Genomic DNA, 72,089 nt, shown 5'->3' on the forward strand with positions numbered 1-72,089 from the left:
AGGCAGACGATTATTTTGTTATTACAATAATTTACAATGACTTTTTCTTGCTCCACTGCACTTAAGGCATACAAAAAATAAGAAATCAAATAATGTGAGTTGAGTTGCGTTTGTGTTTTGTCCTTATCTGGAAACACAAGAAATTGCTCATTTACATACCTGACTACAAAGACAGAGATAATTTTGCAATGAACGTGTAATGTAGCTTTTCACATACAGTATCTCCAAATATTTCTGAAAACACACAAATAAATAAATGTACATCTAAAGACAAAAATGGGCTTACTTCTAATAATGTTTTCACATATCTCCAAATACTGGTTGTGGGGCACTGACAGATAAAGTGTTTTGTTGGACTACAAAAAAAAAATAATACTGTAATTTGTTAGAGCAAAATTTTGGGGAAAAAAAAATGTATTGGATTTATATGAAATAGAAAATGATGCTTTCAACCAAATCATGAATATAACGAGAAAAAAATAAAATAATAAATAGCTGTAACAAATTACAAATTAGTTTAGTCCGACAAAAACACTATTTCCAGTGGGGTTCTTACATGAAAACACAAGCAAAATTGATTATTCATCTAAAAAAAAAAAAAAACTTTTTTTTTTAACACAAAAATAATGCAGTTTTTAAAATGTCTCTGAATATAGTTTTTTCCCTTCTTAGCTGGAAGTATAAAAATTATAAATCACACATCTTTTGACAAAATATAAAAAAAATAACCTCCTTTTACCTTAAAATGATAACGTGGGTTTTCTTGATCTCAAAAATTTAAACTTTTTTTCCCAAAAGCACGAAACAAATAATAAATCATACATTTGATGACAAAAATGACCCCCCCCCCCCCCCCCCCGTATTTTTAACTATTGATTTTTTTTCCTGATATGAAAACACAAGAACACACCTAATTTACCAAGCACATAGTTTTTCACACATCTCCAAATTTTGTGTGGGTTTTTCCTATCCTATTATTTCAAGTACAGCACATGTTTTTTCTCCTTCTTTCATTTCTGCTGAAACTGACTAATAAGCAGACCACAACAACATCTGATGCCGGTGTATTGATACAATATACACTTACATACTTGCACTACACACTGTTGCTCATATTGATTTGAGCGTGTGAGTTGTGCTTGGCTTTTATGTCATTCCAATTTGGGAGGGTGAGGGGGGTAGCAGGTTCACATGTTGGGGCCATCTTGGACCCGACCAAACATCTGCAACCCTGTAAGTTCTGTGTTACCACGGTGATAAGAATGTAGTGTGTGTGGAGGTGGATTATGCTGACTCAGTGTGACGACGGACATCTTGCTTTGTGGCTTGATCATCCTGATTGAAACCATTTTCTGTGCCGTGCCGTCCCCCAACATGACCCATGCATTGACCATGTGTCAGCACATCAGCTTTGGTTACCTGTCCACTAACGAGTCCATGGTGTTTCAATAAACCTAACTTGAGTCATTGATCCCATTCATACTGATCCATCATAATGCTAACTCAAGTTAGCCAGTTCAATTGAATCATCTGAGTATGAGCAAAAGTTTTGAATTGTGAGGTTTTGCATGACTTTAGAGGTAAAATCTGCAACTGTACAACTTTTTCCACCACACTAAGAACCTCTGCAGCATTTAATGAGCACCATTGCGTTGTACTGAGAGCTGTTTCTAATATTTTGGGCCTTTAAACACGTGTTTGGCGTTTGAACTGTGGTTTGGCCCGTCGGACTCTCTCGGGGGTTGTGGGAATTATCCCAAAAAGCCGAGACGGGCGAAAAATGCTTGTATGGCGTTTTCATCCCGTTGTTGGCCTTGACTTTTCACTTTCGACAAAAACACAGCAGACTCATTATGCAAGAACCTCTGCTTTTTTATTTATTCTAGATCTCAGATTTCATGAGCACACTTTATACATTTGTTGTTGTTTTTTCATTTTATTTTATATCAACTCTAAGAAATTCACATTTACACAAAGCATTGTACATTATTAGTGTGTCAGTACAGTGACAAATATCCCTTTGTGGTCATTAATAATTATAATACTGTACTATGAGAGACAATCACAGTGAAGAGTCACATGACATGTTCTATTTGTAAACAAAATGCACATTCAGCAAAAAAGAGGAACACAAACTACAAAAAAAAAAAAAAAGACAAAGCTCGCAGGCACTGCGGTGCGACTCTTTGAGTGCGATAGTCTAATAAGTGCTTCAAAAACAATTGAACAAAAAAAAAAGTCTAACACAAAGACGTGAAAAGCATCAGTGGTAAACAATCACAATTTTAATGCACTGTAAAATGCCATCTGGTAGCATTAGCGATGAACTGTAACCGGATTTTGAGATTATTGTGAAATTTTGTGGATGTAAAATCCTGGTGCGGATGTTTGTTTTCCTTTTCAAATTACATTGATGCTTATTCAAATAAAGATTTGGTTTGTTTGTTTTGGTGGCAGGTAACTGTTTTTTGTGGTGTTTGTGAGCAGGATTACATAAAATCTTTACTACTGCATTCCACAGAGCTGTGTGAATATAAGAATTTGGCTGCAGATCTGGATAAAAAAAAGTTTTTTATCGTTTTGGGCATTTTCCTTAACAAATTGCAATGTTTGGTGCTTTCCGTTCCATATCAAGACTTTTCTGAACACATCTTATTATTTTTACGTTTGTTTGTTTCTTAGCAAAAATACGTGAAATTTGCTTTAGGGAGAACATGTACAAATTTGTTGACAAAAAGAGTTGATGCCGGAGAGTTTTTAAATTTTTCAGATGGGGAGGCAAAATGTGAAGACCTTTAATTTGGTACCAGTCTAAAAAGTTTTCTTTTCCAAATTGTGATTTCTCTTGAATCCAGGTTTTATGTTGAAAAAGTCAAATGGGATGATGTAGGTTATCTTTTGCCGTACAGAATAATAATGACATCTTACAAGATTTTATTAATTTGCCTACTGCTGCCATTTCTATTAGGGTTCACATTTTTACTCCACAAGCAGCCACAGAGAGATTAGGTTTTATTTTGAAGCTGTTGGCAGCAAAGTTGGACTTTCCACTCAACACTGTAACAGCTTCTGCTTGAATGCCACACAAGGATGCGGATGAATCACGCCCACGCTGGCTCTCGACAGGAGTGTGATTCATATCCTCGCCTCGTGCGTGCGTGCGTGTGCGCATGTCCGTGGCCGCTGCTTGTTAGCCTCCGACTTGACCACAGCCATGCATGAATCACAAGTTCATGTAAGAAATAACGGAGCAGAAGGTTAATTGTATGGGGATGTGGGCGGCCATTTCATGACTCATTCTTCTGCGTTAGCTCACTATTCCGAGCTCAATCGCACCAGTAGTGCTGGGTAGATTGGATATTACTAATTACAATTAACTAACAAACTTATTAATTAATTAAGTTATCTTTGGCTAACCTATCGCAGCTTTTTAAGGGATCACTTTTTATTTGTTTTACAGTATACAGGCAAGTATGAATTTAAAATTGCACTCCCTGGATGTAGTACTGCGTTTGCTGCAAGACGCCAGGCAGCATTGGATGAGATGCATCGTAAATAAGAGCAAGAAGCCGAGGCAGAGAAGGTCCCAAACTGAGCTCCAGAAGTCATTGCTCCCACAGAGCAATATTTATATTCGATTGCGAATATTGTTGTATGCTCTGTTTCTATGTGTTGCTGCTCTGTGTACAGTATGTTCAAGTTGTTGAGTTGTCGAGTTGTTGTTGTGGGTTTATAAGTAACAACTTAGCATTAAGCTAGTATACTTTTGTTAGATGAAATTATATGGTTGGAACATAGAATGTTAATTTTTTTTGTTTATTTTGTCAGTTTTACAGTAACTTTAAACTAGGAGTGACGAATAAGCATCTTGAAACAAACTCGCTTATATCGTATTTGGAGAACTGTATGAGTGAGATGAATGAGAACAGGCGCTAAAGTCCGTATCCCACTGAGGGGTGGACATTTGCGATGCAAATTAATGTTGATTTCACGGTCGCAATGTTCTCTAAACGTTCTCTAAATAATTTCATTTTGAACGTGTTCAAAATTCTTGGTGACAAAAAATTTCCTTGATCCTTTTTTTGTGGGTGTACTCGTGATAGACATGGATACTAGATGTTAATTTTGCTAAAATAAAATGGCTTCCGGGGCTGAATTTTCAAAACAGTCTGGCAGATGCTGTAGATTCAAATGTAAATTTTAACCAGGATCAACCCGCTTGCATTACAGTTTTTGAGTATGCTTAACTCATTCACTGCCATTGACGGCTATAAACGTCAAAAATTAATTTGAACTATTTCTATTAGTTATCACATTTTTTTCCACTTTTGCTAACAAGAGTATAAAAACCTAGAAACAAATATTGTACATTTAGAACAGATATAAAATTTGTGATTAACTCTTTGACTGCCAGACGTTTTCAGAAAAGGGATGCCGTGGGTGCCAGCCGATTTAAGCATTTTTGACTGATCTTTCAAGGTCCATAGAAAATTATGTGTTTGGACTATGGAAACACACATACTACCAAATGAAAGATTGGACTCTCATCTTTCATCAGAACAAAAAGTTTGTTTCTACCTTATTCCGTTTTTCAGTAATCAACAATAGAAAATGGTTAGTTTCACCTCTGTTTTGAAAAAAAACGTCTTTTAACGTCTTTGGCACTCCTCCATAGGATTTTACTTAACGTTATTTAACGTTTTTGGCAGTCAAAGAGTTAGTCGTGAGTTAACTAGTGATGTCATGCGATTAATTAAATTAAAAAATATAATCGCTTGACGAGATGATTATTGAAAATTAGGGACGTCAGGCGATTAAAACTTTTTATTGTAATTAATCGCATGACAACAATAGTTAACTCACAATTAAGCACAAATTTTATATCTGTTCTAAATGTACAATAAAACTATTCTAGGTTTTCATACTCTTGTTAACAAAAGTAGAAAAAAATGTTTAAACTAATAGGAATAGTTAAAATGATTTTTGACGTTTATAACCGTCAATGGCAGTGAATGAGTTAACGTGGAAGTCAACCTTAAACATTTCATGACAATAATATGTTTTATGTGACCTCACTAGTCGAAACATCACATTCTGATTAATATTACATTTGTGGAATATGAGTTAACCCAAAATCCATGCTGTCGACTGAAGATGACATCACAGTTGCTGAGGTCTCAATCACAGCTCACCTGTTTTCTGAATCTGAGCTGTGATTGGTTGTTACCTGAGCCCTGAGCAACAGTGATGTCATCGTCAGTCAACAGCAAATGGCAAAATGGCCGCCCCCTGAAATTAATCAAAACTGCTTGATTATGCTCCTTAACTCAAATTCCACAAACGTAATACTAATTAGAATGTCATTTTTAGACTAGTGAGGTCACATATAACATATTATTGTCAAGAATTATTATTTTTGATTGACTTCCCCTTTAAGCGCTCATAATGGCAATTTATTTGGCGTCAGTAAAGTAATGACTCCTGTCTCCCCAATAACAGTACCTGTGCACCACCAGCTTAAAACGCATTGAACATACATTACTGAGACTATAAAAGGTATTACAGTACCAAGAAAAAAAAATATTCGTAATGCTTTATCTTTAATGGTGCAATTTTAGTCTTTGATCTTTAAAAGGTATTTATATATGTGATTGAAGGGGCTCGACATTAAAGTGATAAAAGGTTGCCTGTGAAGTGCTTTCATATCAGTGCATCCATACAGTAAATGTCAGCAGCTGCTCGTGTGGATAAGACATTGAGAATGTCATAGACACACACACACACACACCTGACGAGTGGGTGAAGGATGGCGCAACCGAGTGGTAATTGCTACCTTGCCTGTAACCACGTCTCACTAATGGACACCCGCATTGTTGACGACGACCGCCACAGGTTAAACGCCTCTTCCCTGTCAATCAAACATAAATGGTACAAATCATGACTCTGTTTCGAATTAGCTCAAACTGGCTTGTGAGGTCTTTCGCACTGCCCGTTAAAGACAGATTTTCTACCAAATGTTCTCTGTGCGGAGGCTCTGTGTGAAGGGGAATAGCGGAAAAACGGGAGCAGTTTGGTGACTTTTTAGCCTTCTCGCCGCATTTTTGTTCTGTGTGAAAAGCACCAACACGGAATGCGGGGTTGAAGGCTTTTTCTCAAATGTTCCATCTTTTGTTATAGAATCAGACGCAGGGCAATAGATGTGTGAAAGCTGAAATCCGAGGCTGGGATTTGTATCTTAACGCTAAACTTGTTTTGTACCTATAACCGTACCTGTGCACAATTTCAAAAAGTTTAATAATCAAAGGTCAAATGAAGTCCTTGAACACATCATATTCACCTTCCACGAGTCCACTCAATTTAAAGCAAGATGCTGCCTTCAGGGTCTTTGCTTACGTCATAACACGTCCTTAGGCTTCACTCACAATGTGTCGGGTCGGCAAAAACAGAGCCTGCTGAGTCAGCGTTACTGGAAAAAAATGAAACTGGACCCCTGCAGGAGGTTTCGCAGAAGTGGTTCTGTCACCACGACAACAGGATGCTTGCGAAAACAGAAAGCGAGTCTGATGTGAGTCCAAAAATCTGAAGGTAGATGCATGAGTCGAACCTTCCAGGCACCGGTGGGTTTCAACTAAGGCTAATTCCTTGCGTAGTGGACAGGAAAAATGGAGTTAGTCGGGAAAATGAGCTTGTGGGATAATTGCTAAGATGCACTTTTTCTTTATCTACATAAGTTGATACGCTAAGAGTCCAGGCACGTGGTTCTATATGAGACTCCGCATGCAGGGATGTCAAGAAGAGGCCCGTCCACGGCAAGTCTTGGGGGCCAATTCCAAGTCCATGTGGGGCCCCCTGTTGCTTTCTTGAATGAAGGAGCACCACTTTAATGGTCTTCCTCCTCTTCTTCTTCCTCAGACTTCAGGAGGAGGTGTGACAGGCTCGGGACTGCCGTCCACCCTCACCACTGCAGGGAAGAGACAGGAGAAAATGTCAAACTTGAGCTAGCATGACATGTCACTAATTTTTTTAATCAGATGCTTTGTGCCTTTTTCATACCCACTAAAACCTTTTTCACGGCTTACTGTCACTGCAGTTTCAATATTTGTCAAACTGCCGTTGTGATTTGAGTTACGATACTGTGATCCTTCACTCAGAGCTTTTTTGATTATGTTTTTACATGGCCGAAAAAATTACAGGGAACAAGAAGTATGAGGTTAAAAAGAAGTATCACGACTACGTTATTGCTTAAGTTTTGAATGGTACATTAAACGGCAAACGAGGGTTGAGCATTTTCTGGCGATTTCACCTTATAGTCAATGTTGTTCGCACAGGCGGGGACAGATGTGTGCAGCCGGACAAGGTGTGGCGCACTTAAAATCGGCACATTCACATATTCACCAATGTTTAAAAATAAATAGATACATTTGTTCGCACCAGCCAATCGACTTCGGGAACGGACTGCAAAGTCACACGCAGCGTCCTGTACAGGTCTGCCGCCACCCAGAGATAACGGTAAGTGTTTTCGTGTTTAAAACTGTTGATAGGAATAGTGCTAGCATTAGCTAAAGTATTTAGCACGGCCACCGGGATGCCGGTGAAAAAGTGGAAGCGTTCGAGGGGCTCTTATAAAAAAAAAAAAAAAAAAGGGAAGGCGCTACGGGAGAAAGAGTGGCTCACCTGTACTACAGTACACGGCAGTTCTGTCTTTTTTCGACCCACTTAAATGTTGTACACCAACCAACGCCCCTCTCCTCTGGTGTGCACAATGACCCCGGGGAGCTGCTGCGACCGACCGATGCAAACTCACACGGTGAAAAGCCAGCGAGAAGAAAATGGCGGACACTCACCCCCGCGTCCGCTGTTTAATTCAAACAGACGCTTGCTTGCAGCGGTTTTTTGCTTACGTCACAACCAATTTGGGCCACATTCTTTCGGCTTTAATTTTAATTCGGCCGAAATTTTTCGGTGGCCGAATATTCGGTGCGTGACTAGCGCTAACCACTATCACATGTTTTCAGTTAGGTTCAACTTGTGGTTTAAACAAGTGTCAGCCAGAAGCCTTTCTGGGATTTTAAGACGGCATTGCAAATGTGAAGGATTAATTGATTGCTTTGAATTGATTTGGAAAGAATGTTTCCTGATAAAGGCTACTTTTGCCACTAACCCATGGAGGTCTCATAGAAAGTGCGTTTAGAGGCCTGTGCATGGGGTGGGGCCGCACCTAAAGACGTAAAAAAGTTCCAACAGCTCGTTTTCTCAGGTTGGGAGGGGCTGGTGCTTTGAGAGCAGAATGACCTAGAATTTCTCATAGAGGGGCGAATGGAGGAAAACGCCACTTCGGTGATGGTTTTGGTGAGGAATTAGCATTTTATGGCTAAAGCTCCAAAAAGTTGATTTTTCACGTTGCTGTCCCTTAACGTTCGTACTCATATTGTGGATTATTTTAAGATATAATGAGATTTTCTACATTTACAAGCTAACCATTCGTAAGACACTGCTCCCTTGTTAGCCTTTGCCCTATGTACGATTGTTCTAGTTACGGTATTTTGTCTAAAAATATGACTGTTTTTGTCTTCCTTTTCCTAATAGGATTTTTTTTACCATAATATTAGCAGCTAAGAAATATTACAACAATTTTCTCGGTATTTATTACTTGTGTCATATTTGCGTGACCTTGGGTTCCTTTGTTATGTAAACTGTCTTTCCCCAAGGGGGCACTGTGTTTTCACGGGCTCTATTCAAACATGATCAAGTGGCATCATTAGCCGAACAAGGATGGGCTTCCAAAGCTGCTTTTTCCCACAAACCTCTTAACCTGCTTTGCCACCAGTGCCAGTGCCATGGAAACGCCTGAGGAATGCAGAGGCGTTCTTTATCAATGCTCGCTTTTGCTAAAGAAGAGACGCAAAAACTATAATGTGTGGAGGCTGCTTTTGTCTGCTTCACACGTACATTGTCATTCATTCATCCTCACCGATGATTATACTGGAGTCTTGCATTGGGTTCTTGAAGGATTAACAGCATAAAAGACCATTTACTGGTGTTTTCTTGTGATTCTCTTGTGTCTTAATGCTCGAATGCTACCTCGGAAGCTGTGAAATTTGCAAGCGGCATTCGCCCTTAGCCATTCCCTGTCGGTATCTTTCACACAGACAGGAACGAGGGGAAAAAAGTTTTGTGTCTTATTGTGAGTCATCAAAATTTGCAGACATGCTCGTCCCACATGCAATGAGGAAAACACACAAGTTCCTCGCAAATTAGCGCCGTCCATCTGTTTAGCATATGGGGTACAAATTTGCTAGCAATTGGACAACATCTCGAGCATGAGTTTACTTGTAAAGGGATAGTCACTCTCAAATATCAGTTTCCCACAAAATGGCAGACTTCCTGTACTGTATGTTTATTTTTATTTTTATTTTTTTTGGTCTGACTGGGGGACTTTGTGTGGGTTTACGTACTCATGATCAACCAAAGTGCTGTTGCTCAGCAAAACTTGTACAGAGGTGGATCTTCAAGTAATGAGTTACTGATGCTTCAAACTAAGATGGCAGCCATTTGTCTTTTTGGGCAAGGCTTTTTTGAGACATTAGGTGGGTTCCATCCACCTATTTTTATTCGAATTATCAAGAATTGCGAAAAGGAAACTATATGGAAACGCCAGAGATTAAATTTTAAAAAAGGCTCAAAATTCGCAAAAAAGTTTTTACGCTTGGAGGAGGTGGTTTTTGAAGCGTATCGAAAACAAGGAAAACGCGCATTTTTGCGATGGAAGCAGGTTTTGCGATTAAGCGACTACAAGACCGGATATGCGTCGCACGTTTTGACCGATACTACGTCACACACACGTCACAATAAATGGCGAATGATAAAGTAAGATATGCTTGGGGAGATGAAGAAATCCAATTCTTTTTATAATTAATTATAGAAAAAAATCATGAATGCAATTTTAGATGGCTTTGTTAATATCAGCTCTCAATGTAACGACACACTTCACTTACATGCCGGAGGGAAGCCAACAAGACAAACTACTTCCGTTCCGTCCGTCAAAACCAACATTCCCGCCTGGAACTCCTTATTGTCCCAAAGTTCCGTCACAACAACGTCATCTCGCGGCGCATATTCGCAAAACAAGAGCGGATGGAAATACATGTCCGTTTTGCGCATTTTCACCAAATTTGCATAAAAATTTCAAAACATTTGGATAGAAACCTGACTAGTGTTGAGAGCCTGCTTCTGATAGACATGCCTACCAAATTTCCTGTTGCTAAGTGCCGAAGGCTTCAGGGTTCTGAATCTACATTGATTTTGTGTTTTAACGGAGAATCAGCTAACTTTGCCTCCATGTTTCACCTACGAGCAATGACATAAAGTCAAATGATTTACAATTAGTAAATCTCCCTCTGGTATTTGGGGTTCAAATTTGGTAGCAATTGGACAAAATCTCTAGGAGACGTTTGTCTTTGGAGGACCCCTGGAAATGGACTTGAGACTTTTTTTTTTGTGGATCTACTCATGATAGACATGACCGCCAAATTACTAAGTGAAACGGGTTTTAGGGTGCTAATGAGTTCACATTTAAAGGACCCCCATAACACCCAAAATAACCTTTAATTTGTCCTTTCAGTGCTAAATTTTCCTCTTCTCTGGTTTGGCTTCTCGAGATGGGAAAGGACCCACTAGCAGTACTCGTGACTCAAATAAGTATCTGAACGTGTTACTCTATTAAATATACTTTTTTGGAAACGACTACCTCGTCTTCATCGTGCTACTTGGCGAGCTAACTATTTTTCTGGTGTAAAAATGTTTGAGAATTGTGCTAGATCGCTTTTTGTGTGTCATAATAAGACTCACTCACCAAATTTCACATTGCTGTGTAAACCTGACTTCAGTCTTATATAAATTTGGCCTGAGAATAATAAGAATGACAAAGAAGCAAAGCCATTGCAAGAGAGGCACTTGGCAAGCCCAAGCAATAATAACAGCAACAGTCCAACTAGCTGCTAGCTGCACCATCCTGACGATCAATGCAATCCACCTCTGAGTGGCTCAATCAAAGAGAAGCTTTTGTTACGCACTGGTTGCCCCCCACCCCACCCCCCTCACAACAGAGCTTGCCGGCTGACAATAAAAGTGAGGCTTTCATGCTAAGAGGAAACAATACACTTGCCTATTATAATTGCGGTGCATAATTAAAGTACTACATCATGTGTTTGTCTTTCTGGCATACTCTCTCATTGTGATATGATTGCACTTCACACCTGTCATGGATATATACTTTCTATTTTATTTTTATTTAATCAGTGAGTTATTTGACAACATTTTGCTTTCAATGTTAGAGTTAAAATGTAAGATTTTGTCTTTGATCGGAAGCCAGTAGAGAGGAGGGGAAAAAAGCAGCAAAGTGCAGCACAACAAAAGCAGCAAGCACAGAGAGTGAGTCATCGTTTGTGTGTGTGACTGTACACTCGCAGAACACAATATTAGGTACACCTGCAAACTCTAAATGACAGCTATTAATTGAGGAGCTGTGAAACGAAATTACAAAAACTAGTTTATTATTTTGGAGTGACACTGTTAGAGAGCTATTCATTCATAGTGGTTGTTTTTTCAATAAGACAACTTTTTGCTCAATTACGTTATTGTTCTGCTATACAGTACTTACTTAAACTGTGATTTTATTTTTGCAGTATTATAAAAAATAGATGAATAAAAATAGTAATTACTACAAAGTAGGGTTTCAAGACAGGGGTAGAGTTTTCATGTTTGGGTTAGGGCATTGAGTTTGGGTTTCACACCAACTGCCAAGACGCCATCGCTCGCCGAGATGCTCGTTCGCTCACGCAAAAATAGTAATTGCGAAGTTTAAAGACTGAGATAGGGTTTCAAATTGGGGTTTCAAGTTAGGATTTCAAACATGGGTTGGAATTTCAAAGTAGTGTTTAAAGCAGGGGTGGGCAAACTTTTTGACTTGCGGGCCACAATGGGTTTGAAATTTTGACAGATGGGCCGGACCAGGAGCATTTGGACCTTATAGCACAGTAAAAACACACAGATAAATGTACAACCCAATTTACTTATAGTGTGCACTTAGGACTGCGTTTTTCAAATGTGCAAAATCCACATATTTAAAACAGCTTTTCCAATAGCTTCATTTTTATTGTTTTAGCTCAACTTTTGCTGTGTTTTTATGCTTTGTAAAGTGACCTTGGGTGTTCTGAAAGGTGCTGTTTTTAAATGAAATGTATTATTATTATAATTATGATTATTATAAAATAGCCCGAATCCAGGTAGTACGTTTGCTTCAATGAATATGCAAGATGCGGCATTTACACACTATTTGGCAAAGTGGGAGGAGAAATGTAAATAGATTATAATAGCACATACACTGTGATCTGTCAAACCGGGTAACTGCATCTATTATTAATAGATTTCAATTCAAGGCGTAAAGTTAAAGAATTTTTTTCCATTGGCCCACCCATTTTGAACCCGGGCCCACAGTACGTGTGACACATGCGGCTGCATGATAGCCGCTGCTGCCTGTCACGCGCTGAGGACAAAGCGCGTACATCCAATCCGTCTCTGACCACTTTTCCATCTCCGTGGGGGACGCATAGCACACGGTGTTTGTGCAGCAGCTCAAAAAGAAGCCAAAAGCCAACGAGGAAACGCTCATAGAAGTGCTCGACGCACGCCCCGGGGATGTATTCACCAATATCAACAGTCTCCTGCATGCGCGCTCCTCACCTCACCCATGACAACATGTAGAAAGACTATCTTCAGCTGTCAAAAGGATCAAAACACGCAACAGTGCCACAATGTTGACTGATAGACTGAACTCTTTGTCCCTGCTTTCTTTCAAAAAAGAATTGACCGATTCTCTGGACTATCAGGACATTGTGTTCAACAAAAAACCGTGCCGTCTCCTGCTGTAAATGTCCAAATCCAGGAAGAATTGTATTTTATGAATCATTTATCTTGAGTTGAGCTTACTGCCATCCTCCCGTTTATTTTAATAAATTGCAAACGTTGTTATGAATGTGCCCTGCGTATCTTTCTGTCCGCTTTCTGTGCATAAACGAGCTTATCAGTGAGACCCCGACCCACTGATCATATTTTCCGGGTGTGTAGAAGTTACACAGCAGTGACTCTGATGTAAAACATAATCTGCACAGGAGTCTGAGGGAAGTGGATCCCAACACCAGTCATCCACTGCTCGTACTGCTACAGCTGGAGAACGCGCTCTCCAGCTGCACCCGTCACTCACAGCAGTCCTTCACTTTACGTGAGACCGCGCCAGCGATTTTATTTTCTGCGCCCTCGTAATTAAAGAAGCGAAATAACGCCACAAAAAGTGTGTGTTAAGAGCGGCAACTTAATCGCTGTCCTTGGTACCCGCGGTAAAGCACTATTAGGGACGTGAAGGGAATTTTTTTTTTTGCATATTTTCTCTGGCCCACCCATTTTTGACCCAGGGCTAACCCTAACCCTAACCCTATTCTAACCCTACTCTAACCTTAACCCTAACCTTAACCCTATCCCTAACCCTATCCCTATCCCTAACCTTAACCCTATCCCTAACCCTAACCTTAACCCTGACCTTAACCCTATCCCTAACCCTAACCTCAACCCTAACCCTAACCCTTAACCCTATCCCTAACCCTAACCCTAACCTTAACCTTAACCCTAACCCTAACCTTAACCTTAACCCTAACCCTAACCTTAACCCTAACCTTAACCCTATCCCTAACCCTAACCTTAACCCTAACCTTAACCCTGACCTTAACCCTATTCTTAACCCTATCCCTAACCTTAACCCTAACCTCAACCCTAACCCTAACCTTAACCCTAACCTTAACCCTAACCCTTAATAAAGATTAGACACATTTTTGGTATTTCAATTTTTATTTTTTATTTTTAATATTTTTTATGATTCAGATTTTTATTAAACAATGGTGAGAGACAGAAGCACATCAGTGTTGTAATGACGAGCGCCGGCCAGTGCCTTGCCCCTGGTATTTCGGCAACCGTCCAGTCAATTTGATGAGGCGGGAAATACCCGGGAGTTAACCCTTATGCCAAAACCTAACCCTAACCCTAACCCTACTCGGGAATCATGTGGTGATCTAACCTCCCAATTCCAACCTTTAATGCTGAGTGTCAAGCAGAGTGGCAATCGATCCCATTTTTATAGTCTTTGGTATGACCCGGCCGGGAATTGAACCCACGACCTCCCAGTCTCAGGGCGGACACTCTAACCACTCGGCCACTGAGCTGGGGGGGGTAGATTTAGATTTTTTTTCTAGCCTTTTTGGATAAGTTCGGCGGGCCGGATTGAAACGCATAACGGGCCGTATTTGGCCCACGGGCCGGGGTTTGCCCATGTCTGGTTTAAAGTCTTGTTAGTGTTTTGCATTAGAGTTTGAAGGCAGGTTATTTGTAGTTTGCTCTTTTTTTTTTCTTTCCTTTTAATGATTGTGATATGTAGTCTAATGAATATGCTATTTAATACAGTTGGTACTGCAATTTACAAGTAACCTAACTTATTTCCAATTTTTCCAGATACAGTTTTTGCACCACTGTGTAATGAATACGGTATTAGCATTATCTCGACAGCTATATCCCGTGGAGCCTCTTGCCTCATTAGCGGCTGAGAGCTATGACAGAACGCCGCTGCTACGCATCGCAGTTTCGTCAGTTTAGTGTTTAGCACGTGCTAATTGGCAATAATGCCAGTGGAAGCCATTACAAAGGTGAGCTGGCGTGCTGGGGTGGACGATTCTCTCATGACTGAATAACACATGCTCACAAGTCCAAATAATAGGAACAGACCTCAGAGTAAACATTATGATAGGAACTTTCATTGTATACTGTATGCTTGTCTTCAAATCTTAACTTTCAATCTTAATTCTATATCTTGAAGCCCTTACTTAAAACCCTGCCCATGGCTTGAAACCTCAACCCTAATTCTTGTTTAAAATGTTCATTTGAAACACTAACCCTATAGTTTTATACCCACAGCACTGAGTTGAAACCCTAACTCTGATATGAAATCCTTACCCAAATTGAAAGCTAATTGAAATCCCAATTTAAAACCCTAATCCTGGCTTGAATCATAATTTGAATCCATAAATGTGTCGTGAAACCATAACCATGTTGTAAATGTGAATTTGAACCCCAAAATTTAAACCCTATCCCAGCCTTTAAACCGTAGATAAAACTCCGTGGCTGGCTTTAAAAAGCCACAATTGAAACCCTAGTCCTGGTTTGAAATCTTTAAAACCCTAACCAGGTTGTAAGACTCAAAATTGAAAACCACAACCAAAGCTGGCATTTATAACCCTAACTCTGCACTGTAACACATTTCTGTAAAATCTACAGTAAAAAAACAAACTAGAGCTTTTTCTTGTTTTTTAATTTGACAGTATTTAACTGTATACAGCAATGCATTGTGGGTAAAACAAAGGGCAGTTTGGGTAAAAACAAAGTACAGTAATTTGCTGTATAATACTGTATATTTTACAGCAACTATGTTTTGGCACATATATATGTGGATTACAGGTAAATACTGTAAAGATTGTTGGATTTTGGCGAGTATCTCTACAGAAGAAGCAAATCGCAGACCGTGTATTGTCACTGGAGCAAAGACAAGAACAATATTTTAGCGCAAGGGCAGCCTGCATCGTCTTCACATTGCAAATGACAGCTAATATTCATTTATGCACTCGGGTGCAGAACAAGAATTGATTTTACAACAAGGTCGGCACGGTGGATGACTGGTTAGCCCATCCGCCTCCTAGTGCGTGAGATCGAGCCCGGGCTTCGGGCTTCCAGAGTGGAGTTTGCATGTTCTCCCCGTGCCTATGTGGGTTTTTTTCCGGGTACTCCGGTTTCCTCCCACATTCCAAAGACATGCATGGCAGATTAATTGAGCACTCTAAGCTGTCCCAAGGTGTGATTGTGAGTGTGGATGGTTGTTTGCCTCTGTGTGCCCTGTGATTGGCTGGCAGCCAGTTCAGGGTGTACCCCGCCTACTGCCCAAAGCTAGCTGGGATAGGCTCCAGCAACCTATTTGAGGAATAAACGGTTTTAAAAAATGGATTTTACAATGACATACTGTATTATGTACAACTTTAATTGCCAGTAAATTCCTGTAAATTACATAGAATACAAGAAACAGTTGTAAACTAAATTACAGTGAATTGCTCAATACACTAAGTAACTGTAATTTATATACTGTAAGCACATGTAAAAAAAAATACAAAAATAAGATGGTAACTTTTTTGCCACTTATTTCCTGTCAATTCTACAGTCAATTAGTTACAGTGTGTCTTAAATCTGAGGTATGTCTTGAAACCCATATTTGATGCCTTATTCCTGACTTGAAACTGTAATTTAAAACCCAAAATTTTACTTTAAACTTAAATTTGAAACACTTAGCCTGACTTGAAAACCTAGTTTGAGGCCCTGAATTCCCTAATTTAACATTCTACTTGAAACCTTTAACCCTGCCCTACTTTAACCCTATAACTTGAATCCCTTAATTTAAAACCTTCACCTTTGTTTGAAACACTCATTCTGGCTTGAAACTGTAACTTGAAACCCAACACCAGTCTTGAACCCTAAACTTTGCTTGAAACCTTACCCCTTGTTTGGCACCCTCACCTAGTCTAGAACCCCTAATTGGAAATCATAACCTTTGCTTAAATACGAAATCCTGTCTTGAGACCTTAATCATTGCTTAAAAAGGTGGTCAAACAAATATGCTCAGTGTAAATATCATATTCCTCCACGATGAAAACATGTTTGGTTGAACTTGTATGCATGCTGAGGGGTTTTTCCCTGCATGAGTCACCAGTGAAGGGTTGATGTGGGTGTGGTATAAAGGGGGTCGGTCGGTGTGGCGTATGGCATAATGGGGGTTGGCGCGCCTCGATTCCATTAAATAGAAGCACCTTTCTTGGCAGAGAGCCTCCGCATACATATTGAATGAATTTAAAATTTAAACGAGACTCTGAATGCGCTCAAGCTTACACATCTGTGTCCTACATTTGACCTGACGCACACCAAATACATAGTTGTCACTATCAACCACAACCAACCAGCACAATTAATTCACTGAGCAATTTTCAAAGCTAAGTCACGCCTTCAAAACTGACCAATCACAGCAGAGCAGAGCTGTACCTCCAGGGTGGGCTGGTTGGTTGGGTGTTGAAAGGCGGATAGATGGATAAATAGGGGTTGAATGGGTTTGGATGTAGGTGTAGTTGATGGCTAGGTGGATCTTAGATGGTAGGATTGATGCTTGGTTGAATGGATGGATGTTGAATGGTTGGATGATAGTTGACAGGAGGGATGATTGGATGAAAAAATAATGCATGGATGGTTAATGATTGGATAGATCCAACATTTTGGTGTGAAAGATGGCTACATATCAGAGGCTTGAATGTATAGATGTTGTACGGTTATAGCTGCTTAGATGGATGTAGAATAAATATACGTTGGATGGCTATGTGGATGGTTGGTTGGATCAAGGTTTTTTACCTATTTCGCCTTCATGTATCTAAGTAAGGCAGCTGAAAACAGATGATGGATGGATGAGTGGTTGGTTGGATAGATGGATGTTGGTTGGATGATGAAAGGGAAGTCAGATGGGCGGATGGATGGATGATGGATGGATAATTGATGGATGGATGAATGGATGATGAAAGGAAAGTTGGATAGATAATTGATGGATGATGGATAGATAATTGTTGGATGGATGGATGGATGGATGGATGAATGGATGATGAATGGATAATTGTTGGATGGATGAATGAATGGATGGATGGATAGATGGATGATGGATGTTGGTTGGATGATGAAAGGAAAGTCGGATGGATGGATGGATACTGCAGATAATGGATGGTTGGTTATCATTCATCTGCCGTCAATCTGTCAGAGGGATGGATGGATGGATGGATGGATGATGAAAGGGAAGTTGGATGGATAATTGATGGATGATGGATGGATAATTGTTGGATGGATGAATGAATGGATGGATGGATAGATGGATGATGGATGTTGGTTGGATGATGAAAGGAAAGTCGGATGGATGGATGGATGGATACTGCAGATGATGGACGGTTGGTTGTATAAATGGGGTGGTTGGTTATCATTCATCTTCCATCCATCTGTCATCCTACCACTCAACAAATCAAGCAACCAGGTAGGATGGATGATGGATGTTGGTTGGATGATGAAAGGGAAGTCAGGTGGATGGATGGATGATGAATGAATGGATGGATGGATAGATGGATGATGGATGTTGGTTGGATGATGAAAGGAAAGTCGGATGGATGGATGGATACTGCAGATGCTGGACGGTTGGTTGTATAAATGGGGTGGTTGGTTATCATTCATCTGCCATCCATCTGTCATCCTACCACTCAACCAATCAAGCAACCAGGTAGGATGGATGGATGGATGGATGGATGCTATGTTGGATGTACAGCTGGTTGGATTGTTGGTCAGTCAGTTAGTGGTATTGTGTTGGATGCTTATTATTTTTTTTAGATGGTAGAACGGAAAAGATTGACAGACAAACACACATGGACTCACCTATCTGTTCCTGTGTGCGTGACCGCGGTGGCCGAGGCTGTACGTCGGCCTGCGCCTGCTGCTGCTGCTGTTCCTGGAGACTTTGACTGTCCACAGAGATTCCGCTGTCACTGTGAAGCTTCTCTCCCTCCGGCGTCACCGTCTGGTTGTTTGTCGCCGTTGACGCCGCGGCTGCCGCAGCAGCGCGATTGTTAGCCGCCTGCTTGTTCTGCTTGCAGCTGTTCCACCTGTGGACAGCAGAGGCAGTCACTCAACCTTGACCGTAGTTTTGAAAACGAAACTTGTCTTAAAACCATCATTTCAAACGCTAGCCCTAGTTTAACACCCTAAGACCAGCTTGAAATCACAATTTTAAATCGCAACCCGTTTGGAGCCTTTACCCCAGGACTCAAACTGCAAACACGTCCGTGCAAACAGTCCACCAATCAGGAGCAAGCGTTCACACAGCGAAATTTGCATATGCCACTGATAATAGCCTGCCTCCGTGGCTCGAAGAAACAGCAAACCAGGAACGAGCGTGAAACTAGCCAACCAATCAGGAAGGCGTGTTCGCACAGTAGGATTTGCATATGCCACTGAGGAAAATATTGAGTCTCGGCCCAGAAACATCTAAAACAAATCCTTTGGACCATACCCTTAACCTATTTTAAGATCATGACCCTAAATTGAAAATCAAACCTTTAAAACCTTAACATTCTAATACTATCTATTTTGGAAGTCCAATCCTGGCTTGAGACCTTACTTTAAAAACCTAACCCTAATTTAAAGCCTTAAACATGTTTTAAAACCATAACCCTATCTTGAAACCGTACTTGAAAACCCAACCCTTCTTTGGGCGCACTCACACTAGGGCCATTTCTTCCGTACCGTACTGAAGCCTGATTGCCCCCCCTCCCCTGTCCCCCCTCCAGCCCACACTCACATTACTCTAACCAAACCGTGCCTGGGCCCTTAACTGGGGATCCAGATCATACCCAGGCGCAGATAGATTACGCTCACACTACCTATTGAATCCGGATTTTAGCAGCAAGCGTGCTTGGGCACGGTACATTGGCCCTAGAGTGAGTGCGTCCTTAGAAACCCTAACCCCAGGCTTACTTGAAACTAACATTGGCCTCAAAAAATATTTTGAAAACCGAACCTTAGTTTAAAAGACTAACCTGGTTTCAAACTTTAATTTTAAAAGATATCTTGAAAAATTTACTCTCGCATGAAACCCTGATCCATTCTCCAAACCCTACTTTCAAACCTTAATCAGACTACAGTGAAACCTTGGTTCACAAATTTTAATTCATTCCATGACTGTTCATTGCAAATCAAAGCAATTTTTCCTATTAAAAAAAAGAGAAAAGTAATACATCTGTTCCAGCTTGAAACCAAGCCGCCATGCACGCCCGGCCATTGTTGAAAGGGTCCAGATGAGGCCAGCCCGGCAGCAATATTTTGGTCAGAAACCAACTTTTCATTCAGGAACCAAAGTTCCCCAGTATATTTCTGATTAAAGTCTGCAAAAGTCACAACCTGGTAACGATCTGTTTACATACCTGCTTCCTGTAGTTATCGTCGCCAAGACAACCATGACAATTTTCCCTCACTATGTTTTCTTATTCTGCCATAAAACAGGACATTCTGCGCTGATTGTTATTACAGCAACAATTATGTTGTTTACATTCGATGGTCATGTTATACAGGCTATGCCTGAAGCCATTTGTTTTTGCTTTGGATTGTTTACACTGAGGGGGGGGGGGGGACAAACCTGTGTGTGTGGTTCTGGGTTAATGTGATAATTTAAACATTTACTGTATGTGTGTGTCCCCTATCCCCGCCCTAGCCTCATAAAAGCGGCACTTGAGTTTCCCTGGTTGGCACTTTTCAAATAATCAATGTGTGTAAAGGGCCTGTGGATGTGTGTGCCCGTGTGTGTGTGCATGTGTGACCCCTATAATGTATTTTGCGCTGAGTGTTTTTGTTGTTTTTCTTCTGAAAAGGTTGTTAGTGTTAGTAGGTCAGAGCCTCCAGCCCGATGCATTAGTCACCCTCAAACCTCCATTTTCTCTTCTTTTATGGCACACATTCATTCTTAGTTTTCAGTTTTCGGTGTTATTTGTAGCCGTAGCTTGAAACTTTAACTGAAAATCCAACCCTGGCTTCAAACCCTAAACTTTGTTTAACCTTAAACCTGACTTAAAACACAAATTTGAAAATCTAAGGCCCCTAATTGCTTTAAACCCTAATCGAGGCTTAAATCCAAAATTTCAAACCTTGTTTTGAAATCGTATCCACTCTAATGCATTTTCATTGTGTATTATTTTATTTTTTTATCTGTGTTTTTCTTGGGTACAACCGACCTCTTAAAGGCGATGTACGCCACCAGACCCACCACCACGGCAGCCAGGATGGAGCAGTAGATGGGGATGAGGTTCTCGTTAAGGCCATGGCCCAGGAAGCGCGGCGAACCGGCGCCGGGCGTGGTCGTTTCTCCATCGAGCCCTGGGCCCTCCGAACCATCGGGGAGGAAGTAGTTGGTGAAGGCGGGCGACGTCGGGTCCGTCTCGTAGGAGACAGACGGGAAGTAGGTGGGCAGCAGGGGATCTGAGAGAGGGAAGAGCGCATCAAGGCAAGGCACGGCAAGGGAAGTTTATTTGTATAGTATATTTCATACACAAGGCAACTCAATGTGCTTCACACAAAAAAGACAACAGCTATAAGCATCAACAGACATAGGAGTTAACATCAGGAGATTTTCAGTGGACATTTTTCACTTTTCAATTGTAACAGTTGTGATTTGATTGGTGAATTCCTCTATATATTTCGGAATACTGTAAATCTATGCAAAAGTGCAACTTTGATGGATATCCTTTCTCATCAGTGGTAGCTTTACGTTTAAAAAAAAAAAAGGCACAGTTTGTTAGTGTTATGTAATGTACCACTGTTAGTGAGTTAGACTGTTAACACCCCCCCCCCCCCCCCCCGACCCCCAAAAAACACTAGTTTTAGAGTTTAGAATTCCAATAAATAATGTAAATAACAATAAATAAAGTAAATAAAAAGTTTACAGGAGTGTGCAGGATTATATAACTTTTTTTGGGTGAAATCTCCAGTTAGTTAGTGAATTTGTTAGTTAGTTAGCGGGCTTATGCTCATAAAAAAAAGTTTTGCGTTAGAAAGCTGTGTGCAGGATTATGTACTTACATTAAATGCCATGTCCAAAACAAAAAAATAAAATAAAATAAGTTAATTCTACATAAAAACTACTCGGTTACTTTTATGTGACAACTACAGTTTGTAATAGTAGTTTTGTAAAAATATATTGTAAATTGTTCATTTTCAAAAATTATATTATTAAAAAATATAGTAAAAAGCGAGCGAGCAGGATTGTGGGGGAAAAAGTGAAAAAAGTATTTTAAATACACAATTAGTTAGCAGGACTGCATAATAACTAATCGTAATGTTACCCAAAAACTACATACCATTAGTTTGACCCAAAAAAACAACCTTTTAGCAAGCACTTAGTAACCCTAACCCTAACCTAAGAGTTTGTTTGTTTTTTACATTCGGAAACACCATTAGTTAGTCAATCAGTCAGATAGTTGAGTAGAAACAGCTGTTACATTTTTATTTTTATTTTTAAGTCAGTTGATGAACAGGCAGGACTACGTTTAAAGAAACTGTTCATTTTATGTTTATTTTAAAAAAAAAATCAGCATAATTACATAATAACTACTCTTAATTTTATATGAAATCCACTGATTATTTATTTTACATAGGAAAAATAGTAGGAATATGATTTTAAAATATATGTTAATGCGAACTAGTTTATTAGTTTTTGTAAAACCTACTGTTAGTAAACAGAATTTAATGTAATAATTACATCTTCTTTTATATATTGTACTATTAGCAGGATTAAAAGTGAAGTTGCGCCAAAAATGTTCTTTACAATATTACATTCTATGCCGCCCTAATAGTTGAAACACGATATTCTGATTAATATTGCGTTTGTGGAATACGAGTTAAGCAGCAAAATCCACCCGTTTGTCCATCTCAGGGGGCGGCCATTTTGCCACTTGTTGTCCACTGAAAATGACATCACAGTTGCTCAGGGCTCAGGTTGCGACCAATCACGGCTCAAGATGAGCCCTTTGACATCGATAAAACTGTTGGATTTTGCTGCTTAATTCATCTTCCATAAACACAATATTAATCAGAATGCTTAGACTAGCAAAGGCAAATATAACATATTATTGTCAAGATAATTTTGGGGTTGACTTTCCCTTTAAGCAAAACTACACTTTGGTAAATATGCTAATATTTGTTAAGTTTGGCATATTTAAATTTGACCTTTACAAGAAAGTGCTGTTAGATGATGACCTGAAAATACTGTGATCATTTTTTTTTTTAAGCGAGAAAGATTGTTAGTTAGCAGAAAAACTCCTCTTACATGAAAACTGTACTTTGCTAGTTTCTTCCAATGGTGCTATCAGAACATCATTCTAACCAGCAAAAAAACGCTGTTTTCTCAACTTGACTTTATTCCTCTCGGAAGTTCCTAAAGCTTCTTCGGACATTTCTGAGGCAGCACTGCCTTCTGCCCCAAGGAAACAGTGAAGCCGCAAACTCTGCCTGGTAACAAGTGGCTGTGTGTTAAATAATGGCTGCAATCAAAATGCTCTTGCGATGAGATCTTTTTTTTTTTTTGTAGCACATTTTTGTCGCAGCTGTTTTCGAGTTCTGCTTGTGATCTTGCACAAAAGAAATGTTTTTCACCAATCCCTCTCACCACCAACCAGCCCCCGCCCGGATCAGAACCGTATGGATCTATAGATGAGGGCTGGGTGGCTTGAGGGGGGCATGAGTTTGGCCGAGGGAATGTCTGGTTCCTGTCATCCAATTTTTTTTCTCAACTAATGATTGGTTGTAGTTTCCATGTTCCCAAAGCACAATGAGCGCTCCGGGCGTCCGCCATTAAAGTCCAGTGCGGTGAAGCTGTCAGGCCTGCTCCTGATTCCTTCCCCCTCAGGGATATGGTCTGCCTGAACCCTCCAGTGCGAAGCGGTTGGAGAGGAGGTGGGGGGGGGGGGGGGCTGCTCCTCATTAGCTGCAAGCTGGAGCAGGAGGGATTAACCCTGCGAAACCTCCCAAGAGTCCTTCAAAGCCAAAGACGGCAACGCTTCGACTGCACTTTTAACATTTGTTAAATATTTTGTGGTTTGGATCGATTACAGAAGACACTCAACAAATTTACATCCCAATTTCCTACATTCATCCCAGGAGTTCTGCAGCTTCCAGATAACAGTTCTGATCAAATGAGCTGGCACTTCTCCAAAATGTCAAGTTACTGGCCATCTGTATGTCATTTAAAAAAAAATTTTAAAAAAAAGTGACAGTGCTAGAAGGTTATTGCTGAGCTTCTTATCCTAATTCCCTCTGCATTAATACCTCCTCCTACATCGGGGTGTGACTTTATTCGTCGATGTGTTTGTTTGTTTTGCGCGCAATTTAGTAGGATTACAGGTTAAAACACTAGCTAGTTTTATGGGAAAACAAAATGTTACTTAATTGGCCATTTAACTACATTTACTCTTATGTATGTAAATAAAATGCTGTTAGCAAGATTAGGATCAGCTAATAAAAACCCTTAGTTAGCTTCTTAATTACACAGTATTAGGTTTAAAAGAAACAGTTAGCTAGATGACATTAAAGATAATAAACGCTGGATGTTTTTTAGTTAGCATCCATCCATGATTATGTTAAAAATAGTTTGTTTTATATTAAATAAACTAATTAATTAATTAATTAACGCCACTTAATTTTACGTTTACAAGCTATTCATTTGTTAGTGACTGGATGTAAAAATAATAATATTAATAATACTTATTACTATCATTATTATTATTGATATTATTAGTAGTAGTAGTAGTAGTATGAGATGAGATAAAGATGTTACTATTGTCATTATTATGTTTTACATAAAAATTAATTGGTTAATGTTACGGAAAACTATGCTACTAACGTCTTGGGGTTTTGTTAGTGAGTTTTCAGGATAGAGTAGAAAGTAAAACACTACAATCGGTAGTATGGATGAACACAGTTTGTTACATAACTACTACTTATATTTAATTAGTTTAATTAGCTTTAGCTTAAAAAAAATACTAGTATATTATCTGAATTATATTTATGTTACAACTTATTTTATATTAAAAAAAAATGTTGTTTTTTGTGCTCACTGTATTTTGCTATTTTCAAAGCCTTCAATTAGCTGAGAAGTACAATAATGACAGTGGCTTTGCTTTCCCACATGCAAAAGGTAAGTATACTGTCAAAACTCATCATTCGAATGCAAATGATGTAACTGTATATCAGCAATTAACAATGTTAAATATTAACAGGGATTTTTACTAAATGTTAGTTAGTTAGTTAGTTAGTTAGTTAGTTAGTTAGTTAGTTAGTTAGTTAGTTAGTTAGTTAGTTAGTTAGTTAGTTAGTTAGTTAGTTAGTTAGTTAGTTAGTTAGCAAGACTGTTAAAAATAAACTAGTTAGTTTTAGGCAAAAGAACAGAGTTTGTGAGCAGGATTACATCAAAATAGTTATACTTACTAGTTACACTTATTGTTAGTTACTTTTATGTACAGTAAATATGACTGATAGTTAGCAGGATCATGTAAAAAGCATTAGTGTTAGTGTAATTTTATCCCTATTTCCTCTATTCAGCTCCTCCAGGGTGCTGTTAGTTTGTGTGTGACTTGCTGAGCACACAAACAATGCACTGCAATATGCGTCCCCTTAAGCGCCCTGTGATGTGGTCCCAAACATGTCATCTGTGTCCTCTTCTGTTTCCACTTTGTAATTGATTTGCTGCATTGCTTACACAAGAACGCCACCTCTGGCTGCCCGCCGGGGGCGCCTACGAGCAGCAGCCCGGTACGGTGCATCAAGAAAAGAAAAGACTCTCTCGCTGGTGGTTGATGACAGGGCATTCCTGCCTGCCTGCCGGATCACTTTACAGAACGGGTAGAATATATCCTTCGCAGACAGCGAGGCATCATGCACGTGTCTATTTAAAGCTATTGATTGCCCCCCCCCCCCCCCCCAAAAAAAAGGGCAGTCGGCGAGCATTTCATGACCTTTCTGCCGCGCGTCGTCAGGTTTCCTGCGCTCGGCCCGTGCATCATCTCGCTAATGCGCGGCTGGCTAATGTTATTAGCGCAGTAACACAAGCTGGCAAATGGAATAAAGTGAAGGTGTGTTAACAGTGAACACTGGTAATGTATTTCTGCGTCCATGCAACTCTAAACAACAGTGTGGGTTGAATTCATACCTCAAAGAAAGCCTTGATGGATTCCAACCCTCACTGGAAATGAATCCGATTTATTGCATACAATGCAGACCCAACTGTGACACCGGTTTTATAGGGACCGAAGGGCCCGTATCCCAAACCGAGATGGGTGGTGACCCAATAAATTCTGGCGCAATTGGTAATTGGTCAACTTTACTTTAGCGGATTTGATGGGTAAAACATGGCTGCATACCTCAGCGGGGCTACAACGCAAGCTCGTCTATTCATTCGGCTTTTGCTGGCTCGTGAAACAGCCCGGCGAGACGCATTTATGAGCAGGGTGTGGACCAGAGAAGGTATTGTGCGGAGCTCCACGTCAGGGCGCACAATGACGTCTTTATCAGGCCCCCCCCCTCACCCCTAGAGAACACTCGCCCCTCTTTGGCGGCGACGCCTCGTCCGACGCATCCCAGCTTCCTTTCCAGAGGAAGTGTGGTGGACAGAGGAGGGGAGTGTTGATGAACAGAGGAGCTGCTGTCCAGGTTGCCAATTAGCTGAGGGCGCTCAGTGGGCGCTGGCCAAGAAGGGGAAAGTGAGATGAAGGGTATGGGTATGGAGGAACACAGCACCTGCTGGCTGTGAGACAACATCAATGCCAAGGTCTTAATGATTCTTATAAATGACGCTAATTCCATGTTTTCTGGGCAATGCGTCATCACAGAAGGGCGTATTGACAAGATAATGACACATCTAGAAAGCACTCCTCATAATTCCTCCAGCAAATGATTAATTAGCCTTCTGGAGTCCTTAACATGCTAACTCACTCACTTTCAAAGTTAGAATCAAATCTGAGCCAGAGACCAGTTTGATTAATTGACATGAAATTGATCGGGCATGTCAATCATGGCAAGATGTACAAAATTTCTCAAGGGTTCATGCCAGAAATTGAAAAGGAAGTCGGTTTTGTTTTGAAGCCGCCATTTTGGGTAAAATCCAGAGCCTTGATTGACTCCAACCAGGAAATTCACTCAAATGAGCCATGATCTTGACCAGTTATCCTAGACAGGTGGGTGAAGCTTAAATATGAAACTTTTTTCCCTCTGCCATGTAATATTTGCGTCAAAGTTTAAAGATGATCTAAATCCTTAATGGTCTTCGCAACTTGACAAAAATCTTCAACATGTTACTTAAAAAAAACAACTTGTTAGCTAGTCTTTATGTCATCATGCAAAAGTGCACATTTACAAAATAACAACAGATTTAGAAAGCCATACTTGTGGGCTATAATTTGACATACAACTTAATGTGTTTTTTCTTGGTAACTTATCAACTTTGACCTTGCAGTCCGAATCAATCTGCACCAAAAAATGAATGAGCCAAGCTTCCTGCTTTGTGTCCCATCATGTTTGGAGGTGACAAAAGAAAATCAACAAGAAAATTAAGGATTTTTGCATGTGACTTATTTGACTTTATGTAGCCATAACATTTGACCCAGACGTTAAGATTTTTGTGTGTGAAAAGCTCTCAAACCAGGACATTTCACAATACGTACTAATTTTTAGCCACTACCATCCAATATCTGTTGAAGGAACGTGTCCTAATACTTTTGTACTATACTATTTCAAAGGGAGAGGATGCAGCAGGTGATAAGTTTAATAGAAAAAAAACAACGCTTGGCCGTAGAAAGTGTGTATTCTATTGATTTTGGATGCTCATGTGTGTGAGTGCGTTGATGGAGGTCACTCATTGAAACCTGAGCCACGGTCACAGGAATGACTCTGATCGACCCATCATCATCATCACCATCATCATGGAATAGCGGCACGGAGCTATGTTGCGCTCTCATGTTCATATTGCTTCCGCTTCCTCCGTCGCCACATGCAGTAATTGATTCATAGCTTTTGCCATCTTTGGTATGTATTTTTCCTTCTTTTTTTTTAAAGGGTAGTTATGGTTGAATAATAGATTTGGGAGCTTAGTTGAATGTGTGTGCTTTAATTTCATTGGTTGGTCAACTTTTGTGTTGCTATCTGTATGCTATGCTAGCGTCCATAAAATATCCTATTTCATATTACAAACCACAAGCCCTGGAGAAATTCTAAGGAAAATTTCTGACATGTTCATGATTGTCTCAAAAGACTATTGGGGTTAGGCTGTGATTCATTGTTATGTGGAAAGGTTCTTTAGAAAATAGAAAAACTACAAACAGCAAAGATTCTCCTGATGTCTCCTCATGAATTTTTAATAAGATTTCTGTGTCGAGGACAGCTGCTGTCAAGTCTGATCTTCAAATGGCAGGAAGTGAAAGTCTTTAGCGTGAAAGAGGTCAAAGACGAGGGAACACACGAATGTGTTGCCCTCCCACCAAGACGAAGAGCTCAGTGGAAGTTGTAAATTAATTTGGGCCCACGGGGCATCGAATCCAACATTATCAGAGGGCTTCAAAGTGGACACGCTCAAGTTCAGAGACACAACAATGATGAAATAGCAAAGAATTCCTGATTAAAACGATCGTCTATGGGAAGCCTTCAGAGCTTTCATATGGATATAAGTTGGGTTTTTTGTTTGTTTTATTCTTCCTTTAACTCGTTAGGGAGCGCTTTGTGTCCGAAATGCCGGCTCGTAAATTAGGCCAATGTCTTTTTCAGTAGGTCATTCACAATGGCTGAATTGAAAAGCAACTGGGCAGCACGGTGCTTTAAGTGCTTTAGTGTTTCTGGTCAAAGGATAAGTGTTAGAAAATGATCTCAAAGAATCTCCAACTGGTCCAAAATGCTGCTGCTTAAGTGCTGACTAGAACAAGAAGATGATCTTTTTCCACTGTTTGTTCCCCTGTACTTTTTTTTTAATTTAAAATATTCTGCTCAGGCAGCACAGTGGTACTGTAACTACCGAGTTTGCCTCACAGTTTACGGTTCTTTTTTTGTTAGTTTCATTGAAGTCTTTAAAAGTGTGAGTGTGAATGGTTGTTTGTCTACACGTGCGCTGCGGTTCATTGGCGACTGCTCCGGGGTGTACTCAGCCTGCTTGAGTGCAGACTAGAACTAGAAGATCATATTTGCCCATTATGTTCCCTTGCTACAACTTGGAATTTAAAATCCTTCTCCTCAGGGAAGTACAGACGGTTGGACTGAGCTGTTCAGCCTGGTTCCATCATGTCTCTCAGCTCCCCGTTGGGAGCGTGGCTTTTTTTTTCCCTCCCCCTTTCCAAGCATCTTCCTTTCCCATACGATCTCGGGCCGCTGAAAACATACCGAGAGGTCTTCCCATCCTGTCTCCTTCTGTTGGTCATTGTTTTTCATGTTCCATGGACAGGTTTGTGCCTGCCGGTATGTTGCTGCTGCCCAAGTGCTGACTAAAACTAAAAAAGGTCCTATTTCTCCAGTATAGCATCATTGCTAACTCCTCCTTATTTTCACGAGCTAACATCCCCTATTGCCCATATAAGGACAGGAGACTAAAGAAATCTGAAGAAGGACTATTAGATTTAGTAGTTTCAATGTGCAAGATTCCCTTGCAGTCTTTTCAGGTTGTGTGTTTGAATCTCTGGTTGCTGACCAGAACTAGACACTAGAAGTGCGCGACACAAAGCTACTTACTGTGGCAGACTGAGTCGCTAACAGGCGTGCAGTGCGCCAGCTGGATCTCGGTCTCGTCGTCGCAGATGGTGCAGGGCAGGCAAGGGTCCAGCATGCTGTCACGGTCCGAGAAGGTAAAGTCCACGCACTCCTCACACACCGTGTCGTGGCCGTGCTCGCAGTGGGCGAACACGCCCTGGCCGGCCGGGCACACCGTGCACGGTTCGCAGCGTCCCGACAATTCGCCGAAGTAGAAATTGTAGCGGCACACGCAGATGGCATCGTTGGAGTCGGTGCATGGGGTCTCCATGCGCATCAGGCCCGTGCACTGGGTGCACGCGTGGCACTCCTCGATGTGGCTGTAGTTCTCGGAGAAGGTTTCGCCTGGAAATGGGAATGTAGGACACAGGAGCATGATGATGAGCATGAAATTCTGACAAGTGACCATAAAGGACAAGATCAGGAAAAATGAATCAGCAATTTGTCATTTCAAAAAAAATATAGAAATTCAACTCAACTTAATTTTATTGTACTTTAAAAACCAACTGAAAAAAAAGTGTTTCTATTACTAATTAATATTCTATTCATACTATTTCCTGTGCAGGGTGTCCGGGCTCTCCCTTAGCGATAGGGTGAGAAGCTCGGTCATCCGGCAACAACTCGGGGTCGAGCCGCTACTCCTCCGCACTGAGAGAAGCCTTTTGAGGTGGCTCGGCCACTCTGCACTGGATTGCTAATAAAACTACCAATCTAGTAGGTTAAGATCATAATAAATAATTAAGTAATTTTTTTGGGTTAGCCAATGAAATTGGTTACAATAGAAAGTAAATCTAGATAGATCACTTGGAAATATATTTATTGCATCCAATTTATTGTATTCTAAATGGATTCATTAATTATTATAAGTGATTACAATAAATTATAAAAATATAGTGTTTAAAAATGGAAATGTGTGTCTAGATTAATCACTAGGTGTGACCGGCCGAGTGTCTACCCTAAGACTGGGAGGCTGTGGGTTCAATCCCTGGCCAGGTCCTACCAAAGACTATAAACATGGGACCCATTTGCCTCCCTGTTTGACACTCCGCATTATGGGTTGAAATTGGGGGATAGATCACCAAATGATTCCCGAGTGCGGCCTCTGCTGCTGCTCACCGTTCCCTCAGGGGATGGATCAAATGCGGAGAATGAATTTCCCCCCACTTAGGTGGGTGTGACAATCAGTGGTACGATACAAATTGGTCATTTTGACCAAGATATTGCTTAATCTGTGTTAGAGGCTGACATTTTTTCGCGAATCTCCTGGGTCACGGGATTCCCGAAAAAAATGTCAGCCTCTAACACAGATTAACCAATATCTTGGTCAGAATGACCCATTTGTATCAGGGTGTGGTTCGAATGCCTCCTGGATGCCTCCCTGGAGAGGAGTTCCGGGTATGTCCTAGCGGCGGGAGGCCCCGGGGACGACCCAGGACACACTGGAGAGACTATGTCTCTCGGCTGGGAACACCTTGGTATCCCGCCAGAGGAGCTGGTTGAAGTGGCTGGGGAGAGGGAAGTCTGGGCTTCCCTGCTAAAGCTGCTGCCCCCGTGACCCGACCTCGGAATAAGTGGTAGATAATGGATGGATGGATGTAAAATAGTGTTGTATGTATGTTAATATTTATGAAATAGTGACATTTTTGAGGGATTATTTTTCTGCCCAGTTACCTTTCAATAAACTGATTTTTACATAACATGTACTGTACTATATTTGAGTTGCCAGAATAGAATCTGAAAAGCATTTTTTATAAAAAAGTGAAATTTTTTGTCATTTCATTTCTTCACTTTTAGGTTTTTATTTTCCAGTTTTTCAACTTAAAAACTCATTTAATTTAATAATTAATTGCATTTAATTCATTTAATAGTTTTGCTGTTGTGACAATTTTGTAGTTTATTGTAATGCATTAGAGAATTACTGCATTTTTGTATAATTGTTACCTTTTGTTTTTGTTTGATTTATTTTTATTTTCCATTTTTTGCCAACAAATCATTTATTCAAACTAGTACATCATGAAATTTGACAATTTAGTCGCAATTCAAACAACAACAGCAACAAAACAACACCTATGTTTATAGCTAACTATTAGAAGCTCTTTTTTTTCTTCATTCTGACTTTTTTGCATGGAGGAAAGAAGGTGCACCAACTCTGATGTTAAATGGGGGGTTGTATATTTATTTATTATTTATGTAAATTTTTATTTCCCATTTGTTAACTAAAATTTACTATTTTTACTGTTATCTTATAGGAGGGTGTGGTGGTGCGCCAACTCTGTCTGGGGGTTAAAGAGACTTTATGTACCTATGTGTATGTATTCATGTGAATAAATCTTTTTTTTTTTCATTTAATATTTCTCCTTTCTCAGAGGTTCCCAGCACCCATTCAAAAAGGACTTGATGGAGCTACGTGGGTGCCCGTGTATAACTTACAAAAATATATGGCACCTGTCCGTTTTTGCTGGTTAAATGCTTCTTAAAGGCTGCTCATCTTCCTGCAGTGGTGTAAATCACGGGCGGGCTGAGCAGGCGGGGTTGTAACAGAAGTAACAACATGATGTGTGAATGTGTCAGACTGCACATGGGAGTGTCATGTTGATTAACAGCAGTTTAGGCGCTGTGAACGCACTACCTCACCCTCATCGTTTAGCTATGTTGTAGCACATGTTGCAAATTGAGCCAAGACTGGCACCGCAAACACCTTGAGAACAGCGCTGATGTTCAAAAGAACCAGCATTTTACAGGCTCAGGTAGGGGAGAAAGGGGGCGGGGGGGTGTAGTCAAGAATGTTTGACCTGGAAAAATCAGAGGCAAGGTGGTCCGCCAAGCTCTATTACAGAAGTGTTGTTTAGAAAGGACCACACATTCTCATGTTGACAAATGAACCAAGCACTGGAATGTTACGTATTTGGATCAGGATGGGGGGGGGGGGGGGGTTGCGCCAACCGGCACCCCTTCTGCGCTGCCTCCTTTAAATCATGTTGGAGTGCCATTAGTGTCATCAATAATGCAACATTGATGAGTCTCACAATTTGGTCATCTAAGCTCTTAGCCTCCGCTGTGCAAAAACGATCCAAAGTTTGTCATTTTAAACACTCATCAGTCTAAAAGGGGGGGTGTGCAACCTACGGCACACCTGAGGTATCAATCTGCCCCCCTCGACATTTACGTGCAAATCCTATCACAATCGGTGAAACTGGTACCAGGGGCATATTTTGTGTCACTTTCTGGGGGTGGGCTAAGTAAACCAATTCCTGTTTGCAACGGATTTTTTAGTAAGCTAACAATGGACCCCTCGCTAATGTCTACCAGATCATCAGCGAGCTCTGTAGAAGCCTGATAACGATCCTGTTCATCAAATCAGCTGTGTTGGTGGAGGAAGACATGGAAGACAGGCAGGACACTGGCTCTCGAGGACCAGGGTTCCCTACCCCTGGTTTAGACAATACACATAAAGAAAACACTACTAATGTAAAAAGAATTTCCTGTGCAGGAATGGGAATGATGGGGTGGCCAACTCATTGCATCGGGATTTTGAAAAGTGTGTCTTTGGGGAAGGCTGGGATTAAAAAACTAAACACTGGATAGCTTCCGCCTAAATTGCGGTAGGAAGTGGTGGGAAAGAAGAGTGAGGTGGAAATTTCCCATGTCTCCTGAACTTTTGCGCTTCCAATCTTGAATCCGGGTCCAATTGGTTCTTAATTGCTACACTGACCTGTCAGCTTTTGCGGAGGAACTGGATGCCGCGTCTCGAGACGGAAGAGAAAGCAGGAGACAGCTGATTAATATTTTAACAGTGCTGACGCTGCCACTCGACTTAGCGCAAGTGAAGGGGTGGGGGGGGCGGTCATGTGGGGGAGGGGTGTCTAGTGGGGGTTACAAAAGAAGGAAGTGGGAAAGAAGTGGCGCTGCGGTAACTAAAGATTGGCCGCCAAACAGGAAATTTTGCACTTTGCAGTTCATCAATGATTCAGTCAAGTACTTCAGCCGCACGCGCAGGTGAATTGCGCTATTCTGTGGCGTTCCCGCGGGCCTCGGCCACATTAAGACCTTCACTCGCCACGTGCCGCAGAAAATTGGAAGTAATCTCTCAGGGGATGCTTGCGCATAAGTACAGCTCGGCTGAGAATAATTGTTCCTGATAAGCTCATGAAGGCGTTTAATTAGTGGCAGGAGGAAAGCAAGCAGCATTCATGTAACAGTATGCATGATGAATGAGCAGATTGGGCCTTCAGGTGCTCCGCTTTCTAATTCAGTGAACCTTTACGTTCTCAGAAATTTCTCTGTAGAACATAAGTTAAATGATGGGCTGAAAAAATATGCCTATGCGCATATGTCTGTAACACATGCCCAAACACCATGCTGCTTTTAATATGCCATTTTAGCAAAGTAGTAGCTAGCGCTGGTCACTGGATGGTGGTCGGCCCAGTCAGGTGAGAATCTTTGTGGGGTTGATGCTGGACTAAGCAAAGTGGTAAGCTAATATTGAAGCTAATGTTTGGAAGCTAATATAAGGCTAACTGGCCATCTTGGCGAAAAGCAGCATACCGGAAGATTCTAGTTTAGTTTTGACTGGTAGGAAAGGCTACTTTGAAGCCAGAGAGAGCATAATGGTAAACTAACGTTGAAAGCTAATGTTGAAGCTAAGGTTTGAAGCTAATGTTGAATCTAAGGTTAGAAGCTAAAGTTGGAGTTAGGATCGGACGCTAATCTGAGAAGTAACATTGGAAGCAAACTTTAGAATCTAATGTTGTAGGCCATCTTGGAGGCTCCTGTTGGAAGCTAAAGTTGAATGTATCATTAGAGTAAACATTGGAAGCTAACATTTGACGCTAACTTCAAAAGTTAAATTTGAATGCTAATGTTGGACGCAAATAATACAAGTAAAGTTGGAAGCTAACATTGAAAGCAAATGTTGGAGGATAGCTTCCGAAGCTAATGTCAACGCTAACCTTAGAGGTAATGTTGGAAGCTAACATTGGCAACTGATGTTGAAGTTAACGTTGAAGCTAAAGTTGGAGTTAACATCGGTAGCTCTTGGTCTCCCTTAGCACCTTTGATAGCGCCAGCAGTAACATTGAAAGGTAACTTCATAAGCCAACATTGAAGTAAATGTTAGAAGCTAATATTGATGCCGACTTCAAAAGCTAATGTTGAAAGTTAACATTGGAAGCTAACGTTAGAGGTAGCATTAACACTAAAACAAAGTTTTCCTTAGCTCTAAAGTTAGAGGTGTGTGACTTAATCTTTAGGCAAGGCATCCACTGTAGTGAGTCGCGTTAGTATTCAACGTTGGCTTCTGAAATTATTCTAGCCTGTACTGTTAGAGCTAAGCAAGGTGGATGTTAGCCTCTGGCAATATGCTTCAATGTTAATTTCCCACCCTGCTTTTTCAACCCTACAAGCAGCCTCACCTGACTACTAGAAACGTCAACCTCTACACATCACATCACACTGTTCGCCGTCAGCAAGAGACTTGGTGTTTGGGTACAATTTCAGGGCCTTACAGAAAGAGCGGGAAAATGCATGGATATAGGCTTGGTTAGGTGCTTATCAACAAATAGTCTGTTAGGTTCTACCCCAAAATTTGTGTGTCAGTTGAGTTTGCAAATAGTCAATGGCAAGGGTCACTTTAATTGTTCATGATAAGTGGATGGTGGTTAATTATCAGTGGACAGATTGTGCAAAGCTGCATTCATGTAATAGTATGCATGATGAATGAGCAGATTGGGCCCTCGGGTGTGCCGCTTCCTAATACCAATTTATCTGCCGGTACAGTTGGGTGAGTCATCACAACAGGGAGGATGAGGAGGAGGGTGAAGAGGTTTTTCTGAATAGAGAAATAAAAATTGAGCCGACAGGAGTGTGAGGGAGTGTTGGGGCTTCTGCTCAATTGGGAAAAGGCGAGAGAACAAACACAAGATCATTGACTACAATTTATGGCCACAACTATGAGGAATATAATACACATGTGATTTTAAAACAAAAAGCAGGCTGTTCAAGTTCATGAATCTTTTACAGTCGAAGAGAGCGGTCCATCTATTTTATGATTCCCGTGAGGAGTAAAGAATCACAGAATTTACAGTGCAGATCAGTTGCGTACTTTGTTGGCTACCGACCAGAAGACAAGCAGCTGTTGACTTGGAAGCAGCCAAAATTAAAATGTGTTTTAAATCACCTCCAGTTAATAAGAAACAAAATCACCGTTTAATTTCCTTAGGCCAGCCACACACAGACCGGCATGGCCAAACCTGAGACTGTGCCGGACAAGTGCGAACAAATTTCAGACGGCGGCTGCCACCCTCACTCCTGGCAATTGCCTTTTGCACACAATTTGCTGCTGTGTAATAACTGAGATACGTGGTGTTCTTATCAGGAAGTAAGGTGCGACATAACAGCAAAACTCATGTGCAACAGTTGTCCACTCATGAAAACTGCTGTATGTGGGCAGCCATGTGTCCTCAAGCAGCTATCAATTAGCTGGAAAATCTCCCAAACTAGCATACAGAGGCAAACGGCTAACAGTTCAAATTAAGAGGTATTCAGCCTCACTGATTTTTGACAGCTTGAACAGCTCCCCTAAATAGACCAGGCAGATAGTTATTGATGTTAGTGGCTCGCTAGCTAACATTTGCCTGTTGCTGGGGTAAATAAAGTTGAGTAAAGTCAGTGCTCTCAATACAGAAGTTATTCATGGCTTTCTAAATTGGTGCAAAAGTTATGACAGCCCTCGCTTCATCATATAAATGCTCGGTTGGCCGAATTAAAGAATGAAAGAATGTTTTGACTGGGAAATTCACCGCGTTGCGCCACTGTGGATGCATTTCATTTACTTTTTTTTCTCCAGCGTGTGTTTGGTTTGGCTAAACTTTACTGTAGAAGTCAGCCAAAAGCGAGGGATAAAAACCTGATTTCGTAACATAATTCAACACAGATTTTAAGTCTGTTTTGTGAAAAGTGAAGGAAAAAAAATCTTATGGGTGAGCATTCCTGAGAAATTCATAACATCCCACGTGTTAAAATGAGAAACACTGGTGTTTTTATTGTTGGGTTGCTATTAGCGTTAGCATACTAGCTCTGACAAAGAAAAGGAAGTTTTGTTCTTGACATGTCAGCCACTGAGACAACATAATGGGCTGTGGTTATTTCTAAGACAAAACACATAATAAATAAACGATCTCTTATTACAAATTAATTATGCAATTATTGGTACTTGTTCTGGATTGTTTTGTGCCATTAACATTAACTTAGCATGTCCCCTTTGCTTTTGTTTTTGGAAAATGGATGTATAGATGTTTTGCAACATAAGCAGGAAGTGTGGGTGTTGGTCTAGGTGCGTCTTCAGTACAAATGACCTTTGTTTTCAACATGGTTTGGACACTAAAGTCAGGAATTAAGAATGTTTATAGCTTTTTAAAGTAGTTAAAAATGAGACTTGCTAACCAGGCCTGTGGTAGCCAAGGAGGATTTATGACTGCTTTTGTCCACCCAGTGCACCAATGCGGTACATCTATAACACTTCTGTTATACTGCAGGTCAAATTGACCCATTTTATTGTTGAAAGCAGGTCCAATTAACCCATTTCCTGACAGAACATTTAGAATGAAAAGAGGTTGTTACTCAATAGGCAACAATGTGACAACAAGACGGGTCAATTAGCTTCTTAATTGTTAGCGGAACATGTCAATGTGTTTTAATACTTTTTGCAGAAATGTATTGGAGTCATTACATGACGTATTTTTTCATGTAAATCTAAAATATATTTCAGAGGGAGTTCAGAGGATGGATCGGTCACGTAACCTGTGATCATTTTGGGTGTAGCAATAGAAATAAAGACAAACTTACTGTCGAGACACTGCTCGCAGAGGGTCTGCTTGGCGCCGCACGGCCTGACCACACCCTCGCCGGGCGGACACTCGCGGCAGCACTCGCCGTCTTTTGTGTACTGGCCCGAGTCACAGGGCAGCTGCACCGCACGCTCGCTCTTGGACGCTGCCGACGCCACCTTGAGGCCAAACGCACATGATAAACATCAGCGACAATTGAAAGGAGATGGCATCATCAATTCTGTGAGCCGTCTTCATGGAGGAGTCTCACGAGAGTCCACTTCAACATGTGACAAGTGCATGTGTGTTGGTTTTGCTTCACCTTTGGATTTTTTGTGATACACAGGTTTGGGGAGCAACAAATTACATGTAATTGGATTATGTAATCGAACTACAAAATGTCTTTCACTGTAATCCCACTGTTCCAATCCACAATAACTGATGTACAGTGTGTGTGGACATTTTGTTAGCTTTTTTTTTTTGCCCGCTTCAGCCGAACTCAGCATTGTGAACTACATAGACATTGATACTTTGCGCTGCTGAGCTAATAGGAGCACATGATAATGATGATGTGACGTGACATGACATTCTTTGTCACTGCGTTTATGTACAAAAACACAATATTTTTTCAGTTGTTTTTTTTTGTGTGTTTTTATGCAGTATTGTTTGTTAGCTATTTTTTTTTCTATTGCCAACATCCACACAATACCGTGATAATTATCTTATTGTTTGGTTCATATCAGACGTTTGGAAATCATTACATTCCTATTGGCTAGTTTGACTTTTGTATGGCAAAGAGAAAGTGCTGTAATGAGCGGTTTGGAAAATGGATGGATGGATGGATGGATGGACGAGTGTGAAACTTTACAGAAATGTTAAGCCAGTGAAAAATGTCACGCGTCACGTGCTGTTCTAAAAGTAAAGTTTCTGAAGTTCAATTTTGTGTACTCTTACTATATTGTCCTTGTTTATCTTAATCTTAACTATCACATCCTGAAATGCAAAAATGGTTAAGAGCATTTATCCAAAATTAATATTGAAAGTAATCAAAAAATTCCAAATGTAATCAAATGTAGTTAGTTATATTACTTAATTACATTTCCAAAGTAATCTTCCCAACACTGGCTACATCCACATTGAGTGGAAGAGGCTATTGCGCAATACCAGCAGTTAAGTGTGGGTGTTGAGCCACACCTGCGGGAAAAGTGAAGGTATTGAAACCAGAGCCTGACTTTTTTTAGGCCGTTTCCGATTTTTGCACTAAACATTTCAGTCAAAAAGTGTTGTTTTTTTACAACCTTTTTTTTTAAAAAATAATACAAACCAAACCAATTTTCTGGTTTTGGGTTGTTTTGTGGGTTGTTCATTTGACCCAACTTTTTGGGTAAAATAAAGAACTCAGAATGTTGGGTTATGTTTGACCCAAGTGTTTTTAGAGTGTGGCAGAATAAAGTTCTGATAACAGATTAATCGGCAGATTAATTTAAAAATATACTGCATACAATGAATAAAATGACTTCCTTTTTGGTACCTTAGCGCTTTTGCATCCCCTGCAGGTGTAACTGAAAGGTTTTTCTTTAGTTTAGAAAATTTTAATTATTTTGTTTTTACTCTCACTTTTCCCCATAAAACGCAAACTTGCAGCCTCACCAACACTCCCCTCCTTCCACTGTGACATTTTCCCCGGATCCGCTTGAGCTTAGGGTGCGCTTGTTTTGCATTCACTCTGATTTCATGCTCACTTTAGGCACAAGCAGGTGGGAAGGAAGGGGATGAGGTTGATTCCTAAATTGAATCTGTGACCACCCTTTGGGCCAGCTGTCACAGCACAGCTGGTTGAAAACGCGGTCGAGCCAATTCCGCCAGCTGCAGCGTCAGTCAAAAAGTCCCCCAAGCCATCACTCTGACAAGTTTCCATTCGCGGAGGCAAACTTGAACTGAGTGGGAAAGTGTACGACCTGTGACGAAAGCTCTGTGGTTTAAAAAAGTTTGATACTCCTCCTTTTGGATGGATGAGTTGCGTAAGGAAAGCTACGATTACAGACTGTCCCTGAAGGTGACACAAGACTCATAACTTTCCTAACAGGCCCTAATATTGACAGATTACATAGTCTACATTTTTATGAATGAATTCAAGGACAATTTAATTAAGCCACTAATTCATTAGTCTACCTCACATTGCATTCACATCCAAATATACTGCACATTAACTAACGATAAACAACATTTACCACAAGTGTGAGTATAATCCATCGTAGGGCCCTAAAAAAAAAAAAATGCCCTGAGACCAATTTTGTGCCAGCGACCCACAGTTTGGGCAACAAAATCTTACATAATACTACACATACTAAAATATGTCACATGGCATCTACATTTAATACACATCAAATCGCGAAAACAAATGTGCACATAAATGACAAATATTATTTATAACAAATATTGCCCACTGACCTATTTCAAGCCCCCGAACCAAAGTATGAGAAACTTTGCTTCATCATTTATCCCCCCCCCCCCCCAAAGAAAATACACTTTTTATCATATTTGTTAAAACATTCATTATAACTTGACAATAATACACATGACTGATATGATGTGGAAAAGAAAAACATCCTTCACTCTCCCAATCTTGTGCCTCTAATTTGATGTTTAAAAAAAAAAAAAACACCATGCCCAAAGAAAAACAACCAATCAGGTCAATCATATCAATCATATCGCACACTAGTGGGTGATGTAGATCACTCCATTAAGGATGAATGCTATTTTGTGGTGACAAGGTAACATGTCTGTGGGAGTAAGTCACGCCCTCTGTCTCTGATTGGTTGTTTTTCTTTGGGCGTGATGGTTTCTTGTATATCAAATTAGAGGGGAGGCAGCTGCTCCTATTCATTACCTCCTACTGTCATGTAAAAATGACAAATATTAAAAAAGTGATCATTTTTCTCAAACTGCAAACTTCCCCTTTAAACAATTTCCCGCAACGCACCTAAAGGCCTCTCGCGGTTGGGAATCACTTATCTACCATAAGTTGAAGTCACTCAAAAAAGTAAATCCATTTTCCTGACCCTAAAGAAAAATTGCCTGGGGATCCATTTTTGGGCACCCTGCCCACACTTTGACAACCCTTGCTCAGTCATCTGAAACTATTTTGAGGCACAAAGTAGCAAAGAAGTCACTCAAACTCCCAAATTAAAAAAAATAAAAAAGTGACAAAGGTACTCACCAGGGCGTACATGATCACAAGCGCGGGAAAGGTTGACATCCTGTTTGTGTGTGTTGTCCGAAATAAGGCAAAGAGGAAGAAGAAGAGGACCTATGTTCTCATTTTCATCCCAAACTGATGTCTTCTTTTCTTTCGTCACTGCAGCATCAAGAGAAGGAGGAGGAGGAGGAGGAGGAGGAGGATGAGGAGGAGGAGCAGTGTCCTGTCCGGAGTGGGGCTCGGATGCAAGTGCAATGCAGAGGAAGAGGAGTGAGCCCCCCTCGCTCTCACTCGCTCTCTCTTTCTCCCTCCCTCTCTTTTTTGCCTCTCACCCTCCCTTGCAGGTGCACCACACCGAGGTAATAAAGACACGCTGCAGTCACGACGCGCCTCGCTTTACGACACGTTACGAACGGAGCGCAGAAGACTGCATTTGACACGCGGCGCAAGAAGACACGCCCACTTACCGCCGTACTGTTTTCACGTGGTTCTTTTATAATTATGGACCAGAAGTGTTGGCCCATGCGAATATTTACTTGAAATCTGACTTAGCAAGTTAGACAACGGCACTTTCCGACTTGCGAAAAGAGGTTAGAATGATGTCATCGTGTTAGGAAGATGCAAAAATGTGAGAAAGGAAACAAAAACACTCACTCACAATTATTACACACTAAACTGTGTATGCAGTACATAACTAGTCTACGTTCAAATGGGCTGTAAAAATAAAAATAAAAATTAATCTATATTTGCTGTATTGCATGGAACCAGCAGAGCTGCATGAGTTCTGCACAGTTGAGTTTGTCAGTGATTTATGCACGTCAGTACCATCACCCACCATAAGAGGGAGACAATGATTGTCTCATTCACACAAATTTTGGCAAATCTATTTTTTTTATTAATAAAAATGATAATAATAATAATAATAAATTAAATACTGTAAAAGGACAATTATTTAATCAACTCCTGTATTTAAATAAAAGTAACAATAAAAGTACAGAGCCTGAAATGTATTTCAGTACTATTATTATTATTGCTAATTGCATTTCACTTTTATTAGTATTCCTTTTTCATGAATTGCGCCTACATTTGTAATCAATATTTATTTAATTAATGAAATGATTCAATTCATCTTTTATTTTGTACTTAAGATCAATTAAATTAAAAATAAATTACTCTGTGTCAATCAAAACACAGCATGACTCCCTTGCAAGTGGACCTGGTCATGTGACCAGCGGGGTGTTGTAAAGATTTGAGGAAGTGGCTGGAGGTCACTCAGAGGTGCCCATGGGGGTGAGGGTCTCTGAGAAGTGGATGTTGTCCTCCTGGGATCAATACGGGATCTCAGCTATGTAACTAAATCACTCCCTCTGCAGTTTGCAGTGCCAGGGCGGGGGGGTGTGCAGAGGGCTGGTGTAATAACTCAGCCAATTTTGAATGATAAAAAAAAGAGCATATTTAAAATGAAAATGCTTATTCCTTTAGCATTTCATATCACTACATATAATTATTTGTTGGAGCCATGAAAATATGTATGGCATTTTAAAACCGCCATCGACTGGAATGCATCACAACAACGAGACGCTTGCTCTAAAGCAGCCACGTCAGCCCGAAACCCCTGACCACTTGCTGGCTGCCGTGTCAGACTTTTAAATTGTTTGTCCTTCGCTCTCCTGCCTTCTCTCATGCATGCGCTCAGCTACACAACACATCGGAAGGCAAGATGCATTTTGGGGGTGTTGGCATCACATGCAATTTATTTTGTGTAGTATATTGATAATTTAAATATTATTACATTTATATTTATTGGGGATGGGCGAGTACCGAGACCAGGTATCGTACCAGGCCAATATAAGGACACATTTCACGGTGTCGGTACTCGCGACGGTTATCGATCGATACTAGTATCTACTGATAGATATTATAACATTTTTAATTTCTTCATTTCATATATTAACCATTGTTATACATTATTAACACTTTAATTCTTTATTAACCATGTTGAAATGTTTTATAGAGGTAGAGTAGTGTTGCACTCAGTATAATTTGACCTTAAGCTGGGACATACTATTTAGTCTAAAAAAGTTCCTTCTCAGCGTTTTGTGCGAAAACACATTTGGTCCTTGAGAACAGAATCTGTTTTGAACACCCACACCTGACTCTGTTTTCGCCATCGCTCATGGAAAAATACCCAGAGAGTATGTTTTGTCTACAAATGAAAGAGAGGAGGTCTTTTTAACTATAAGAAACCGTTGTGCATGCGGAAGAGCTACATTTGACGCTCTGAATCCCACCTGTTTAAGTGATGAATTAGAGGCTGTTATTTGTCCAGAGATTCTCTGATTTTTTATTAAATCATTTTTGCAAAGGTGTATTTTTCTTACATTAAATCTATCTTCATTTTTGGAACACGCAAAGAGGACAAAATAATTTTATTCCTCTTTCACTACCCCCGCTCTTGTGGACGTTTTTCGGTAAGGAACTAAAGACTGAAAGTTTTATTTTGGTTATTTTTTTTATTTATTGACCGCCACGGGGCTCCGGTAAGAAAGCACATAAGTCTTTACGCACTCAACAATTTAATTAGCTTTGAAGTGCAGACAGATGTTTGTATATTATATAATATATCGTCATTGCCTACTGCACTGCTATGAGATGAATGATGAATGGAGAACGTGAAACAGGAAACGGAAATACAGAGCAGCCTTCCAAAATAAAAGCATGAATTTCAAACCTGACGGGGCACATGCCCTTTTGGCACTATTGCCCAAAGTGCCCCTTTGTCTATTTATTTATTTATGCCGCCATTCTACGTCACTACGCACTGAATGCGTTGCGACGTAAATAACAATGGCAGTGTACGTCCAAATAAAGTATCTACAAAATACATGAAACTGGAAATGATTTTAGAAAAATGTATCTCATAGTTATATAAGTTAGTAACAACCAAATAAATAATATAGAGCAAACTTGTCATGACAGTCGGGGTTCCTTGGTAGATATTACTAATTTACTTGAATCACTATTGTATTGAATATAATTTTTTACACTTCACTGTATTCCTTAAAAGGAAGTTGTGCAACCATATATTTTGATTGAGACATTTTTTTTATTTGTTTCATTTTATTTACCTCTTTTTTTAAATTCATTTTATTGTGTGCTCTATACAAAATGACTTTTATGAGCAAATAAAAAAAATATATAATTGCTATTAATTTCAAGCAATTTTAAGGACATTTGCTATAATTGGGATCTATAGGTCTTTTTAAAAAATCTCTCATCGTTTTCTCATCGGTATCGGTGAATACTGAAGATTTGAGTATCTGTATCAGTCTAAAAAAAGTGGTATCAAACTTCCCTAATATTTGTTATACATTTTGGCAACATGTATGATTTATTGAGAAACAAATCTCCCGATTTCACATTACAGTGCCTTTAGGTGATTTATTTATTTCTTGCCACTATGAGCGTTATGTAACATTTGTTCCCCTAACAAAGAACATGTGGGATATAATTGACTAAATTAAAGTACACAAAATAAATGATATAAATAAAATGTGTTGAATAAAATTTGATAAAACATGAAAGTCAACATTAAAATACATAGAACCAAATTCAATGAATTACATTTGATTAATACAAGAAATTAAAAAAATATTAAATTTCATTACATAATTATATTCAAAATTAAATTAAAACAAATGATGCAAATAAAATGTAGTCCAATATGGACAAGCAGGTTTGAAAATAGTTGGATTAAAAAAAACAAGACAATCAAATAAATAAAATAAAACCAATTAAAATAAACAACAATAAATTTGTAATTGAAAAAAATGCAATTTAACACAAAAAGATTCAGATACCGTTGCATAACTGATAAATAATGCATACATTTCCCAAACTGAAGACATATTTTCAGGACCTTTGTATCTAAAATGTTGTTGAATTTAGTAATGATCCATATTAGTATTATTTGGCAACACTTTTTTTTTTTTTTTTACACAGCTCCTGTATTGCACCACATTGTAATGTGCAGATAATAAAATGCACTGAAACAGACAGAAAAATGCACGAACCAGATTGCTACACCAGAGCCGAAGAATTCCAAGGAATGTGTTAGTGATCGCGAGGTGGATATAAAGTACAGATGTTGGGAATCTTCACAGACAGTCTTCACCTGCTGCCATTTGGAACACTACACTAATGGAACACAGCCATTTCTTCTTCTTTGGTTGCACCCAGCATGCATTGCAAGGCGCGCCGCCAGGGAATTGAAGCACAGGCCAAGAGGGAAGATTGGGACGGGTGGGGACGGGGAGGCTCACCTGTGAATGGTTACGCTGGTCTGGAAGCCAGAGTTACGCTCACAGTAACAACAGACGCGCTCATCCGTGGCGAATGTAGACGAAGCGTCGACGGTGCAAGCCGCGGGGATGTTAGCCAGACGCGCCGAAAGGCATCTTTATATTGTCATATTCATGGCTCGGCTCCTGTCTTCAAAACTCAGCTCGGGTGTCAGGTCTTCAAAGAAAACGGAATGGGAGCCCACGATGAATTAGCCGCCATTGTAGAGTGATGATCCAGATAGTCTTTCTCGCCGTATTTCACGTTTATTTAAAACAGACGCCAACATGGACGCCGCCGAGGCCTTTTTATTTATGCTTCCTCAGGCTTTGAACTTTGAACCACGTTTGGTCGGGGTCCTCCAGGTCAAAAGTTGACAAAAGACTTTTACCCCGTAGGAAGTCGTGTCAAGTGAATGCTTCCGTTCCACACTCAAATTATTGCCATCATAAAACATTTATTAACAATACAGTCAATCCTTGAGGAGACATGCAGTCCTCTCCAAAAGTACTGGAACGACAAGGTCAATTCCTTTGTTTTTGTTGTATATTGAAAACGGTTGGGTTTCAGAAGCCACCCACTTCTCAGATGAGCAAAAGTATTGGAACGGACATTATGAAATGAACTGAAAGTGAATGACATTTCATATTTGGTGGCATAACCCTTACTTGCAAAAATGGCCCCTAACCTGCAACCAATTAAAGTTAAAGTTAAATTAGCAGTGATTGTCACACCCACCTAATTCTTTCTCCGCATTTGACCCATCCCCTGAGGGAGCGGTGAGCAGCAGCAGGAGCCACGCTCGAGAATCATTTGGTAACCCCCCAATTCCAACCCTTAAAACTCTTTCACTGCCACTGACGTTTAAAGACGTCAAGTAAAAACCTACGGAGCACTGCCAATGACGTCAAAAGACGTCATCCAATTTTTTTTTTGTTTGTTTTTTGAAACGGGTGGGGGGAAGCCTTCCGGAGATGTGCTGAAAATTTTAACCAGGTTTTTTCAGCCTAATGACTATTTTTGGCCCCTAGAGGGCAGCGATGACTGTCTTTTGACAAGATCAGTAGAGGCGGAGCTAGAGCGTCGAGCATGAGATCAGAACGGAAAACAAAGAAAAATAGCGACCGGTTTGCGAGGAGCTCACGCCCGAGCCGTTTTATTTCAAAGACAAAAGCATCGACTAAAAAGAGCACATTGATGACAACGATGATCATCATCGATGATGATGATAATGACTCCGTGGATGGAAAGCATTGACGCGGCAGGAGAATACGTGGGAAGGGGGGAGCTAGATGGCTGAGGAGGAAACGCAGAAGGTGCCCGTTTGCAAAGCAGCTCTACACTTACTAGACAAAAGCGATCGACCAACACTAAAAGAGTACATTGATGACGACGATGATCATCATCGATGATGATGATGGTGAATCCGAGCTTGACGGCGGAGCACAATCGAGCACGCACAGGCGGACGTTTGATCGGACGACGGAAAGTGCCCCGAGTCCAATGCATATTCATCGGAGAAGTGTGTACAGTCTGCTACTTGCTATTTATTCCCCGGAAAAAAGGCCGTCAAGGAAGTGTAACGTTTGCACGTTGCACAATGTGAAAGTGAAAGTAAACTGCCGTGCGAGTCCTGGCGTCTCTTGCACGCAGGAGAGCGTTACAAAAAGAAAAACTGTTTTTGAAACATCCACATAATTGTAAGTAGTACCACAGTTGCACACATTTGTAAATAGTTTGCGAAATTGTTTTGTCAAACTGTTACACTGTTGAATGGAAATAAACGTATTTTGCAATCAAAAAACACTTTTTCATTGTTGGTGAAAGCGTTTTACAGAAGTAAAGCACTATTTAGGTGTTTGTGGCATCATTCATGGACAAAAAGAAGTGTACAATTCACTAGAGTGCATGAAATAACATCGTTTCACAAAAAGCCGTTTTTCTCCGCTTTTTGTTTCAAAACAGAGAATTTCGGTGAAAGTAACCATTTTCTATTGTTGATTACTGAAGAACGGAATAAGGTAGAAACAAACTATTTTTTTCTGATGAAAGATGAGAGTCCAATCTTTCATTTGGTAGTACGTGTGTTTCCATAGTCCAAACACAACATTTTCTGTGGACCTTGAAAGATCAGTCAAAATGCTTAAATCGGCTGGCACTGGGAACAACCCGTTTCTGAAAACGTCTGTGTCAAGCAGGGAGGCAAAATAGGTAAAAAAAATTTAATAGTCTTGGGTATGACCTGCCTGGGAATTGAACCGCATAGTCTCAGGGTAGACACTCTACCACTAGGCCATCTTCACCCACCTTTTGCAGTATTTATTTGAAATGCTCTTCCAGGCCTTTACCATGGCCTCGTGAGTTTTTCTCATTTCAAACTCCTCTTCAGAAGGTAAAACGCATGCGCTGTTGGGTTACGGTCTGGTGAGTGATTCGGCCAATCAAAGACTTTTTCCCCCTTCATGAATTCCTTTGTTGTGTTGGGCCTTTTGGCCAAATTGGCAGTGTGTGTTGTCACGATAGATTCATTGTTTCTGTAAATTGCCAGACAAAATAGTTTTGTAGATTACTACAATCATGATTTTCATCATCAATAAACTATTGAGCCAGTTCCGGAAGCAACCATGCAATCCCAAGTCATGACATTACCTCCATCATGCTTCACGCATCAGCTTGTGTGCTTTGGATCATAAGCAGATTCTTTCTTTTCCATACTTTGACCTTTCCGTCACTTTGGTAGCAGTTAGTCTTGGTCTTATCAGTCGATAAAACTTTGTTCCAAAATGTTCATGGCTCATCTTCTTACTACTTTACTAGTTTGTAAAATCCATTCTGGCCTTCCATTTTTTTTTTGCTGATGAGTGGTTTGCTTCTTGTGGTATATTTCCTCTACTTCTTTTTCGATCTGCGTAATGTGATATCTTCACCCCTGCCCTGTGGAGGTTGGCAGTGATGTCACTGACTGCTGTCTTTGAGTGTTTCTTCACAGCTCTCATAATGTTTCTGTCATCAACTGCTGTTGATACCCTTGGCTGACCTGTTGGATTTCTGTTACTCAGTACACCAGTAGTTCCTTTTCACTCCAAAGTGTTGTATTGACTTTCACTTTCTTTGATCCTTGCTCGGGTCTCCTGACAACCTCACGATTCTAGCTGGATTCTGAAGTATTTGGTTTAGCTGAACAATATGGGATTTTGAATAGGTTTTAGGTGAATTGCTGAGTACACACTCATACGCACGCACACATGCACACACACACACACACACACGCACATGCACATACTCACGCACATACAAAAAGAAAAAGAAAAAAGAGGGAGAGCAATGACGATGACATGTCAAATCTGTAAGATTACTGATGAACGACACTGAGCTCTCTCTAGAAAAAGAAAGAAAGAAGAAAAAAAAGTTTTGTATTGACTAAGCCCAATGTTTGCGCAATAACTCTGATCGATTTCCCCTCTTCCCTCTTATTTAAAATGGTTTACTTTTCTCACATAGGCTGGTCTTCATGTTTGCTTAAGAGCAAATGCATTTATCACAGGGGAAACGAAAACCAACTTTGCTTTGGCTGTCACTTGAAAGTGGCCCTGGATCTTTACCCAGCTGAGCTTTCAGTCATGGGCAGAGAAAGAGAAAGTTTGTAGTTCTGTACTCTACTATAATGAAATGTGAAGAAAGAGGCAGGAGGAAGTGGAGATGCAAACGTCCCCCTCGGGGGAAGTTCTTGCACAATGAGACAAGTTTACGAAGCATTTACACAACAACAGAAAGGAGCTGTCTATTGGAAACAGACTAAATCCAAAATGTCCACCAGACTCAAGCATTCAAAGCGACGTTTTCCTGGCGGAGGTTTTAAAGAGAACCGCCAAAAAAAAAAGTGAGCAGCTGTTGCAGATCCACGTAGCAAAATGAGCTCATAAACTTTGGTTTACAATGGAGTTGTGCTACGATGTGCTTTATTATGCTAATTAACATAAATTTGTCAGTAACTCGATCTGTGATGTAACCGTTCACCAACATTCGCTTAAGTTACCTCTACAGGGGGTGCTGGGTTTACAAAAGCTCCAACATATAACACTTGAAGGTTTAGACTGATGCGGGTAAAACCACGTCGCACGTAATACCACAGTACTCACTGTTTTACATTTGGTTGTGTTATATTTAAGACCTCTAACTGTCTTTAATACAAATATTTATAGTAATTGTGACATTACTACTGTCTTAGTGTAGATAACAGTGTAGATGTCATAACAGTGGTGCAACATATTCAATTGACAATATAATAATTCTCATGTGCATATATTTTTTATCTTCTGCAAAGAATGCCTTATTTTACTGTGGATCATGATCTGACATTTCATTCATTTACATAAAAATAGTACTGGGGTTTTGTTTTGGTTTTATTAACATTTATTAGGGTCAATTTGTATTTGACCCTCTGCATGTTTAGCTATACAGAATATGAGTTTTATGCAATTAATCAAAAAATAATGGACAAAATGACACCTTGTAAAAAAAAAAGAAAACTTCACCACTCGCGGGTGAAGAAATCATATGAGTGTGTGTGTGTGTGTGTGCGTGCGTGCGTGTGTGTGTGTCTCTGTGTCTGTTTTTCACCACTAAACTCCATTTGTATTCATTTGTCACCCTTTTGTTCTCTCATGATCTCATTTTCCAGATGCCGCACATTTCTCCACGTACATGATATGCATTTCAATAAAGTTTTGCATATGTTTCACTCAACTGAGAATGGCAGCCACTACAATTTGATATAGAAGTGGCTCATGAGGCCTCATCTGAAATAGTGGTGTTTTGGCATCTTGGCAGCCATCTTTGTTAATGTTTGCAGCCTTTTTGGTTGGACTAATGGCCGCACTAACTAAACCTACATTCAGACAAAATTAGGTAACACAATCTTCACTTTCTTATGTTAAATGCTTCTTAAAATAAAGAAAAGTTGGGAGTTACTGCAACATGATCAATGTAGAATATAAATCAATAAACTAATTAATAAATACATAAATCAACAACCAGCCAAAAACGTTTAATAACGTTTAGTAAAATCCAAATGAGTGCCGTTAAAAGACGTTAACTATGTTTTTTTTGTTGTTTTTTTGGAAACGGGTGGAGGAAAGCCTTGGCCAGCTGTGCTGAAAGTATCAAGCAGATCGAGTTAGTATAATGACTATTTATGGGCACTAGATGGCAGCGATGGCTCTCTTTGGACAAGATCGGGTAGGCGTCAGTAGAAGACGTGAGGCAGAGCTAGAGTGTTGAGGGGAGAATGACTGAGGAAGCGAAAATGGCGACCGGTTGCAAGCAGCTCACGCTTGAGCATTTTTTTCAAAGACGAAAAGCATCGACCAATGCTAAAGAGCACATTGATGACGACGAAGATAATGATGGTGACGCCGAGGTTGACGCCGAAGTTGGAAGCGTTGACGCGGCGGCTTCAATCACGTCGTAAAGCCTCACCGGCTAGCGATGCTAACGCCGGAAAACGCGGTGCACAACCGATCACTTCTGCACAGGCGGACGTTCAATCGGACGACGAAGAGTGCCCCGAGTCCAATGCATATTCGTCGGAGGAGTGGGTACAGTCTTATCACGGAGAAGACACTGGTTATGGACTACGATGCCACCATGAATGGAGCGGATAAGATGGATCAACCACCCGGTATAGGAACTGAAGGACAATGAGGAAGTCAGACGTAACACCACCGTAACGTCACCGTATCATGATCCTGAGAGTAGACTTGATGGCAACATGGCCAAACACACACTGCAGTATATACTTGCTATTCCCCGGAAAAAAAGGCCCGTCAAGAGAGTGTAGGGTCTGCACGCGAAGGCGCCATCGCAGTGAAACTAGTCTGTTTTGCAAATCCTGCTGCGTCCACTTGCACGCAGGGAAGTGTTACAAAAAGAAAAACTGTAGTTGAAACATCCACACAATTGTAAATAGTACCACGTTTGCACACATTTGTAAATAGTTTGCCAAATTGTTTTGTCAAATTGTTATACTGTTGAATGTAAATAAACATATTTTGCTATCAAAAAACACTTTTTCATTGTTGGTGGTAGTGTTTTACAGAAGTAAAGCACTGTTTAGGTGTTTGTGGCATCATTCATGGAAAAAAAAGGTGTCAAATTCACTAGAGTGCATGAAATAACATTGTTTCACAAAAAGCTTGATTTCTCCGTATTTTGGTCCAAAACAGAGCATTTGGGTGAAACTAACCTATTTGCTATTGTTGATTACTGAAAAACTGAATAACAAGAAACAAACTTTTTTTTTCCGATGAAAGATGAGAGTTCAATCTTTCATTTGGTAGTATGTGTGTTTCCATAGTCCAAACACAAAATTTTCTGTGGACCTCGAAATATCAGTCAAAATGCTCAAATCAGCTGGCACCCACATGTTCTCTTTTCTGAAAATGCTTGGCAGTCAAAGAGTTAAATATATTAACTCATTTGCTCCCCAAAAACGTATAAATACGTTCTTTTTTTAAAACATTTTACGTGTCCCAAATATGTATTTATATGTTTTTATGGGTGGGGGGAGGATGGGGGGGGTTAATGCTAGAGTATACAGAAGGCTTTGACGCAGCCTCTGAACTGAAGAGAGAAGCTTAATGAATAGGAGTTATTACAAAAACGGCCAGCAGGTGGCAACAGAGTATAAGAAATCAACCAGGGCCATGTTGCTGCAAAACAGAAACAGATAGCAATATACTTTTTTCCTAATGAAAGAAGAGTCTTATCTTTCTTTTGGTAGGTTCCATGTTTAGTGTGGAATGTGACATTATCTGTTGCTACGATTTTAGTGTTTTATGCTAACATTGTACAAAATTAAGACTATGCTTTATAGTAAGAATGGGGGGTTGCAATAATATAATATATGCAGGGTTGGGAGGGTTACTTTTAAAATGTATTCCGTTACAGTTACAAGTTACCTGCTAAAAAAAATGTAGTTAGTAATGTAATCCAAGTACCATAATACTAAAGTAATGTAACTTGATTAATTTGGATTACTTTTGGATTACACCAATATTGATTATGCTCATGAAGACAAAATAAAAATAAATATCACCACAATATATATTCTATACAATGTGGCTCTGCTATTTGCGGGTGAAAGGGACCCGGGCAGCCTACAAATAGCAAGAATCCTTGTGTCATTAAAAAGCATGTAGGCGATTGATTGATTGATTGATTGATTGTTTGATTGATTGATTGATTGATTGATTCTCACTCGCTCTTGCTCTGTCCTTCTGTCGCTCTGTTGCTCTGTCTCTCTCTCTCTCTCTCTCTCTCTCTCTCTCTCGCCCTCTTTCGTACTCTCTCCCATCGTAGAAATTGTAATCCCTCAAAGTAATCCCTATTTTTAATAAATGTACCTGTAATCTGATTACATGTTTTTCCTGTAACTGTAATGGAATACAGTTAAAAAAAATTGCACTCTGTTTACGTAATGGCGGTACATGTTCCGTTAGTCCCCAAGCCTGAATATACAGTATGTGATAAGCAGTTCAGATGATGGATGGATGGATGGATGGATAAATGAATGAATATTACGTTACTGGTGGAATGCCCTCTCATATGGGAAAGGAGAGACACAGTCATTGATGTACATTTTAGCCATTTATTGAACATTGGGAAAAGAGTAAACACAGTGACACACTCATGCACATCCTGCTGTGGGCCACAGCTCACACACAGACTCCTTAACGTCACACGCCACCCAACCAGACGGTACAATTCCAGGTAACTTGCTTATTTTGGAAAAGGCAGCAGCTAAACTATATTTGATTATTAGTGTTACAACCACAAGTTGTACAAGTTTAAATGTTTAGAAATGACCTCTGCCAAGGATGTCGTTTGACATTAATAGTGACATGGCAAGGGTAAATTGTTGTGTCAGCAATATTTGCAGGCTTCCTTCCGCATGTCAACATAATGACTTAGCTGCATTCACACTGTTTGCTTGGTCGCAGGGCAGTTATTTTTCTTAATTGTTTCCTGAACTTTGCCCTTGAGTCTTTTTCCCTCTCATAGATTGATGGCTGGTGCTCCATGGTATGTGTGTGCGTGCGTGTGTGTTTGCGTGTGCGTGCGTGCGTGTGTGTGCGTGTGTGTGTGTGTGTGCGTGTGTGTGTGTGTGTGTGTGTGTGTGTGTGTGTGTGTGTGTGTGCGTGCGTGTGTGCGCACGCGCGCGCATGTTGGCCAGGTGGTGATATCAAACGTACCTCATTTACTTCACCACCATCACCATCAAGTCCACGTGACACTTGAAATTAAAACCATTACCCAAGCATTCCAGATAAATTGTTCCCACTACCGAGATTGGCCGTTGCCAAACGTTCTCAAATTAACATTCCCACTTGGCTCCATTCATGATGAGTTTACTTGTACCTTCATCGAATTCCCCGCTCAATCAGATGCAAAGAAAATTAAAGCAATGAACATTCCTTCGCAGACCCTTTTTCATAGCAAATCTTCAAAATAGTCAACTTTGATGCCATGGTCCGCCCACATTAGGTACAAAGGCAAAACGTGTTCATTCATCTGCCAAGGACACAGTAGTGATGGGCATGGCAGTTATTTTAAGTGAACTGAATCTTTAGAATCAGTTCATTAAAAAGAACCTTTCAAAAGATTCGTTCATCGAATCATTCGTCTACGCAACACCCCCCCCCCCCTTTCCCCCGCCAGCACGGACGTAAAAAAAAATAAAAAAATAAAAAATAAAACATGCAGTTAATGTTATGTTGCTATATTTGTTGTCATGAGTGTGTTTCTATCAAAAACAAAAGTACGTTCACTCACTGAATCATTCCTGAACCGGAATTGGCAACACGTTCACTCACTGACTCGTTCACTCGCTGACCCGCGTTGGCTAACGCCAATAGCATGGGAGTACGCTTGCCCGTGTGACGCTGGCTGCTGATTGGTCGTTCGCGAAGATTGACGACATGAGCGTGGCTGAGCTCAAATGAACTGAAAAAAGAACGAATCACTTCAGGAAGTGATGCGTTCACTCACGTTCACTGAAAAGATTCGTTCTTTTTGAACGAAATGTACGTGAACGACACAACACTAGGACACAGTACATGGGGCTTGTTTAAGCTAATTCCTTAGCGACAGTTCATCCAAATGCAAATTCTGGAATTCACCTAAAATGGCTACTGCAAACGAAAATGGCCGACTTCTTGTTTAATGCTGGGTATAGGTCCTTAAGACATTTTTTTCTGTTTAACAAATTGTGTTGAGCAGTCCAGCCAGTGTAGGGGCCTTGGGTATTGTTTTCCCAAGGGGCACTACGTAGGGAATTCGACCAAAATGGCTGACTTCCTGTTCAATTCCAGTCACGGGTCCTTGAGTAATTTTTTTTGTGTGTCCACCCGATTTCGTGTTGATCAGTGAAATTGTTGTTGGGGGCTATTTTTCCACCCCTCTGGACAGGGGGCACTACTGAGGGGAATCGGCAGGCTGGTTTTCTGCTTTTTAATGGAGACGAATTAGTAACAGGGAACCCCTGTGGAGAAACTAAAGCGAGGGGAGATTCATCCTTCCTACACTTGTTCCAGGCAGTGGGACCATCCTAACAAGAGTGGTGGATTGTATGAGGAGGAGGAGAAGGAGGAGGGGGGCACTGTGATGTGATTTAAGGGGGATGAATATAGACCTGCAGTACAGGGACAGTGGGGATGCGGGGAGATGGGGAAAAAGACAAGATGGCCGAGTGATGGGAGATGACACGATGATGATGACAAGCGTGCGGTTGCATGTGTGTGTGTGCGCGTCTGTGTCTTGTATGCGTGTCACATCTCTATACTTTGACATTATGATAGTCAGTCCAATACTCAATATCATTTCATGAGGTTGAAATTAGAGAATAGATTCAGATTGGATTTTGTCATTTGAAAAAGGCTCTGTCTCTATTTAGCCTACATTAATCTGACAACAATGCATATCTTTTGTGTGTGTGTGTGTGGGGGGGGGGGGGGGTTTATATCCCCCACAATCCCAAATGAAAGCTGTAATAATTGTAAATGGGTGCCAGCTGTCTTTGGAATAACTTGTGCCGTATTTGATTATGTTCAGGTCACCTGTGGAACAGAAGGCCACTGACTGGACTGCTTGTACAACAGCACCACCTGGTGGAGAAATGTGTTCATAGCTCTCTATGAGCCGTTACAATAGGAAATCTACCTGGAGAAAAGTTATTTTTGATGATGCTATTATTATGTTTATTATTAGGCTTGACCAAAAGCTTAAGGCAACCATAATACAAACATTTTGTTATATTAACCACTGGCTTTAAACTCTACTTTTGCAAACTGAACATTTTGAAACTTTAAAGCTACTGAACGTAGAATATTCTATTTTGAATCGCTACTGCCACCTGTTGACGAAAAATAAAACTGCACATACCATTCTTCACATACACACCAAGCACATTAACCCACATCCGCAGACAGGGTGCGGGAAATTCTAACCCGAATCCAGTCTGAAAACTATTGGCCAAAGGCTTGCAGGAGTACCCATTGAGAACAGCTAAGGTGTTAATCTACTAATTAGAAGGCCTTTCAGTCATAAATGGACAAATAAAAAGCTTAATGTCAAGTTATTTTTGAGGAAAAAAGTTCCATATTGCAGCTTTAATTTGTACTTGAACCCTAACCTTTGTCCCTAAACCTTGATACCTTTATTTGAAACCTTGAGCACAAAACCCTAACCCAGTCTTGAAACCCCACTTTGAAACCCTCACCTTGGCTTGGAGCTCTACCTTGGAACCCTGACTCTCATTTGAAATCTTATTTGAAACAGTACACCCTATTTGAAACTCTAACCCTAATTTGAAACATTAATTTGAAACCCTCAACTTAAACCTGACTTCAAACCTTACTTTGAATCACCGCGGTCTAGGCTTAAAACCCAAATTGGAAATCTTAATTTGAACCATTAACTTGGACTTTAAAACCTACTCCGTAATACTAATCTTGTCTTAAAACCTAAACTCTTACTTGTAACTGGTGATGCACCGAATATTCGCCCACCGAAAATATTGGGCCGAAAATGAGAAAAATATGCATTTTCGACATTTGGTCGAATAAAATTGGAGCCGGAAAAATATTGCAGAAATAGGATGTTGTGGTAACGCAAGCAAAACAAAACTGCTGCAAGCATATGTACAAATGTATGAATTAAACGCCGGGGTGAGTGTTCCGCCTCAATGTTAAATCATGAGCAGTAGCCGAAAGCTAGCGTCTTGAGGCTAACCCGCTCGATGCTATCTCAATTCAGCTGCGAGGAATAATGGCAACGGCACAAAGTTGCAGTATCGTGATCTCCGTAGAGTGTGTGCGCCAGCGAGAGAAGAGGACGCGGAAGACAACATAAGGCAAGTGTGTGCGTGTAGCAGCTACGCGCTAGCTTACAACGATCGAACTTCTTATTCTGCAACTGAAGTGTCGTAGCAAATTGTTTGCTGCTGAAATGCAAATAAAGCCCCCGTTGAATAAGCAACACGGCGCCCGGTTCCTTTACATGATAAATTCATTTATTTCACATGACCGAGACGAGAGCTGCGTTATCAGCAGCGACCCAAATCAATTGAGGTTGACGAGTGACGACACTCGAAAAAGTTCACAAAAGTATAGCTTCATCTCCAGATTATTACGTCCAACAATGTGCAGAAAAGCAACTTTATTTATCATAGAATAACAAACGCAATGACATGACACTGCACTGTGTGCTTACTGTATACTTGTGGTTATTCTCATTCATCTACTTCATTTATTTCTCAAACATTACTGTAGTAATATGTGTTGAAAATGTGGAGTGGACTGTAGCTAATGGTGAATCGGAGTGATATTAAACATTGTTTTTTATTTTGGTAAATAAAAATACAAAAAGTATTTTATTTTATTTTTTTAAATGTTGGCGTTTCGGTTACGGCCAAGCGTTTCTCATTTCCGGTTATCGGTTTCATTTCGGTGCATCCCTACTTGCAACCCTACTTTGTAACCTCAACTCTTATTTGAAACTCCTAACCCAGGATTTAAGCACTACTTTTTTTTTAACCGTAACTGTTTATTGAAACCCAAATTTGAAGCAATACCCCTTTTTTGCAACCTTAACCTAGCTTGAAAGCCTTACCCAGGCTGGAAACAGTCATTTGAAACCCTAACCCAGGGTTGGGATCTTGCATTCTATTGCTTGACACACTAATTTGAAACCCTAACTCTGACTTCAAACCCTATTTTGAAGCTGTAACCCTTTTTTAAAACCCTAACCCATGCTTAAAACCCGAAATTATTGTTAAATATAGTGGCATGAATTTGACTTCTTTTTTTAAATTGGTGTGCAAGTGTACCTAATGTTGTGTCTGCTGAGTGTCATTCACTGGTGTTTATTTTTTGCATCTGATCTCTTTCATGGCCTTCCAGCTGAACTCCAGGCTTCTCCTCACTTCTGCCAGGTCCCCGCGTATCTCCTCCAGCACGTCCAGCTTGGAGAGTTTCCTATCGATAGACGAGAGCAGGAATTCCTCTGAGGCGGCGGTGGCACCCTCGGGCTGGGGCGACGGCGGAGTCAAGGCCTGTCGCTCCCACAGCGTGTCAAAATACGAGTCGATGAAGGCCTCCAGCTCCTCCAGGCTCCTCCAGTCTTCAGTCTGGCTGCAGAGGGCGCGCTGCAGGCGGGCATGCCCATTGGGAAGTGGGCCCTGATGGGGTGGAGGCAGCACCAGGAGCATCATGGGAAGTCCGGGTCGGTCAACGTGGTGCCACGCTGGTATGTTGACTCTTAAAGTTTGCAGTCTGTCCTGAAGCATGGCCAGCAAACAGGAAGTGGCGTTGCCCCTGTTCCACGCGGTGGGTGGAAGTGCAACTTGTTTGTCAGATGATGAAGACTCAATTAAGTCCAATGAGGGACACTCCATAGAGGACTCCCTAAAACCCTCGGTGGGAGGATCACTGCACTTCAATGCAACTGCAATGCAAGCAAAAGTTCATTGTGAGGCATGTGTGACCCATAAACATACTTCTATTATAATATCCAAACCCTTAATTTGAAAAACTCTTGTTTGAAACGTGCATCCAGATTTAAAACCTTACTTTGAAACCTTAAGCCAGGCTTTAAACCATCTTGTGAAATCCAAGTCAGTTTGAAATGCTAATTCAAAATCTTATCGCTGGCTTCAAACCCTAAACCTGGTTTTAAGTTTCTAAGCCAGTTCAAACCCTAATTTCAAACCCTAAAACCCTAACCCTACTTGGAACTATAAACCTTGTTTAAAACCCTAAGCAAAGGTAGAGACTGTCATGTCTGGGTAGAGCTGGCTTTGGTTGAGGGTCCCGATTGGTCCTGAGTGGATGCCTGCCCTTCCGCAGGCTGACCAATCCGGGCCCTCAGCCACTTGTGCCTGGCCCCAGGTGTGACTAATCCCCTAATTAGTGTGGGTGCATTTAATTCCCGGGTGGTGATCAGTCCCTTGTGGGATCATTGCCATTGTCACGATCCGGCCACGGAGGCGGAGTTGAGTCCGTTGGCGTGTGGAGTAGAGGACCCAAAGTGCAGGCAGGCAGGAGAACCACGGCAGGAGTGCGGGTTAGACTGTTGTCTTTTATTGTATAACTCAAAATCAAAAAACGACATGACAAACTCCGGGGGTGACCGTGACAATGGCAATGATCCCACAAGGGACTGATCACCACCCGGGAATTAAATGCACCCACACTAATTAGGGGATTAGTCACACCTGGGGCCAGGCACAAGTGGCTGAGGGCCCGGATTGGTCAGCCTGCGGAAGGGCAGGCATCCACTCAGGACCAATCGGGGCCCTCAACCAAAGCCAGCTCTACCCAGACATGACAGAGACCCATATTTCAAACGCTAACTTGTCGCCCTAAAGTCAACCATAAACATTTCTTGACAATAACATGTTATATGTGATCTCACTAGTCTAAACATGACATTCTGATTAATATTACATTTGTGGAATATGAGTTGTGAAGCAAAATCCAGCCGTTTTTATCCATATGGGGGGGCATTTTGCCACTTGCTGTCGATTGAAGATGTCATCAATGTTGCTCAGAGCTCCGGCAACAGCCAATCACAGCTCAGCTGTTTTCTGAAGCTAAGTTGCGATTGGTTGTTACCTGAGACCTGAGCAACATTGATGTCATGTTCAGTCGACAACAAGTGGCAAAATGGCCGCCTTCTGATATTGACAGAAACTGCTGGATTTTGCTGCTTAACTCATATTCCACTAACACAATATTAACCAGAATACCGTATTTAGACTAGTGGGACGACATAGAACATATTATTGTCAACATTTTTTTTTTTTAAGGGGGAGGGCTTCCCCTTAACCTACTTTGAAACTTTTAACACTGGCTTGAAAATGGCTCGAAGCCCTAAATTTTGTTTAAAAACCTAACAAAAGCTCAAAACCCTAATTTCAAATGCTAATCCTGACTTGAAACCATACCTTTAAACTCGTAAACCTGGCTTGAAATGCTAAATCTGGTTCAGCATCATAACCCAGGCTTAAGACCCTAATTTGAAACCCCATCCCTTGCTTGAAGCCCTAATATAAAACTTTAACCCTGCCTTAGTGGCTTGAAACATTTACATACCCTAAAACTTTTTTGAAACCCTAACCAAGGCTTGAAACCTTCATTTCAAATGCTAAACCTGGCTTAACAGAATCGGTGACAAAGGGCATCCTTGGCGGAGTCCAACCCTCACTGAGAACGAATCTGAGTTACTGCTGGCAATGCGAACCAAACTCTGACACCGTACAGGGACCGAAGAGCCCGTATCAGGGGGCTCGGATTCGTTCTCAGTGAGGGTTAGACTTCGCCAAGGCTGACCTTTGTCACCGATTCTGTTAATAACTTAACAGAATTTCTAGGCGCAGCCGAAGCGTTGAGGGGTTCCGGTTTGGTGGCCTCAGTATTGCATCTCTGCTTTTTGCAGATGATGTGGGGCTGTTGTCTTCATCAAGCCGTGATCTCCAACTCTCACTGGAGCGGTTTGCAGCCGAGTGTGAAGCGGTTGGGATGAAGATCAGCACCTCCAGTGTGACCTCCGTCTGCAGTGATGCGGACTCTGTATCAGTATCTGTATTGTGGTGAAGAAGGAGCTGAGCCAAAAAGCGAAGTTCTCGATTTACCGGTCGATCTACGTTCCTACCCTCACCTATGGTCACGAGCTGTGGGTCGTGACCAAAAGAACAAGATCGCGGATACAAGCAGCCAAAATGAGTTTCCTCCGCAGGGTGTCTGGGCTCTCCCTAAGAGATAGGGTGAGAAGCTCGGTCATCCGGGAGGGACTCAGGGTCAAGCTGCTACTCCACCAGGACACGCTGTGCCTGAGAGCCCGCCTGAGGAGCTGGTTGAAGTGACTGGGGAGAGGGAAGTCTGGGTTTTCCCTCCTAAAGCTGCAGCAACCCGACCCCGGATAAGCGGTAGTAAATGGATGGATGGATGGGTGGATGGAAGCCTGGTTTAAAACCCTAACCTTGGCTCGACCCCCTTACATAAAACCCTAAACTATGATTGACACCCTAGCCAGGCTTGAAATTCAAAATTCAAATATTAACACTGGCTCGAAACCCTGACTTTAAACCCTAAACCTGGTTCAAAACCCTAACCCAGGCCTGAGACCATAATTTGAGACCTTATCCAAGGCTTGAAACCCCAATGTGAAACCGTAACCTTTAATTTTATTTTTTTTAACTCTAACCCTGTCTTGATGCCTTAGCCAAGTTTGGAACCTTAATTTGAAACCCCAGATTCAACCCTGGCTTGTAGCCCTAATTTGAAACCCTAATTTCTTCTGCGACATTGCGTGTGTTGTTATTGTGTTCAAAGGACTTACAGTGTTTTGAAAGCTGATGTCCATCACTAGGCAGCAAACTTGGATTCTTGCACAACGTGGCACTCATATAGCATGGTGGCGCAGATGTTGCTGCGGTCGCTTGACACTCCGCCGCTAGCATGCACTCCACCTGTGCCATCAGCTGTCGCACCTGCGAGCCGTCTCCTCGCCGTTTGTTGTCCAACACGTGGTACCTGTTCCCGCACTTGTCCACCAGCCCCCTCAGGGCTGGCCCCTCACTCTCCAGCCGTTGTTCGATTCCCGTGTCTCCCAGCCAGTCGCCATGACTGAACACCACTACGGCCTTGGCCCAGAGCCCTCCCAGCTGGGCTGCCAAGGCTTCTCCTTGCCCGTCGTTGAAGGCGGCACTGGCGTTGACCACCACCAGCACGGCGCAGGACGGCATCCTCTTCAGGAGGTCGGCGGTTAGAGGGAAGTCACCTGGCGTGTCCAGTACCGTCACAACCCGGCCAGCCACGCGGGCCCGGGCGAGGACGCAGGAGGTGGTCGGGCGGTCGACGTGGAAGCAGTCACAGCCCAGCACAGTGTTGCCGCATGAGCTCTTGCCTGTTTTGCTGCCACCCACTAAGACGAGCGTCACTTCGGAGAAGGGGCGGGGCTTGTCTAAAACATCAAAAAGCTGCTATTGAGTGAGTCCAAATAGTCACTGTTGTCTCAGGTTTATTAATACATTGTTGCCTTCAGATGTGAGTGGCCCAAGTTTTTTTAGAAGAGCCGTCCTATGGCCACTTTTTGCTTTGACTAGCTGTAATGTATGCTGTTTCTCAAAAAATATATATATAATAATAATCCTATATCCCCCCCACCCCCATTTTTTATTTATTTTTTGCACCCTATAAAGAAGACAATTTTGAGCCTATTGTTACTTCTATAGACTAGCACAGTAAAGTATTTTCCTGCTAGTTATATTTTTACTGCTTGTGTTCAAATTCCATTTATTAAAGAGTTACGGTATAACGGTGTGACTATTGATGCTAATGATTAGCATGTCTAGCATTTTCCATTGTGTGTTAGCATAAAGCTAGTGTTGGCAACGTTGTTCAAGTTTTTGCTCTCAAGTCAGAGACAAAAATTGGTCAAATGATGGCTTTTGTTTATATATATTTTTTTTAAGTGACTCTTATCTCAAGGAACCACTGTAGATGCTTTACTTGTAATTTAAGGTAAGGTATCACTATAATGTTTTTGTCATCTCACCAAGGTGTGTCCTGGCCTCTCTCCTCCACAGCTCCATCTTCATCTTCCTCTCCGCCGCTCTCGCCTCCTCCACCCTTATCGTCGTCTCCAGCTGTTCCTTTTCTTTTCCCACCGCCCACCAATGTCCGCCACCACAGCCGGCCACCATCTCCTCAATCTTCCCCAGCAGCTCCCTCACCTGAAATCCATCACCAGCAGTCCTGTTGTTGAGCACGTGGGTTCGATTTCCGCAGCGCTCGGCCATCCACCGCAGCGGCTCGCCCTCGCTTTCCACGTGCCGCTCAACGGCCGTATCGCCCAGCCAGTCCCCGAAGCTGAACAGCAGCATGACATGCTTCCAGACATCCCCGCCCAGCAGCTCCAGGTGCTCCCGCACCGCCTGCCGGTAGGTTTCGGAGAAGGCACGGTCCGGACGCACCACCAGCAGGAAGGCATGAGGGCCTGGAGCACAAAAGTACGGGCCCAATCGGATCTGACGGCGGTCGAAGGCGGCAGTCTCGTGACCCAAGAAGTTCATCCACCAGCCAGGTGTGTCCACCACCGTCAATTGCCTCCCGAAGGCCGTGCTTCGACCCACTGTGCAACGAGCTGTCCTGCTCAAGGGCCGCAACCCTTGGTCCCGGCCCAGGATGGTGTTCAGAGAAGACGTCTTTCCAGAACCTTTTGCTCCCAGAAGCACAATCCTGATGTCAGGCAGAGGGCGAGCCCGCTCTGGAAATGTTGGATGCAAGACTTGAAACCTAATGTTCTCTTAAAACACTATTTTGAAACAATAACTCAGGTATTAAACATTATCCGTATAATCCGTAGACAAACCCTAAATATGTCTTGACATCCCAATCCTCACTCTTATTTGAAAATCTAATCTGTCTTGAAACCCTAATCTGAAACCGTAACACTGGTTTGAAGCCATTTTTCTAAACCCTTGTTTGAAATTCTAACCCTGACTTGAAGTTCTACTTTGAAATGCCAACCTTGTCTTCTTTAAAACCCTAAGCCTACTTTAAAAAAAATAATTTCTCTTTCTTCATCCATCTATCCATTTTCCAAACTTCTTATTCCTCACTAGGATTGCAGGGGGTGGTGGAACCTATCCCAGCTGTCTTCAGGTAGTAGGCAGGATACACCCTGAACTGGTTGCCAGTTAATCACAGGGCACATATAGACGAACAACCATCCACAGTCACAATGGCATCTACGATCAATTTAGACACTTCAATTAATCTACCATGGATGTTTTTTGGAATGTAGGAGGAAACCCACGCAAGCTCCACCCAGGAAGGACCGGACTCGAAATCACGTCCTCTGCACTGGGAGGCGGACGTGTTAACCAGTCAGCCACTTTCTTTCTTCTTAACTCTAAATTGTCTTGAAACGCTAACCCTGGTTTGAAATTCTACTTTGAAACTCTAAACCTGACTTGAAGCCGTAATTTGAAACGTCAACTCAATTCAAAGTCTAAAACCATAACCCTGACTTTAAACGTTAATTTGAATCCTTAACCCTGACTTTAAACTAACTTCTCTTTCTTAATTCTAACCTTGGCTTGGAACCCTAACTCTGGCTTACTGTACTTTTAAGTATGAATCCTGGTTTGAAACCCTACTTTAAGATCCTTACCTCTCATAGAGGCCCTGTGAGTTTTCATCTTCAAAAACCTGGTGTGGGCGTCCTCCTCCACTCGTCTCTTCTCTTCCGCTACAGCAATGCAGACGCTCTCCGTCATCTCAAACACTCTGTTTCCATTGGTGGCAACTAATGTCTGGATGTTCTGTATGAGCTCCGAGATTTGACTTCCATCGCTCAAGTCAACAAGTTGACACCGCTGTCCACACTGACTCCTCAGCCAACTCAAGCCCTCGGACCCTTGACCCTCCGACTTGAACTTGGCCCCCCCTAGTGAAGTGAAGACCACCAGACAGTGGCACCACACCCGGGGCCCCAGCAGACCCACGTGTTCCTCCAGGGCCCGGCGACGCCTTTCCGTGAAGAGCGAGCCAGCTTTGACCACCACTAGGAAGACGTGGGGTCCCGGGGAGCACAGGGCGACGCTCCCCAGGATCTCCTGGCGCAACGCACGGGGGGTGTCCTCCACGCCGAAGTCGCACCACCAGCCGGGCGTGTCCACCACCGTCAGCCAGCGCCTGCCCACCTGGGCCAGCCGCCGCAAGCATGACGTCCTCTCCTTGGTGGCGAACTCGTCTTGACCAAGGAGGAGATTCCCCAGGGAGCTCTTCCCCGAGTTCCTGCCTCCAAGGAGGACCAGCTTCAACTGGGAGGTACGCCAGGCATCCACTAATAAGACACACAAAAAGCATTTCAGGAGGAAGTAGTTTTATTGGGAAGGAACTTTTAGGACCATCATTCATAGCCCCATTTTACATTCATCCAAATATAAATTGGCAAGTTTACTGCTCATTCTAGGATCTGGGTTTTATTTAAGGAGTCACTTTAGCTTTTTACGAAAGAACCATTTTTAGTAAATTTAGTAGATTACATTTAACATATCTATTTAATTTTTACACTAAAGGTGATAATGCTAAATGTTCATTTTAGCATCAAAATTATTATAGTCAAAATGTGTGTGTTCAATGCTCATTTTAGGCTATTTTGGCTTCATTAGCTTTATCAGGAAGGAATAGTTTTTGGTAACATATTAGTGACCACTAGGAGGTAGCATTTACCAGCCTAATTCAATGAAAAAAAGTTTTTAGTTAGTCTAAAGGGTAAGTTAAAAAGGTGCAGTCGATTTTTTTAAGTTTGTGTATTATTATTATTATTATTATTATTATTATTATTATTATTATTATTATTATTATTATTATTATTATTATTATTATTATTATTATTATTATTATTATTATTATTATTATTAGGCCGCACGGTGGATGACTGGTTAGCCCGTCCGCCTCCAAGTGCAGAGGACGTGAGATCGAGTACGGGCTTCGGCCTTCCAGGGTGGAGTTTGCATGTTCTCCCCATGCTTGCGCGGGTTTTCTCCGGGTACTCCGGTTTCCTCCCACATTCCAAAGACAATCATGGCAGGTTAATTGAACACTCCAAATTGTCCATAGGTGTGATTGTGTGTGGGAATGGTTGTTCGTCTCTGTGTGCCCTGCGATTGGCTGGCAACCAGTTCAGGGTGTACCCCGCCGACTGCCCAAAGCCAGCTGGTATAGGCTCCAGCGACCCTTGTGAAGACTAAGCGGAATGGATGGATTATTATTATTATACATTTGATAAGCATAAAGGTACCTATATATGTCTAGTGTCTACCTATTTTGCGATACATTTGATAAACATACATTTATATATATATATTTGACTATTAACAGTATGAGAATACTAAATAGAATACAGCCTTTTTAAGGAACACTATAAAATCATTGATCCAGGAAAAATATATGCGGCATCTCATTGCAGTCGAACCGTCTGTACAGTTCATCCGCTGGTACATAATTTAACATTATTCCTCCAGTCACACCCACAGAGGGCTCTTGGCAGCTTTTAAACATAGCTTATGAACATTCTCGCAAAGGCGCAGAGTTTGACTTACCTGATTGCTCACTGGTCGCCATTATTTTCTTCTTCTTCTTCTAAACATAAACACAACATGTCACGTTGTCTCTGCAAAACATGTGAGCCAAACTCTGTTCAACCAGACCCCACCATTCCCGATTTTATGCCTTTATGGAGGTCTGAAGGTCGCCAGAAAGGACCACACTCAACTATACACGCCTCTGGCAAGCAGGGTGACAAGCCACCTTCATTGTTTAATTTCTCACGCAGGTTCACCTCAATGCATTTTATTCTAGAAACATGTTTTTGGTGCAAGTCTACCTAAAACCTGTTGAATGTGTTTGTCTGCTTCAATGTACTCCTAGCTATTTAAATTTGCTTGAAATTTAACACACTTGTTCATAAATAAATGAACCACAAATCCCGATGAGAACTTTCTTGTGGAAAATGCAAAACGGGGATGGAATCATTTGCAAATTAATCTGAAATATATTTACTTGAAGTTGTACATGGATCGAGACAACTATAAGATTTTGTTTGTTTGTTTTTAATTAAGTGAACAACGGCAAACTGGTGTTGTGCCCTGTGCAAGCTTGTGTTCAACTCAATTTGACACGGCCGAAAACCCTTCTGTTAAGAACATTTTACACGCTCTCAAGTTTTTATTATGGTACAATGAAGTGACTTTGGAACAGATTATTCCCATTTCTATTAGTTCCAGTGAGGGCTAAATTGGCAAGTTCACAAGTGCCTGTCTCATTACTCGGGAGAAGAAAACGAAACGTCTTATGAGATCCCCCCCAAACACAAAAAAAAGGGTTCTAAAGACGACGTCCGCTTTGATTCTTCCCGACTCGCTCTTCCCATTTCACACAGACCATGTTACGCTTTAACTGTGGTGAGAATCATGAGAAACACACGAGACTTTCTTTTATTCTGTATATTGTTAATGTTTACCATTGGGGGGGGGGGGGGGGTACGTTGAGCTAGTCACTTATTGGCAGCTGTCGAAAAAAACAGCACACGTGATTTTGGAACTTGTTAGTATTATATATTAACCCTACTTTACCCTAGTTTGAGCTTCTGACCAAAACCCCAAAGTAGCAAATTTATGTCTTCCCGTAGTAAAAAATAAAAAATAAAACCCCTAACCACTAACCAGTTATGGACATCTGTCTTTTGTTTTTCAAAATTCTGGGAGTGCCCGAAAGCACATTTTGCAAAAGTGGTGTGGTGTGATGTGTGTGTGGTGGAGACGTCCGTGGATGGACTACAAAGAAGTGAGCAGATGTGTAACGACTAGTGGAGTTCCATTTAAACATTAGAAAAGCAGACACGATTGTTTCTCTTTTGAACGCAGTAAAATTGTAAAACAAACGTGGGAAATATAAAGAGTATAAAGAGCTACCGGGTGGCTCCTTGTGACAGACGTCGTCCCTGTCACGTGACCTTTGCGTTTGCCCCAGTGTCACTACAGCCCCGCCCCCTTGTGAAGTCTTTATATACAGTACTGTATGCTAAGCGGCCATTGGCTACACTTGTGCTAACCTGTGTTGAAACGCGGAGATCCTCAGCAAAATAAAAAAAAATGGGAGTGGTAACAATTCGAGTGGAATACTGGTAACCTTATAACATTATTGCGCTCTTTATGTTGTGTGATGTGTGTGTGTACCATGTTAGTCACTTATAAAAGGCTAAAGGTGATGCGGTTGTTATGTCTAGCTAACTGCTAAGTTAACCGAGATTCTCCAATCACCTCCAGCGGCAACTGAGGCTACGAGCCCCGTTATCGGGAGCTCGCCCGAGTCGTCAAGGACGAGTTTACCGATGCGGACGTGTCGGGCTTCGTGGGCCGGAGAGGTAAATGATTAATACAACTATACCCGGAAGTGTGACAAGAGATGTAATTAAAAGTCACACCCTCTATCTTTTATAGCCAGTTTTGAGATTGAGATCAACGGGATGCTGGTTTTCTCCAAGCTGGAGCTCGGAGGATTCCCATATGAGGATGATGTAAGTAGTTTTTAATCATATTTTACGCACGAAAACAGCGTGTAACTTACGACCTACTGCTTCGATGTAACCCAAATAATTACGTACGCAAATCTGAATGCGCCGTAGTGAAGTTTTGCCCAGCCTTTTATGGCTACATGTACATGAGGTACATGTCACTCGTAGGAAGAAATCTCTAACGCGTCTCTGTCAACCAACGCGAACGCAGTAGTGAAGTCAGAACTGCTAAATATTTGCATAAAAACACTAATAATCCATAAACAAGGCAGTTGAATTGTGACGGTCTCAGAATACTTTTGTGATTTTTTTTTTTTTTTTAACAAATGCTTAGTACTGTAATATGTAATAAATAATGTGGATTGATTGTATAGCACCTGCAAAATCCATCGCTCCAGACAGGAAAGAGGCTAAAAGAACTCTCAGCATTTAACACAACACAAAAAAGCAGGTTTGTAACTTTTTGTTGTTTATCCAGGTAATGGAAGCCATCCAGAAAGCTCACGATGGCAAACCTCTGACGAAGATCACCAAGAGCCGCGCCCCATGCGTCATCATGTAAACAAACTGGTTTAAAAGGACTAAAACTGCCTTTCCCTAACAGTTTCCTGCTTAAAAAAAACAACAACAACGTGATGAAACAGCACAATTGGGCCAAGCAGTCCTTTTGGGGAAAGGCCAGTTCGCCTCCCCCTCGTTCACTCTTGACGCAGAGCCGCTGGGCCACTAATGACTAGCACTGCCTCAAAATAAGCCACGCGGCTGTGCTACGATAAATTCTCATGCCCGGCCGTTCTTCAGCTCGTCAGGTGTGGTCGACGGGGAGGGCGGGTTTTGTTTTATTGAATGCAAGGTCAGTAATAAGTCATGAACATGCCTTTTGTCTTTTCTTTTCTTTTTTATATAGAGTAACGGTTTACAGATACTGTACTTGTTTTGGTGTTTGCAATGACTTAATTGGATTGGTTGAATAAAATCTCTCCTTGCAATACTGTTTACACTCTGATTGTGATTTTCTTGAGGGACTTCAACTCCCCAGCCTTGGCAACCATTCCTCTCGTGTAAACATGTTTTCCTAACCAGCAACTGGAGGTAGTGAGAAATGAGTCCACAACTTGAAAATGATTCCAGCTTTTATTTATTCATCAGGGAACATGAGAGACATTAGACTTGAAGTGTAACTATCATATGGTTTACCTGTGAAGTCCAGTGTTCACTGTAGGGGGCGCTAGGTTCACAGTCCAATAAATGCCCAATGTAATTTTTGCTTTTCAAGTTTTCTCAGTCAATAAACGACAAATTTTTTCACTTTATTTTTCCTTGCTTTGTCTAAGCATGAAATAATTTTCCTTTTACCCACTACAACAGAAATGACCAAACTAATTTCTGTTTTCAAAATATTGTATGAATGTCAATTGTCATCTTTTCTACATGGGACATTGAAAGAAAAAGAAAACTGCATTTACTAGGAAACTAAGTAGGACTGTGATGAATTGAATCCCAAAATAAGTTTATTATAAAAGAAATATATAGGCCATAGTGGACATTATTAGTATTCTGCCCATTTTTTAATGCAAATAAATGCTTTAAAGAACAATATGTTTGGGTGTTTAAGTTGTCAGTATATTATTGAATAAAACATTTTACTAAAAAAAAAAATGCATAGCAAAATCTGAGAAAATATTTTTTTTACACCGTTAGTGTAACCACAAGTCAGAAAAAGAAAATCTGTTACACAAAAAAAAAAACGAATTGCAAAAAAAAGTCGATTGTGCTTTAAAAAACAACAACTTTTAAACATTTTTATGAAATTGTAACTTTTACGTTAAATATTGACAAATTCAAGTAAAATAAGAATATGGAAAAGTAGATATATAATTTTTTTAACTGGAACATTGTGTTAAATCTAAAAGATCATCTGCATATAAATTGCACATTATCTGCATATTCTGAAAAAAGTCAAATATCTATACAAACAATGAAAAATAGTTTTTTTGCTCGTTTGTTTTTTAAATCCATCCATTTTCAACATTTGTCTTCATTAGAGTTTCAAGTGAGCTGGAGCTTATCTTGACCGATTTTGTGAAAGAGGCAGGGTACACCCAGGGCTGGTTGATAGTCAATTGTAGGAATTAAAAATGAAGTTTAAAAAAGTGTTGAAAAATCTATTTAAAAAGCTCACATACATTAATACAAGTTTTTGTTTTTTAAGTGCACATATTTAAATGACTGTCTTGGAAATTGTCATAACATTTGGTGGAAAATTCAAGCATTAAGTCAGTGGCTGACAGTCAGATCACTTGGGGTTCCTTGTGGACCACCCATATAAAATTATGAAATAATTCAAATATGACCTTCAAACATGGCTAACCTGACTTTTACTCAACATTTCTCCGATGCTGGTGTTTGTTGTATGTTAGGTCATTTACTGTAATGATGCACCGTAACAATTCCAGCCTTTCCAAAGAAAATGCTCACTTTGACCATACTATGTGTTTTAAGTGTCTTTATTGGCTCAGGGTGTGTCTTGATGTTGCATGCGTGGTGTCAGCAGATAGCGTGCTAAAGCTGATGATGATGATAACTTGCCTGAAAGCAGCTCACACACGCAGCGACTTCATCTGGGCCCGACTTGCCCTCTTCGCTGTGGGAGGCCCTTCTTTATGATAATTAGAACTTTTATTATGTTCATGTTTTTTGTAAACATCAAAATTACGTGAAATAAAATAAAAAGTTGTATAATTTAGTCAAAAGTCAAAGTTTTTGTGGATAACTTCGTCTTAAAATGTCAACCTAATCAATTTGTGTAACCAACATTTAGTGTAGAGTGCTCAATAAACCTTAACATCCATGACAAAAGGAATCTTCAAGGAATTATCAAATATGTTTTGTACTGTAAACAAATACAATTAAGGGTAGTTAAACAGTTTTACAAAGACATTTTTGTGAACATTTAGGTACAAACCATTGTGTTAAGTTCTTTGAAGATCACTGGAAGCCTTCAAAGAATTTGTTTTTATGATAATGGGCCCAATTTCTGTGGTCAGCACAAATCTAGCATGAAGCACAATCTAATTGTGAGCATGGGTAGAGTTTTCTTTCATTTAGTTTATTCCTAGGCATAGGTAGAAGGGGACGTCTGCGCTGGTGTGCACCATTGTGGGATGGAACACAGCCGACTCCCGACCAAGGTTATTTTAGTTAACAAAAACTAATAAAAAAAAAAACTAAAACTAGAATTTAAAAAACATTTTCGTTAACGAAATAAAATAAAAACAAAAATGTGTTTTTTTTGTGGACACTAACTGAAACTACATTTTACAAAACTAACTATAATTATAGTTAAAATGTCCTTCGTTTTAGTCTTTGGTAATTAATTTAATGCATGATCCTTTGGGGATGATTTTAAATTTTATTTTAAGTAGATTTATTTTTACCATGGTGTTTTTTAAATATTGCGCACAAGTAATAAATATTTTATTTAAAACCAAAACTAATACTGAAACTAAATGAAAACTAAGCGTTTATTAAATAACTGAAACTAATAAAAACTAACAGAACCACCCTGAAAACGAATTAAAAACAACTAAATTTAAATAACAAAACACAAAACGAAACCAAAACTACCAAGCTCCCGGCCAATCGAAGCGGCTCTTGTCATCCTATTAAAATGTTTTTCTAAGATAATGATAATTTCTTCAATGATTCAGGATTGTCCCACACTGTTGTCATATCTAGGGATGAAACATGTTGTCATCCACCACACGTCCGCCAAATCTACCTGTGCCTCAATTAAATCCACTAAAACTGCATTACGCCACTTGCTCCACAAGTTAGACTTGGTTATTGTGGGTCTAAAATATAATACATTTTTGTGTCAGAAGCTCCGTCAGTCAGAACGGCCAGAGAGCTAAAGAAGACTTGCCTTGGCATGAAAATAAAGAGGCGGCCATTTTTATGCCAAGCGTCTGTCTAGGAAAATAGAACCCAATGTCTTTGTAATCGTAAATGACTGAAGAGTCTTCAGTTAAGGCTTAAGCTTGAGCTTTCGGGGGAACTAACACTTTACAGGTGAACTTAATTTGATCTGAAAACTCTTGAATGCACAAACTGTTCAGTTTTTGAGTACTTTTTACTCAACTTACAATTCTCTAACAAGGAGTTGAACAGCAAAATTCACAACATAACAGCTGTTTGATCCGTGAATGGACAAATGCATTTCCTGGTTTACTTTAAAAAGGTATCAAAATAATAGTTGTCTTTAATATGCTGTTCACATTTTGACGTCATGAGACCAAGATGACGCCTAACAGTTGATCCGCAGTACCTTGCCATTGCCGGACTTGAGAGTTTTCTCATTGGACTGCTTCCTGCTTGGTACTTCTTTCCCAGGAAGACGTTTTCCTGTCTGGATGAAATTCTTTTATCAGAAACGTTAAGTGAATCTTGCTTATTTTACACTTAAACACAATTATACATTTCTTCTGAGCACATTCAGCCTTTTCCCAAACTTTGCACTTACACTTACACAAACTTTTTCCTTTCCTACTTTGAATTTCCCTAAAAGTCCAAGCGCTGGAATTCCTCTTCAATTTTGG

The 72,089-nt window shown here is 40.8% G+C and overlaps 2 protein-coding genes and 1 pseudogene across 2 annotated transcripts; 1 reads left to right on the forward strand and 2 right to left on the reverse strand.

The window, feature by feature from the left end:
* Positions 1-1,851: 1,851 nt before the first annotated feature.
* On the reverse strand, positions 1,852-40,719 carry ngfra (nerve growth factor receptor a (TNFR superfamily, member 16)). Its single transcript, XM_077559874.1, has 6 exons — positions 40,528-40,719; positions 37,327-37,486; positions 29,467-29,829; positions 20,943-21,186; positions 18,595-18,821; positions 1,852-6,961 (listed from the first exon to the last, which is right to left on the reverse strand). The coding sequence occupies exons 1-6, from the start codon at positions 40,564-40,566 to the stop codon at positions 6,909-6,911; spliced, it is 1,086 nt and encodes a 361-aa protein (XP_077416000.1). The 5' UTR covers positions 40,567-40,719; the 3' UTR covers positions 1,852-6,908.
* Positions 40,720-57,258: 16,539 nt separating this feature from the next.
* LOC144043914 (GTPase IMAP family member 8-like) lies at positions 57,259-64,273 on the reverse strand (annotated as a pseudogene).
* A 2,662-nt stretch (positions 64,274-66,935) lies between these two features.
* On the forward strand, positions 66,936-68,485 carry LOC144043761 (migration and invasion enhancer 1-like). The gene is made up of 4 exons (XM_077557721.1): positions 66,936-67,101; positions 67,244-67,341; positions 67,418-67,494; positions 67,970-68,485. The coding sequence occupies exons 1-4, from the start codon at positions 67,070-67,072 to the stop codon at positions 68,051-68,053; spliced, it is 291 nt and encodes a 96-aa protein (XP_077413847.1). The 5' UTR covers positions 66,936-67,069; the 3' UTR covers positions 68,054-68,485.
* The last annotated feature ends 3,604 nt before the right edge of the window (positions 68,486-72,089 follow it).

The sequence above is a fragment of the Vanacampus margaritifer genome, chromosome 2, assembly GCF_051991255.1.
Source record: "Vanacampus margaritifer isolate UIUO_Vmar chromosome 2, RoL_Vmar_1.0, whole genome shotgun sequence".
NCBI classification, from domain to species: domain Eukaryota; kingdom Metazoa; phylum Chordata; class Actinopteri; order Syngnathiformes; family Syngnathidae; genus Vanacampus; species Vanacampus margaritifer.

Bases quoted from the DNA above. Each gene is read 5' to 3' on its own strand.
- ngfra (XM_077559874.1), bottom strand. From the start codon at position 40,566: ATGTCAACCTTTCCCGCGCTTGTGATCATGTACGCCCTG. The intron at 21,187-29,466 runs GTAAGTAGCTTT...TCCCTCTCTCAG, and splicing joins TAGCGACTCAGTCTGCCACA to ATCCCCTGCTGCCCACCTAC. The intron at 18,822-20,942 runs GTCGGTTGTACC...TGCTGTCCACAG, and splicing joins GCGTACATCGCCTTTAAGAG to GTGGAACAGCTGCAAGCAGA.